The sequence below is a fragment of the Pinus tabuliformis genome, chromosome 7, assembly GCF_031772625.1.
Source record: "Pinus tabuliformis cultivar Carrire ecotype Pingquan chromosome 7, CPIR1, whole genome shotgun sequence".
Lineage (NCBI taxonomy): Eukaryota > Viridiplantae > Streptophyta > Pinopsida > Pinales > Pinaceae > Pinus > Pinus tabuliformis.
The window spans coordinates 1753730967-1753803055 of NC_142293.1; the positions used below are offsets into that span (position 1 = coordinate 1753730967).

Genomic DNA, 72089 nt, shown 5'->3' on the forward strand with positions numbered 1-72089 from the left:
GACAAAGAGGTATCAAGGTCTATGAAAGTCCCACTTTTCATTTGGAACTAGCATACTTTTCTAGTTGGTCTATCATGAATCATAACAAGTTAGTGGTAAAAAATCAACTATATCACACAAGCCTTATAAATGAATGTAGTCTGGTTGTTATGAATATGATGTAGAACAGTCAGCAATATAGTGTTTTGTTAAGTCACTCCTTGTGTAAAGGTCATCAGTTCGAAATCCTGTAGGTACAAAAAAACTAGCCATGTTAACAGTTGGTATGGCCCAAGTCAAGTAAGATTCCTAGCTGATTTTGATTTCTGACTAATTTTGACAGCCTAGATAGCCCTAAATAGGAATTTCTTAATCAAAATCAAATCCGATGTCATAGATAAACTAGGAAAACAAAAAAAAAGGTGTAGTTTGCTGCATACTTGAAATAGTTAAATGTGTAATATTAGATTTATTTATTTTAAACACACTTTATCCCTGTATTGTTCTTGAATATATAGTATTTTCTTTGTTTCTCCTTTTCCCTGGAGAAGGGTCATGCTTGGCAACAAACAGATATCTAACACGCAGCGAAGAGTATGTGGGATCCAACGATGCTTTCCAGCGATTTCTCATCGGAATAATACATTTTTCAACCTAGGAGATGCTTCCGCATTTAAATTTGATCTTAAAATCTATTTAAAAAAAAGGGATAAAGATACTCTTTTTAAGTAGCAGCCAAAGCAAACATGCTAGCCTTTTAAAGAAAATAAAGATACTCTTCACATAGCAACCAAAGCAAACATGCTAGCTCTTTTTGCATGCGTAGGAAAGGGAACCTTGCATGTCAGCGTTCTCCGAGATGTGACAATCTTTGTGTACATGTATATTGGTTTATGAGGAAAATATGTTCCAAAGTTTCAAAAGGTAAAAGTAGCCGGTTGACGATGCAGATTCTGACAAAGCTAGTTGAAAAGCACTACTCCGATGCCCTGAAAACGTCACCTTGCTTGAAAGCATCACCTTTACCATTCGCCGGTGATATTGTAAACAAAATTACACAACCGCTGAGCAGGGCCAGTACAAGGCCTAAGCAATTCACCAGTAGGGATTCTGTTGAATATCTTGTAATTGTTTTACTTGCTTGCAGAAAAGTAAGCTTCTCTAAAAGCCCAGTTTCAGCAGTTGCCACAGCCAATCCATATATGTACAGTCCCAAAAATACATGCCATGGTAACACACTAACTCTTGAATTTCTACTACCACCTGGGTACCAAAATGTGGCAAAGCCAACAGCCCACTGCAAAGGTAATGGTCAAATAGCAACAGACAACCCAACAAAAAAAACATCAATGCAAATAACTGCAGGATTTTACATTGAGGACAAATAGATGATCGACAGTTAAACAATCTTGATAAAGAAAGAAAAATCTTAAAAAATATTAGAAATATTCTCATACCTGAATACCAAATAGTAAGACGCAAGTCACCCCAAGCCATGAATGTAGACTGTAAAAGTTGTCAATCCCCATATCATTATGAAACTTGTAAGCTGCCCAGACGCCTATCATAGCCAGGCTAAAGGCAAGACCTTGCAGCACCAAATGAACAGCCTTTTTGTAATTTTTAGTTCCAGGCACTGTCTTATATACTAACATGGCTGAAATGCACACAAAAACAATTTCACTGAAGCTGCCCTACTTTCAATTCAGTAATGTAGGCACGCATAACAAGGAAACCAATGATTTCGTATCTCAACATAATAATGCTTACTAATCCAAATACGGAAAATGAAGTTCTCCGACATTTTTTTATATATTGCTTTCGTAAATAAATTGAAATAAGGATGTTGGGTGAACCTTCGCCACTTAGCAATATGAATCCAATAAGCATCAATGTTGGGTGAACCTACAGGACATCGTGACTTTATCAGCATTTATTATCCATTCAAAATAAACAGTCAACTACAGTCATCGTTCCAGAAATTACTTGGGTGGACACTAGATATTAATCAAATAGTTACAAGAAAAACATGGAAAACAAAGTAAGCAGATTTAGTTCATGCAGTGAAAATTTGTATCTGACAATAAAAAGAGCTGTTTATGTATATTATTGTGCAGTGCATGATGAAATGTTAGGGCAGCAGAGATGCGGTCACTACCATCACAAGTTGGGGTGAAGGTGTGATTCTAGGCATACCAGCAACACATGTGACAGAAAGCAGAATCATAAATACCAGTCCAGAGCTAGTGTTTTCGACCTGAAACGGTCTACAAGCATTCCTATTCAAGTTTTGCAATAAATGAAGTACAAAGGTGTTTCAGGAGATGAGGAGAAAGCTAAGAGTGTATATGATCACTCCACGAAAGAAGAATATGCATCAGCACCATTCCCATTGCGTCATGGCATCAAATCTGAAAGATCACTGAGCCTGAGTCATTCACTAACTCAAACACTACTTTGACCAAGTTAATACAGGATACTAATAGTTGTCCTAAGGAAACCTATGTCAAATGTGCTATGTTTGACTGTTACTAGTAGTTTCAACTTTCAAGTCAGTTGCAAAATATACAGTGTTGAAGCTTGCACTTTTGGTGTCAAGTTACCATCAATCCACTGCAAATAGCATAGTATTCCACTTTGTGTCGCATAATAGTGTGTGCTTACTGTTGGAAGTGTAGCCTCGTATCCACTCCTCGAAATAATGTTCTCATGGTTTAGTTCCAAGGAGTGCACATAGGCCATAGGGAGTTACCTACACATTAATAACCATCCAAGTAATAATATCTGGGTGTGTAATAAGGATAATGAAAATAAAATAATTATAAGATGGATCAATTTGCATCCTTTTATATTCCTTTTGTGTCTTTGGTTCTATGTGACACTGTTGAATTTCCACAATCTTGGGTCTAGGTTAGAATATTAAAATCTCTGACGCTACCAAACCAAGAATCTCAATAAGAACTACTTTGCACAGCGGAAATATGAAGCAGTAAATCACACATGCACAAATATACACACTTTTTAACAAAATTGTACAATCACCAATCTTTGTTATATTAAACCAAATATGAGTAATACAACAGTCTATGGTATACAAGATACAATGACAAACTTCGCTGCAGCTTCTATGTCGTATCTTGTCCTGCCAATCCTTCGCTTCCGTACTGCTCACTAGTAGTGCCTTAGTCCATCAAGGCCGCTACACATCGAGAATCCAAGAGAGCTTCCACCTAACACTGCTGCATGTCACTTCTGCTGCACGTACACGGGCTCATAAATCTGCTCTCTAGGTTTGCCAATTCCCAAGCTCCAATCTGCCTTCTAGTAGCTTCTTTTGTCCATCAAAGAGCTACTCATAAGGCTGCAAACTTCATCCAATCTTCAGCTCATCTTCATCACTTCAAGATAGCTTGTCTAGGGCTACTTTGGGTAGCCAACACACTGCCCTCCACCAGGTCAATGGCACCCAATACTACACTGCAAGATCTGCTCCAATGAAGACACACGATCACCCAATCTCACCTCCAAATTGGCTCCCACAGGCTGCCCAAACAATCTGATCCAATCTGGTCAACAAACTGTGACCCAACACACCTCCAACCGCTGCTCCAAATTGGTTTGTACTGCTGCAACAAGTCTGCTTCTGTTAGTGACTGGTTAGGGCACCCACAAGCTGCAACAGCCCTTAGAACAGTCACCAAACAGCCCTTAAATGACTGTGGCCTCTCCTAGTATAGGTCTCCTCCTCCTTGCTGAAAGGATAGGGCATAGAACAACCCTCAACTAGCTCCACGCTTGCCCTCACTGAGATGCTATGGCCTGTGGCCTAGCACTCAGTCTTGTTGTAGCACAAAGCACCCTCCAAACACAGATTTAACCCCATACAAGGCCTCCAAACAGACCTGTTATCTTTCTGCCTCCACGCTGCTAGATTGGGCTTCAATTAACCCCACAACAGCCCTACACATAGCCTTTCTGTGTGGTTAAGGGCCTGCGGCCTTACCACAGGTCTATCCTCCTTCCACGGCCTGCTGAGACAGAGGTTCCAGCCCTCAACGCAGCCCTTAAACAGCATACAAACCTTACCTCTGCCCTCAGCTCCCTTCCTGCAATCTTGGCCTCCAAAACTAGCCCTGAAACAGTCCTCAAAATCACCTCGTTGTCCAGTCTTTTGGTGCGGCCTTCAAGCACAGGGCGGCCCTTCCTCCAGCAAAACTTGGCTTCCAACCAGCCCTTGGTTACCTGCAAAAACCCTTGACACAGACCTAAACCTTTGCTGGTGTCCACCCTTCTTTTGTTGTGGCTAGGGCACAGAGATAACCTCTCCAACGAGCTCTCCTCCAAGATGAATGTTGCACAATGGATGAGAAATAACCTCCACTTCACCTTGTATGTGTACACATAAACAAGGGCTCCATGAGTTGATGAAGAAGTGAAAGCTAGCTGAAGAAATCGAGTTTTTGGGATTGTTTTTGGGCCATCTTTCTCACACGTTCGAAGTGTATTAGGGCATCCTTCTGCAGCAGCAAGTACTGAATTGCAGTCACTCAAAAGGAGTCGAGTTTTGGGTCAAAGGAAGTCTCCCTTGCAAGCCGAGTTGATAAGGAGAAGGATTCATCTCAAGTGAAGGAGAAAGGAGGACAAAATCACTATCGTTCTCTCACAAGTGCCACTTAGGGTTTCTGCAGAAGAAACTGCTGGAGGTCAAAGTTGCAAAAGACACTGTTGGGGGGTCAAAGTTCTAGAAAAATCCGCTGGGGGTCGAAATTACAGAAGTTGCTAAGGTCGAAGTTGCTGGAAGGAAAGCTCATCAAGGAGGAAAGGTTTGACTTGGTCTTGGAGGGGTCTTGGTCAAGGGTCTTAGTTCTTGGAATTCATAATTTGAAGATTCTATAAGAAGAGAAGAAATCTTGTGGGTTTTCCTCTCAAGAAGGAGAGGTTTTGGCCCTAGCTGATCACCTATATCTTTTATCCTCTTGTCTCATTGTTCTTTGTTATTTGGTAGCTATTTGATGATCAAAACTCTAACTATAATCAAAAGAAAGAAGAAGATAATCAAGTTAAGTAAAAATATATCATGAGCAGTTATCAAAGTAAAAGAAATCATATAATCTCGCTGACCCTATATTTCTCAACAAAATGAACAACAATTTGCAGGGCCCTATTTGGCATGACTGGCAGTGGGCTGATGACAAGGCCCGTTTATGGCTACACATCATAAAGTTGTATCTTCTTTTGCACTAAGAGATTCCCTTGCCCCCTACATTGAATGTGTATTGGTCCTTGCTAGGTGCTAAATTTTGATTACTCACTTATAGAAAGGTTTGGCACTACAAGTTTCTTACAAGCTCATAGTGTTTTCTTTGGTTTGTGATATATAAGGCAAGACTTGTCAAAACTGGTTTCACCAATGACAAGTGCCCTACCTGCTCCAAAACTGAGTCACACACTTATTTTATGGGAGCAACAATTTGTGAACCAGTGTTGAATTTATGTTCAGCAGAAGTTCCCATACATGTTTCAAGGTGGTATTTACTGGAGAGTAGCTTTGATTGGATTCTGCAACTCAATCATTCCCAATCTATACGTTTGCATGTGGCATTGCATACAAATTGTAGCATTGTTCTCTCTTTGGAAATGCAATACCCCAATTCACTCCCAGTATATATGTTGCCATGTGACGTTGCATATAAATTGTAGAATTGTTCCCTCTTTGGAAATGTGAAGTGTATCTTTGATGGTTCTATTTCTACAGTGGCATATCCCTATGTTGGGATTTCATTTAATACTCCTCTTATCTTCTATTAGTTCTGCTTATGCTTTCCAAAAGTTTTGGTTAGCTGGGGTATGTACCCAGATCAAAGCCAAAGGCTATTTGCTTGTCCAAGATGCTTAAATGTATGTCTGGATAATCGGACCTTATTGCAGCACTGGCTGCACTAAGGTAATTACTTCACTATTTGTTCTATATTTTTTCTGTATAATATAAATACTACTTTCAGATTTTCTACAAAAAAAAAAGAATTCATTGCCTATCTTGGGTTAGCGATTTATTGTATATTCCTTGCAACATTAAATGATATTGTCATATTCTGTCCACTATCTTGCTTTTATCATTAATGTGTTTGTATTGTTTAAAAACCAACAGCAATTCGAAGTTTTTGGCTACACTGTATAAGTCAATATACCTGATAATATTAGACAAATCTTTATACGAAATTTGTTGGACATAAAAAACAGCTATAAGTTTTATGGTCCTACTAACACAAATACCTTTTTGGTATCGATGTTTTTGATGAGAACCAAGGGAAGTTGCAATCAGATGCATGGCATTTTACAAAAAGTTGAAGGAAAAACGTGTCGAATGAAAAATTTTGGAAGAAGAATTAGTAACTCCACCAAGGGCTCTAACACGACCAGACATAAGCTTTATAAGAAATTTGTTGGATAAACCGAATCAAATAATTATAGGTTGTTTGATCCTACTAACACATAATTTTTTAGTAAAGATGCTTTTGGTGGGAACCCAGTCCAGTTGCAATCATATGCATGGCAATTTACAACACCGCCTTGGGCTCTAGTGGTTGGCAATACACCACTTTCAGAAGACGTACAATTGGAAATTGAATGACCAAGTGAACACGATGATACATCAAAAACACCAACATGACCATAGAACCGTTCAAGACATTAAACTCAATGAATTCTAGCAAATGGATAAAAGAAGGAGAAGGTCTCCAAAGTCACCACCAGGTACTCTTGCACTAATTAGTGTCGTTGTAAAAATCCCATGATCTAGATTATTTCAAGAGGTGAATAAAGAACAAATCTGAATATAGATACTATGAATGTTGAATAAGATGCATTAACGAAAAATAGAGCAGAGGTGCCCATTGACTTACTACCATGTAGAAGAGGTGCCCTTAGCCTTGATTGCTGGGAACAGGGATGAAAATTTTAAGTAGCTTCAAGTGGGCTTACTAGTCGGCTTACAGGACTAAATTCAAGATTTATGGATTGATTAATAATTACAAAGTGAGACTTACCAGCAAGGGATACCCAAAAGTTGGTATTGATTATGAAGAAACCTTTGCACCCATGACAAAAATGATTACAATTAATAGTCTTGTTTTCACCCTAAGCAATCAGATTGGGAAATTAGTACTCAATTGGGTCACAACTGTACTGACGAGAGAAGAAACAAGGAGAAAAGAGTTGCATTGTAATCCAAACGTAGTCTTGATTGCTGGGAACAGGGATGATAATTTTTAGATCAAAACCAATTGTGATGTAATGATACAGGAAAAGGATGTCAGCTGCTACTATAAAAGATCACATAAAATATTGCAAAAAAAGAATCTTCTACGAAAGGAACAAAGGGAATACAATACACCCACAAGTCAGTGTGGTGGTGTATGATGAAGAAGAAACACCATTCATGGTGGATGAGTCACCTTCAGTGACAGAAAAGGTAGCATTGTATCTGGATTTGGGTGCAATAAGTCGAATGACTCCATCTAGGGAGTGGTTCGTGACATATTGACAGTCTCCCACAATAAGAGTTTCTTCTATGGGGATGACAGGTAGCAAGGTTGTTGGACAAGGTTCTATAAGGGTGTGGCTCTCCGACAGAAGCTATCAAATAATCAACAATGTGCTGTGTACCTAAGTTGAACAATACACTTGTTCCCATCAGCAGGAATTTGAACTCTAGGATAGAAGTAGTATTCAAAAATTAGGCATGTATTTTCCATAATGCCCAACCCTCAATGGTCGTACAGAGGCTGGGCAAAGGTAATTTTTATAGGCTGCTTTCTGCGATTCTAGTTTGATGAAATGTTGCATCGAGTTTAACAAACAGGAAACAGAATGTATGGCTTGCAGAAAAGAGCTTGTACATCATATGAAGAAATGGATCAAACTCTTGAACTTCAAAGTTGTCTTGCCCAGAGGCTCTTTTTCTTGGAGAGAAACAAGATCTCTTTCTTCGAGAGAAACATTCAGTGTTGAATCCAATGAAAATACACTGTAGATCCAACGTTACAAGTTTTCAATTTTCAGTGACCAAACCACTACCTAGCGACAGTAAGATGATGGCCTGACACTAGCAAATGGTCATTGTGATTTCTTTTTGTGTGTTTTGGGTTTATAGAATGCAGGAGGGTTGTGGAGACTCTCAAGCCTCAGGATGATGTAAGGAAATCATTTTTAGAATTTTACCTGTGTTTTTCTTGCTTGAAACACAGTGAGTTCTAGTTCTATGTTAGTGTTGGCAAGACAAGATGATGTATATTCTGATTTCAGCTCTGCAAGATCAAATATAAAGGCTTTTTCATGAAAAAAAAGTGGAAGGTTGCTGTGACAAGTAGAAAAGGGTGGGAAACTAGCAAACTGGTTTTATAGTTTTTTTTATTATCCTGAAAAGAAGGTGCCACAGGTGGGTGCTTCTGCACATCCCTCGAGGGCACAGAGTACCTGTATGCATACCCAACTATAGGGGAAACAAATTCAGTACAAAAGCACACCTTGAGGTACCCAACATACTGAGTACTTGTGGATCATACTCAGTACATACCCAGCATCTCCAACACAAAGCCCTCATCCAGAACATGCACCCAAGGGTTGGGGACACATAACTTCAATAACCATCAATTGATGTTAAGTTAACCCGGTACAGTAAGTATAATAAAATATATGCAACATTGATTCCATAGGTGGTCAATGCATATGGAGGACATAATAAACAGCAACCTCACAAGTCATAGATGGATGCTGAATCAAATCAAGGGCTGTTGGAAATTGAAATGCAATAGCTTCATATAGTATTCATAGGCAAATATTGTTAAATTTTCACTTCATGGTAACCGGACTTGCACTCCTACAAACCCTATTTCACTGAAAATTTAAAGCACCTACAAAAGCTGTAAGGAATGTTACATGATACATCTGCAAACACACCACACTGGAAGATATTTATTGTGAGCTGATAATGCAGCAAACAATCACACCTCTGTATATTGACTCAAAACAGAAAATTACATAACAAATAACTCTCCAAATCTCCAAGATTTGTCTTGGATGGTCTGCCCTATTGTTTATTTATAGAATAGAAGAGATCTAGGGTTTACAATGGAAGTACTTTGTCTAGGTAAAGAACATAGGTTCACCATGTCAGACCTAATGCGACTCTTCTGGAAAAGTGCACCCAGCCTTGTATAGATGCCTACCTAGTATAGAGCAACCTCACAATGCAAGGCGTTAAACTGGAAATAACTTCTAAACAAAGCATCCAATCTAAATCTGGATTGTTCATGTCTAAACCAATGTTTTTAAAACCGGAACCGGTGACCGGACCGGTCCACCTAATGAACCGGTTTACCGACCGGAACTGGTCTAACCGGCACTGGTTTGGTCTAAACGAACCGGTTTTAAAAAAATACATTAAATAATTAATTTTTAATGAAACAAAACTATTTTTAAGATGTAAAACCATGATTCCAAGCCAATAGAGACAAAATATGCAAAGTTTGCTCATTTATATACCATGTAAAGGTGAATATATCAAAATGGCACCGAGTACAATACATATCATCGACAAAATAGCAAAATACATAAGAAATGAGGCTCTAAATGGCCTATAAAGTCCAAAAACAATGCTGCAAGCTATGAGGCCATTGGCCTACTACAAGTCTACAGTGTACACATGATCAATCATCAAGTCCAGCACCACTACTAGACACAGGATCATCATTAGGAGCTACATAGACATCATCTGGTTCAGAGTCTGAGGATGCCTCAGCCTGATCTGCAACCTCAGTATCAATGCCACCAATGACAATAGAAGTGGACCTAATGGAAGCACGAGTTTGTCGACCTGCACAACTAGTGCCTTCCATTGGTTCCTTGCCTTTCCTTGATGCCGCTACTGATCCTGGTTCTGATGCCGCCAAATAATCTGCCTCATCCCCCGCTAAAGCCATGTCGATATCAAAATTAGCCTCAAACACAAGATCTTCAGTCTCCTCCACCCATTCTGATGTTGGATCAATATCGTCCAACACAATGGGATCTAGATCAGGTGATTTGCTCATCATTTGGTTCCTCCTCAGTCGAAGGTTGTATTGCACAAAAACAAGATCATTTAACCGTTTTTGTTCCAAACGGTTTCTCTTCTTCGTGTGTATGCGCTCAAAAACAGACCAATTGCGCTCACAACCTAAAGCACTACAAGTTTGACTGAGGACTCTAATTGCAAACCTTTGCAATTGAGGATACTGGCCACCAAATGACTCCCACCAATGTGCTGCAAAGAAAAAGACATTAATTAGTAACTTAGTTTATAATTTGAATTGTAAAGAACGTAAACAATTTTAACTTGAAAAGAAAAACAAAATGGAAATTGGAATTGCTTACCTGGTTGGTCCACATCTCTTGCCATCTTTGCCAAGTTTTTGCCAAAAGTACCACTTGCCATATTGAAAATAGTAAGCTGTCTATGTATTTCCAACTGGTCTACATGGCTAGGGACCATGCGCTCCAAGCAATCAATCAATCCAGCTCTGACCTCCCCATCATGCTGATCTCCTAGCTGATTTTTATAGTGATACCTTGGGTTCAAAAAATACCCAGCTACATGTATAGGACGATGGAGTTGATTGTTCCATCTGTTATCAATGATCTCCCATATATGGCCATATTTAGCTAACCTGTCCTTGTAAGCTACCCGTATCTGCTCCTTTGCCTGATCCATAGCTTCATAAATGTAGCCCATGGCCAATCTTTCCCCATCCACCAACCTTAGCACCTTAACAAGGGGCTTGGTAATTTTCACAAGCTCTACAGACCTTTTCCAAAAATAAGTGTCTAACACTTTCTTTTTGGTGTCTTTTCCATCTGGTCTACGAGCCCACCGAGATTCAGACCATTCTTTAGAGGAAAACATTTTCTGCAAGTTTTTATGTTGACCATTGAAACATTGCAACGTGAGGAAGTGAGTTGCAAATCTCGTAATTGCAGGCCTAACAAGCTCTTTGCCTCCAGTGTGTTTCCTCATTAGGTTCAATACCCATGAGTGGTTGTAAATGTATTTTGTAATGCACTTGGCATGCTCTACAGTGTTTTTTACCCACTCCACTTTGCCTATATCCTCAAGCATGAGGTCTACGCAATGTGCAGCACATGGAGTCCAAAATATGGTCTTATATTTGGCCTCAACCATCTTTCCAGCAAGAACATAGTTTGAGGCATTATCAGTGATGACCTGCACAACATGTTGCTCCCCAACTTCCTGAATAACGTTATCCAAAAGCTCAAATAGAAGGATTGCATCCTTTACCTTATCAGATGCATCAACTGATTTCAAAAACATGGTTCCTTGAGGGCAAGAAACAAGGAAATTAATGATAGTGCGGTTCTTTCCATTGGACCATCCATCTGACATAATGGAACGACCTGTTTTGAGCCATGAATCTTTAAAATCAACCAAATACTCATCAATGGAAGATATCTCTTTTTGCAAAAGAGCTCCCCTCAAGTCATGCATACTAGGGCCTTTGAAGCCCTTTCCTGCAGCTATAACAGAGTCCCACATAGCTTGGTAATAAGGTGAGCGAGCAGCATTAAATGGGATATCTGAATCATACCACCATCTAGCAATGTATTGGTGAGAAGTTTCTTTGCATTGTCTTTTCCAATGTTGATCCAAAGTGGGTTGAGAACTTGGCTGGGAGGAAGTGGGATTAGAAGAGGCAATGTTGGCAGAAGATGAGAAATAACTTTGGATGTTTGTTTTCTTTGTTCCTTTTGATGGTTGGTCAACAGAAGGATGAACATAGTGAAAGGGGTCATTGGTGGAAGGGATAGAAGTGGAGTCTTGAATCTCATAATCATCATACCCACTCTCTTTCATGGCTTCTAATAATTCCCTCTTCCTTGCAATGTCATCTTGGATGGCCTTCTCCCTAGCCTTATCCTCATAAAAATTTTCAAGCTTGGAAATGTATTCTGCCCTAATAGGACCTAACAGTGCATTTGGTGCATCACATGGCTTTACTTGGCCTCTTATCCCAGCCAAGTGTTGTTTCAACCTAAGAATACCCCCACCTCCAATAGATTTATGGCATAATTTGCATATCATTTTTCCATCAATTACATCACAATGAGCCCATGCACTATCCTTTCCTTTTGGAGCCATGTTTGCTTGAAATAATAACAATTTGCAAAGAAATCTGCCATTTAAAAAAAAATAGCAGCTAAGCAAAATGGAAAACCAAAGATAAATGTAGGAAAACAAATGCACATGCAAGGCTCAAGCTACAAAATTTGATAGCATAGAGCTAGAGAGTTTATAGCATACATGATAGATCATAGAAGTGAGAAGTTTATAACACATAAAAAAAAAAAAATTCATGGACAGCAAACTCAAATGAGGAATTATCAAGTGCAAATCCTTACCTGGAAATGCAAACTAACTCCCTTAGCCTCCTCTTGAAGATGGCAACTCCACTGACAGCTACACACTATCTCCAAAATAGCTCCAACTCCAACTCCAAAATGACTACTTCAGCAAAAACTCCACACTCTCCAAGCTCACAAACAAACTCACAAACACTCACAAACACTCCAAATCAGTTGTGTGAGACAAATGAGAGTGAGAGGGGTCTCTTATAGCTTGGAGAGGGTGCTTTTGGAGGGAAAACACCTTTACCTCCCCCCCAAAACCCCTAAACCACAAACCAAATCTGCCTTTTTGCATGGTTCGGTGGGCATGCCAAAAACCGGCCGGTTCCGTCCTAAACCGGCCGGTTTTTACCGGTTAGGGCCCAAAAAAGGCGAAATGCCATATCGAACTGGGTTTTTTAGCCGGTTCGGACCGGCCGCTTTGCTAATCGGCTGGTTTGACCCGTAACCAGTTTTTGAAAACGGTTTTTAAAACACTGGTCTAAACATAAAACAGCAACTACTAAATCTAGAAAAGGCTAAGTCTCGAATATAAGGCAGGCACAAGCATGCCTTCTACCACTATCTATATAACTGCACCTCTTCAAGAGGCTCTCTATGCTGCTACTGCACCCTCATCCATACTGCAGTGTGGATCTGCAACATACACGATGCCTACTAAAGGAACAATAACCTAGCAACTGGGTAAATCCTAACATTCCCTATTTAGTGCTCTCCACCAAGCCAAGTCTCTCCCTCAACATGTCAAACTTCTCCTTAGCTAAGAGTTTGGTCAAAATGTCTACCACCAACGAATCTAAAGGAAGATGTAATATCCCTAACCCGGAATATTCCTCAAACCCCAGTAAAATCTCCAACCAAATATGTGCAAATGATGTAATAACCCAAAGTGATAAAATAACAGTGGAACAACATATAATAATGTAAACCGGAAATATAAGCAGTTATACAAGAAATGCTAAGCCATTTTATTATACTGAGTAAAGGAATGAGTACAGAGGTGATCAGAAGGACAGCACATTGACTTGCACAAGGCAAGTGAAGAAATACTCTCAGAATAACAAAAGAATGGCCCCACACTGATCTGCGTCCCAGCTGCTGGAAAACTGTCGTGCTGTTGCTGCTGCTGGAAATCGAATGAGGATTTGGGGTTGCTCCCCTCCTCAGAAAAGGCTGAAACTCTGGAATCGGACTCTACTCAAGAAACCCAGAAAAACCCATAAAGCTTTTCCGAAATGGCCGACCCCCGGGAATCATCCCCTTGGGGTTCTGCGCATTTCCTCAAAGACGATGATAAACTGTTGCTGAAATGCTGATGAAACTATTGTTGGAATGCCAATGGAAATACCTTGCCCGAGCAGGCACTCGAAGTCTCCCGGGGCTAAGGGTGAGATCTTTGAACAGAAACACTCAATGCACTAAACAGTGTTGCAGACTAGCTAAACAACCAGCGTGCTCTAAGTCGAAATGACTATCACAAATGCTCATAACCGGAATGATCAAAATGAGAGGGCTCCTTTCTCTTTTATAGCCTTTGCCTCTCTTAATCCCAAAGCTCACCTCCTCCTATGTGATTCCCCTCTTTCCACGTGTTCCTTTCCTCCTGCGCAGTTCCTCCATGTGTCTGCGTGGACTCCATTTTTGTGTCCCCTTTGGCCCCCTTGGCTCCCCTTTAAGTCACAACGTTGTGCTACTAGGAAGTGACTTTTTATTCTAAAAGTGAGTTATGTCCCCCTTCCTCACTTTTTATTTACAAATAACTATAGAAGGCAAAAATCGAACAAAATTGAATATTCCAATTAGCCATGGCTAATTAGGAATATTACAGTCTCCCCCGGCAAAATGTTGCTTGTCCTCAAGCAACTGAAGTGATGGATGCTGTAAGATCTGCTCACTCTCCCAAGTGGCATCCTCATCCGGCAAATTCTTCCACCTCACCAAGAATTCCTGGACCGTCCTGCTCTGTAGTTGCCTCTCCCTAGTATCAATGATAGCCTCCGGCTACAATACCAAATGCCTCTCATCATCCATGCCAAATGCCCCTCATCATCCATGGGTGGTAGCTCATCTGTCACTGTCACCTGCTGCCCCAATGCCTTCTTCAGGAATGATACATGAAAAATGTTATGAATCTTGCTGCCTTGGGGCAACTCCAACTCATATGCAACCTGTCAAATCCTGCGTATCACCCTGTATGGCCCATAAAAGCGGGGCTTGAGCTTCTCAGCACCCTTCTGCTTCAGTGACGACTGTCAGTATGGCTGTAATCGTAGCTAGACCATGTCCCCTACCTCGAACTACCTCTCCACCGGACCCTTGTCGACATACAACTTCTGCTAGTTCTGTGCTGTAGCCATGTTATCCTTGAGAGCTCGGAGGATATCCTGACTCTCTTGGATCCAAATCTTGGATCTAGGAGCCCTGCTATCACCAAACATCATGTCAACAAAAGATAAAGGATGATGCCCATATAAGGCATAGAATGGTGACATACCAATGGACATGTGATGTGAAGTATTGTAGTTGTACTCCCCCAGATGCAGCCATTTCAGCCATGCTCGCTGCTGCCCACTGACATAGTTACGCAAGTAGCCCTCCAGCCACTTGTTAACTATCTCTGTTTGTCCATCCATCTGTGGGTGATAACTGGTACTCGGTGTCAACTCCGTCCCCACCAACCGGAAAAGATCCTGCCAAAACCCGCCCATGAAACGGTTGTCCCTGTCACAGATGATGGTCTTAGGAAGACCATGTAGCCTGAAGATCTCCCTGAAGAACATCTTGGCCACCTGTGCTGCTATATAGTGTGCGGATATGGCAAAAAAATGTCGTACTTTGTCAGTCGATCAATGACGACAAAGATACAATCCTTGCCTTCTACCATGGGCAACCCTGTGATGAAGTCCATCGAAATACTCTCCCATTTCCCCTCCGGAATGGAAAAGGTTGCAATAAACCCATGGGATGGCTCATCTCTCCCTTGTTCCTCTGGCAAACATCGCACTCCCGGATGTGCTGGAGTACGTCCTCCTTGAAGCCCTTCCATGAGAACCTCTCTCTAATGGCCCTGTAGGTTTTGTTAAACCCCTGATGTCCTGCCAAAGGTGAATCATGTGATGCCTGAAGTATCTTCTTCTTGAGCTAAGACCCCTCAGTTAAGAAGATTCGGTCCCTGTAATAGATGATCTCATCGACCACCCTGTACCTGTCATCTGCCACCTGCCCATCCAGAACCTCACATGCAAACCTGTCCTTGGAGTACTCTACTAAGATTCGAGCCCTCCAATCTGTACCCAAGCTCATAAGAGACAACGTGGTTGGTCTACGTGAAAGGGCATATGCTACCACGTTGTTCTTACCCTTGACATACTCAATGTCAAAGTCATATGCTTGGATCTTACTGATCCACTTCTGTTGCCTCTCCTGTAACTGCTTCTGCTCCAAAAAGAACTTGAGGCTGTTGTGATCAGTCCTCACCCTGAACTTGTTACCCACCAAATACTGTCGGTACTTAGCCAATGCATGCATGATGGCCAGCATCTCCTTGTCGTATATAGAATACAACCTCTCGTGCAGAAGGAGCTTCCGGCTCTCAAAGGCTATAGGGTGACCTCCCTGCATCAATACTGCGCCGATCCCCTCTCCCGACGTGTCACACTCCAAAACAAATGGCTGTGTGAAATCTGGCAATGCAAGCACTGGGCAGCTGCTCATAACCTCCTTGAGCCTATCAAAGGCTCGCTACGCTATATCTGACCAACTGAAAGCCCCCTTCCTCGTCAAATCTGTCAGGGGTGCAGCAAGCTGTGAGAAACCTTTGACGAACTTCCAGTAGTAAGTACAAATGCCAATGAATCCTCAAAGTTCCGTCACGTTTCTCGGCTCTGGCCATTCTCTAATGGCCCTGATCTTCTCCTCGTGGACCCTCACTCCGTCCACCCCTATGATGTGTCCCAGATACAACATCTCTGTCAACCCAAACTCACACTTGGAGAGTTTGGCATAGAACTGCTGCTCCTGTAAGATACGCAATACTGTCTCAATGTGCTGGAGATGCTCCTCCCAAGTCTTGTTGTAAATGAGAATATCATCGAAGAATACCAACACAAACTTCCTCAAGTGACTACAGAAGATGTGATTCATGCAAGACTGAAATGTAGCTAGGGCGTTGGTTAGCCCAAAAGGCATCACCAAGAACTCAAAGTGCCCATAGTGACACCTGAAGGCGGTCTTGGGAATGTCCTGCTCCCTCACGCGAATCTGATGGTACCCAGATCTCAAATCAATCTTTGAGAAGTAACGGGCCCCTCTCAACTCATCCATCAACTCATCGATCTTGGGTATGGGGTACCTGTTCTTCAGGGTCTTCTTGTTCAGGGCCCTGTAGTCAATGCACATCCTCAATGTACCATCCTTCTTCTTCACTAACACCACAGAAGAAGCAAAAGGACTCGTGCTCGGTCGAATATGCCCAAGAGCCAGCAACTCCTGGATAGCCCGCTCAATCTCATCCCGATAGGCCTTGGGGTGCCTATAGGGGGTCGTAATCACGACCTGTATGCCCCTGCTCAAGCTCGATATTGTGCTCAAACCCCCGATTCGGTGGCTGTCCTGGTGGAATCTCCCCAAACACTATGGCATACCGATCAAGGATAGATTGTATCTCTGGGTGTACCGTCTGCCCTGTAGTCCCTGCCTTTGATGCACGCAGCTCCACTACCCACTCTATGTCCCCCTTTCGGAAGACTGCCTCCATCCGATGAGCCGAAATAGTCTGAGGCGGATATGTGTGTTGTCCCCGTATCTTCTCATGCCTCCCTGTCTTCTCATCATCCCACTCCATCTCCAGGGTCTTCCAATCTGTCGTGACCTTCCCTAGAGTGATAAGCCACTGAACACCCAGTATCATGTTGGTGTCCAGAATATCGACCACGAAAAAGTGGTCAGTCAATGTGTAGGTGCCCATCGTCACTGAAAAATCTGGAACATAACGAACACACGTCATGGTATGATCTCCTAGGACCATGACTAAAAACCCATTGAAGCTCTCTATCTGTATACCTCTCCGCTCAACCATCTGGGCATCGATGAAGTTGTGGGTCGCCCCACTGTCAACCAAAACTGGTACTCTGGCCACATACCGTCCCTCGTACGCGTAGCGTCAGATACTTGGTAACTCCTCGCAATGCTGCAAGGCCCCTCCGGTGGGTGCAAAAGATGCACCACCTACTGCTAGCGGTGGTGGTGGCAAAGGACCCTGTACGGCATGGCTATCTCCTACCTCCACATCATCCTCGTCATCATCGTCTCCACTGCTCTCGGAGAAAACCTCAATAAAATGTGCTTTACCAGCAACACATCTATGTCCTAGTGCCCATGGCCCCTGACAAGTGAATTCACAACCACTTCTTCTTCAGCTCCCTCTTGGCATCATCGTCAAGCTGTACTCGTCCTGGATTCCCCTTTGGAGGTGGAATCCTCACATCCTTCCCCTTAGACTGGAAAGTCTGTCTCTAGGGGTAAGGTGTCCGGGTCCTAGGTAAGACATCCTGTAAGTCCCGGGTCTTGCTGATAGCGTCCTGGAGTGTGGCTGGTCTAGTGGATCGGACTAAACCCCGAAGTGGCTCTGCTAACCCCTCAACATACATATAGACCCTCCGTGTCGTGGATAGGTCTGGCACCATCACAGAGACCCTCAAGAAATCTGCAATGTAGGTCTCTGGGCTCCCTGTCTGTTTGAGCCTTGTCAGCTCAACAAAATGCTGCTCTGGATCCCTCCGATCAAATCGCTCCATCAGTCTCTTGGTAAACTCGGCATATGTCATCACTGTGGAGTGCCCTAGTGTAACCATCCCATGAAACCACCAATCCTGGGCCTCACCATCCAAATGCAATGTTGCCACCTTGATGGCCTCTGTCTCCGACATCTGGTTAAGCTGGAAATAAATGTCCAGCTTCTCCACCCAAGACTTTGCTGAACTGTTTGATGAACCATCAAACGTAGGCAAGTGGAATCTACTCGCTGCACGGTGGGTGTCACCATCATGGTAATGCCGGTACCCTTTGTGATGGTCGCAGGGTCTACTATCCCGCTGGAGCTGAACAAAATCTCTGAATGAGAGGGCTTCCCTGAACTCCTGCCCATAGGCCTGGTACTCTGCAAAATAATCGCCCATATGTCCAGGCTCTGCCTCCTGCTAGGCTACGGCCCCCGTGTCTGCTCCTAAGAAAGTGGGCATGGTAGAGTGTGTAGGGGCATGTGAGGCCACCTGCTGCGCAGTATCACGCTGCTCTGGCAAATGGTGGGATGTGCCCGATCCCTCACCAACCTGAAAAACCCATGGGCTCTCACGCTGTCTGGCCTCTACTGTCGTGAATCTCTGCCCCATCACCTCAATCTGCCTCGACAGATCCTGCACGGATTTGAGGAGCATATCTGCAAATCTCTTCCCGTCATCATCTGCCATCGGATCCTCCTGCTCCGCGTCCACCACAGGCTCCTCCTGTTCTGCGTCCACCACCGGAACACAGTCTCCCTCTCTGTAAGTGTTCTCCAACCTATGCCCAGTGTCTCTGTATCTCTGACCTCTGTAACAGATATAGGGTTTTTCCCCCGGTGTCATAGATTGCTAGCTCCACAGGTTGAGCCAGATCTATGCTCTGATACCACTGTAATATCCCTAACCCGGAATATTCCTCAAACCCCAGCAAAATCTCCAACCAAATATGTGCAAATGATATAATAACCCAGAAGTGATAAAATAACAGTGGAACAGCATATAATAATGTAAACCGGAAATATAAGCAGTTACACAAGAAATGCAGCAAGAAATGCTAAGCCATTTTATTATACTGAGTAAAGGAATGAGTACAGAGGTGATCAGAAGGACGGCACCTCGACTTGCACAAGGCAAGTGAAGAAATACACTCAGAATAACAAAGGAATGGCCTCACACTGATCTGCGTCCTAACTGCTGGAAAACTGTCGTGCTGTTACTGCTGCTGGAAATCGAATGAGGATTTGGGGCTGCTCCCCTCCTCAGAAAAGGCTGAAACTCTGGAATCGGACTCTACTCAAGAAACCCAGAAAAACCTAGAAAGCTTTTCTGAAATGGCCAACCCCCGAAAATCACCCCCTTGGGGTTCTGCGCAGTTCCTCAAAGACGCTAATGAAACTGCTGCTGAAATGCTGATGAAACTACTGCTGGAATGCCAATGGAAATACCTTGCCTGAGCAGGCACTCGAAGTCCCCTGGGGCTAAGGGTGAGATCTCCGAACAGAGACACTCAATGCACTAAACAGTGCTGCAGACTAGCTAAACAGCCAACGTGCTCTAAGTCGAAATGACTATCACAAATGCTCATAACCGGAATGATCAAAATGAGGGGGCTCCTTTCTCTTTTATAGCCTTTGCCTCTCTTAATCCCAAGGGTCACCTCCTCCTGTGTGATTCCCCTCTTGCCACGTGTTCCTTTCCTCCTACGCAGTTCCTCCATGTGTCTGCATGGGCTCCATTTCTGCGTCCCCTTTTGGCCCCCTTGGCTCCCCTTTAAGTCACAACGTTGTGCTACTAGGAAGTGACTTTTTATTCTAAAAGTGAGTTATGTCCCCCTTCCTCACTTTTTATTTACAAATAACTATAGAAAGCAAAAATCGAGCAAAATCGAATATTCCAATTAGCCATGGCTAATTAGGAATATTACAGAAGATGCTCAAGAACCAATACTCCCTTCTGAACTCTATGTTTGAATTTTGTCTTATGAAAAGATAGATTCTTAAATGAGTCTTGTTACTACAAAATCTAGCAACCTAATGCAAAGCCTCACTAGGCACTCTAGGTCTAGGGAAACAATAAGATCAGCCACCATTGTCACCTCAGAGGCTTCTACCCTGTTGTTTGTGGTCGGATGTTATCTCCACAAGAGAGGCTTCCCTAACAAGACTCAAAGGTAAATAAATAAAGGATTCCTAAGCCAAATGACCTCTAAGGAGCATCTTGATTTACACACCCAAGAAAAGCTATCAATAAAGAAAGGCTCAAGCTGAAAATGAGATCATGGGTATGAGGAAACCACTGGCTATAGCCTAGGAGGACGATATAAGTCTTAAAGATTTTCAAAATAGTTTTCTTACATGCCACCATCAACTAAAAGATTGTTGTTATGAATTAGAGTTTGAGGTATGTACACTTTACAGCCTGCAAAATTTATAATAGCTAATGAAAAATAGCCTATTAATGATGTTATCAACAAAATATCCAACGCTATTAAAGATGTAAACAAGAGATAAGTTAACACAAAGTTTTTAATGGTTGTGTTACTGCTCAAACTAGCAGGGGTCCTAGGAAGGGATTCTATAGAGCAACTACTAGGTTAAAGGGCAACAATGGAGTGATAGCCCATTGTCACCTCAGTTAAGGCTCCCTGCTCTTTACGGACTTTCACTAATGGGAGGAGTCCCAGTATGAGAAGAATCACAAGGATAGATGGATCAATGATAAGATATGGGGTAATTCCTAAAGCCTATTCACAAGAGTGACTCAATTATATGGCTTGCTTGTCTAAAAAGCAAGGTGATGGGCTCTCTAGGAAGGGCCAAGAGGATGCTTGAGCCTAGGTTTAGAGGATATGCCTTGACAAGGGGCTCCCTAGACTTAAGGATCCTTAAGGAGAAATGGATTTTATGCGATCCTTGTGGAATTTGAGTTGTAGAGTTGTGAGACCACAAAGAACCCAAGTGGACCCAGACTAGGTCAAGGGTATGGAGTTGATCAACCAAGGAGGGACTTGACCTAATTAGGGGAAAGAATAGGATCAAAGGACAAGTTTTCTTTTGAGATTTGAATGCAATGATCCAAGTGAGGACACTAACCCACATCAACCTAGGGCAAGAATTGGTCTTATGGTTAGGGCTTGCTATATCTCGGGATTCCACCATCGGATTTGCTTGAAACTTGGAGGACGCTTAGAGGGAAGCCCAACGCAGTAGTGGACCAAAAATCGAGGGGTTTGAATGGCTATAATAAAATTCGTTGGATGCCCTAGGTGACCCTCTAGGGTTAGGCCTAGAATTTGGAAAAGTGAAGAAAATAGAGGTAAATTTGACCACCAAAGGGATACGAGGATCAGTTCCTTATTGCTTGGGCTTAATGGATTCAAGATACACAGATTGAGAATTTTCATGAGCTAAGGAGACCTAATTTATCTTTGCTAGCCTTTCCAAGGGCAGCAACTAGGTCAATAGGTATTTATACTTCAAATTTGCAAAGGAGACAGTTTCGAGGTCTTCAACCGAAGAGGTGCCTCTAGGAACATTCACCCAATTTCTCAAAGCTCAACGCATGCATTTAATCACTTATTCAAGGTCCCAAAAGAATTTCGGATTATATTAACCCATACAAGAATAATGATAACAAGATACATGCATTTGACAAGATAACAAGAATAGCATCAAAAAATTTGACTTACATGAGAGAGAGAGTATATCCATTCATCAATTTTGCAATAGAAAGAAGCTCCAAAGACAATAGCAAAAATCCAAACATCATAGTGCATCAAGAAACTCCAAAAAGTTCACCCCAACAAAAAATGCAAAAACCTCTCAAGAGATACTAATCCAATCCAAGTGTGATGAGAGGTTAGAATGAGCCTCTCATATTTATACAACTCTAAAGGGGATTCAATTTGCCTAATTGGCCCAATTTAGCCCCAAACAATAAAATAATATATAATAATGACATGACTTGGTGACAAGCCTACCAAGATAGCTCAATAATACAAAGAATAGCCTCTCAAGAGGACAAAATGATGAATATGATGAATCGTTGGGCCATTTAGGGGGCCTAATGGAGTCCAAATGTGCCAAGTTGAGTGAAAAGCTCCAAACATAGTGGACAAGGGGTTGGCCCCTTGTTTTCCAAGCAAGTTACATGTGTTGCTCCCAAGTGCGTGTGGGAGCACAATGACATCCTCAAGGTCTCTGAGTGGATTGATAATGCCTGTAAACTAAGTGACATGACATGAGAACACGAGACACAAAGGACACGTAAATACCAGTAATTGACACGAGACACAGCGCACCCCAAAAACAGGACACGAGGGACACGTTTTATATATATATATATATATGTAAAATACTGAAATATAGTGCTTGATCCATATTTTTTAGAAATTAGAACATCTACAAATATGAATCATGATGATATCTATTTAGTATTTAGTAATTTACTAGTTAGTTTATTAATTTACTACATCAATGATGTTCACAGTTCAATGTTCATTGTTCATGTTATTAACAATTGTTCAAGCACATAAGAAACTACTAACTAGAAATTTAGAAATATCATGATTAATAAAATAAAACTAGAAATTTAGAAGAACTTGTGAACTGCACTCTCAATGTGAAGTTGTGAGCATTGCACTCTCAATGTGAAGTTGTGAGCACTGCACTTGAATCTGGTGGAATTCCTCACACTACACAACAAATTCGATTTCGGCGGCGAGCAAACTCGACTTCGACAGCGAACAATGACAAAAAAACCCAAAAATAAACCATGTCTCAAGTTTTAAATGTCACTTTTCATTCAACACGTGTCCTAAGAACCAAAAACATTAGGGGACATTTTTTCCCCATCCAAAACATGTATCCCGATTGGAGGACACAAAAAAAACATTTTTGACACGTTTTAGGGCACGTTACATGTCCGACACGTAAAATACGGAACACAAGACCCTAAGGGACGTGTCCTGTGACTTAGCCTGTAAACCATCTATAAGGGCATGAATGATGACTCTTGCAGCGAGACACATCCTCATCTGGACCCTAGAACCTCTGCCAAGTATGTGGTACATGTATGGAGCCAGCTCGTCATGGTGATTCAGGTGCATCATCCTCATCCAAAAAGGGGAACACGAGCAATCACTGACTGGTGTTGGGAATCCATGAAGTACTCTCTACTATGGTGGAGGCCCATGGCTCTCAACGCTCACCCTACAAGTGCCAATGTGGCCCTCTGGAGGGCTTGGACCCCGTATAGGGAGACCAAACCCCAAATTGGAGACCCACTTGCAATCCTGCATAAGATCCAATGCGTCCCCTTGCCCTCCAATACAACAAATCATTAGAGTAATCAAGTAAAAGAGCTTACAAATCATGGAATCAAGTGGGCAATTCATGGTGGCATGCCCTTCCATAGTGGGCTTTGGCATGTACAAGTGTCTCCAAGCTCAATAAAGGGGTTAACCAAAGACCCTATTAGGTGGTTTCAGCCTTTAAAGGGGGTGGCATGTCCATGGTACATCCATCAATGGGTAGGTGGCATGTGATGTAGTGATGGAACAGAGTGGGGATCAAAGGAAGGCTCCAAGCCACATGTCATGGTACAAGGGTAGCTATGATGAGGGAAGCCCACACTTGGGTATATGAGTGTAGGAGGGAGCAAATCGTGGTACATGAATTACCCCAGCCTAAGTTGCAGGAAACGCAGGTACAGGGTCCGTTTCCGTACGGAAACGAAACGGAAACGCGTTTCCGCGTACCGTACGGCCTGGAAACGCGTTTCCGGCCGTACGGCCACGTTTCCCGAAACGGAAACTTGGCCGTACGGCCGGAAACGCGTTTCCAGGCCATATGTGCCACGTTTCCCCAAAAAAACACCTTTTTTTTTTTTTTTTTTTTTTTTTTTTTTTTTTTTTTTTAGGGTTTCCAGGTAGTAAATGTGATGTAAATTTAATCTTAATGTTTAAATGTTTATGTAAGTAAATGTATCATTCATGCTTTATGATTGCACATATATATAATAATAATTTTTAAATATTTTTAATATATATATATATATATATATATATTATTATATATATTCGCGTTTCCCCGTTTCCAAAATTTGGGGAGGTCGCGTTTCGTTTCGCTTCCCCGTTTCGTTTCGCTTCCGCGTTTCCCCGTTTCGTGCAACTTAGACCCCAGCCTTTGTTTTTCCACCCTTCTTCATATGCCTTTTGCCTTTGATTGACTTTTTTTCATAACTGCTCAGGGCTCCAGGGGATGAGAGCATGATATGTGGTATATAGAAGTAGATACCCCCTTAAGGTGGGGCAACTCATTGCCCACCAACGGTTGGGACAATCATGGGTTCCTTAATGTGGAGGGGGCTCTTCTAGGGCTAAGGGGTAGAGCTCATGTTTGGCTTTTGCCCACGTGCTAAATTTGTATGTCCCAACCATCTTTTGCATTTTGTGGTACATTTCTTGTCGTAAGTGGCCAAATTATGCTTTTTCCTTTCTTTTTAGTTGCATCAATCTTCAGGCATCGTTCCAGACCCGACCCAAAATGTGGACAAGGGGAGGGGGAGAATAACCTAGGCTAACCCTATGTGGACCCAATGGACACATGTGGACTCGGATGGGAAAAGTGATTAATGAGGTTAAAATGAGCGAAGGGGAGTGATGTATATGGTGTCGAGAAGCGGGACCACGCAACCAAAATCGGGATTTCCCATGTAGTGTCATCCCTAAAGCTAATGGCCAATAAAGGAGATGCCACGAGACTAGGATACAAGGATAACTACCAAATCGGGAAGAGGAGACAAGAGTACAAACCTAGCCCACTCTTTCCACCAAATTCCCCCATAAATCCATGCCCAAAAGTGTCCATGATAAGTAAAAAAAATTACTCAACTAAGCCAGTGAAGAGTCATACCTTTGAGGTTGGGAGGCCCACCTTCAAACATGAGATCATAACAGATGGGCAAGGGACCACAAGTTTGGCTTGGGTGCTGGAAAAAATGGCACATCGATATATCTGGTGGCTGCAAGGGGTTGTTGGCTGTCGGCTGAGGAGCATCTTGGAGAAAAAATTTCTCCTAGGGATATCACCCACAAAGTGGTCGGTAACATTTGGCTCCAACTGGGACATGATCTCTCTGGAGAGTGCACAAATGTACTCAAACGAGGAGGTCATGAGAACTCTAGCAATCTCTTGGGTCTGTAGACCTGTCGCCTGCACATATCACAAATCAAACAAGTAGGGCAACATGCTTTCGCGGCGTCTCATGATCGCACATGCTTATATTAGTCCACTAAAAATCAATTAGTAAATAAAATTTCAAATGCAATCTTAATCTAAATGCAGATAATCTAGCATGATAATATCATATGATGTTAGTCTTAATGAGAAAAATGAGCATGCAATGCATCCTATCTAACATGCATATTACATCATACAAGTACTAAGTGTAATCATAGAGTCAATGCAACCAAGACATCACTAGGTCAATATAAAAACATTTTGTCCAATGATTACTTATATAGCAAACCCAAGAGCAAGGACAGGAACAATCATATGGAAGGTCACGAGGGCGGGAAGTGGGAAAACAGAATGCCCATGCATGGGGGATCATGGGAGGAGGGAACAAAGGGATGTAATCTACTCCACAAGATCCTCTCTTCTAACCAAAAGATAGAGATGTCAACAATCAAGCTCATAAACCTTTGATAGATGGCAACCTCAAGCACATCACTTCCATCATGGTGCTTATCATTTATGTCATGTTTTAAGTCCACCAAAGGGTCATGATTAGTAGGGAAGAGAGACTGATGAGATGGAGAAACACAAGTAAGTTTCCCACGATGATCACACTTTGGAGGGATAAAGGATTCCTCATTATTAGTAATAATGTAAGGAGGGTTGAGAAAAGGGTCCACACAAGACTCAACTACAACCCTAGGATTGTGAGGAAAGACAAGGGTCCTATCGATATCATCGTCATCAGTGTCATAGATAGGGTCCTTGTCGAAACGATTTCCACGAACCTCCCATTTTCCTTCTTTAATATGAAGGGGCTACGGGATCACCTTCTCCAAGGTTTTCAAAGGGGAGATCATCAAAGATAGTATCCTTGGGAAAGATAGGGCTAACCCTAACTCCACTCTCTACAAACTCACCCTCCCTATCACACAAGGACCCAGGGAGGACCCCCTTTCCTGCTCATCATGATGATGGTCAATGAAAGCTTCCTCTTGAATGTTTAACGCAGGGCATGTTTGAAAATGTCTAGGGAGGCCATCAAAGAATTCTTCAATAGATGAGATGCTTCTAAGTTCATGATTTTGCAACCATGAGTTATGACCATAGGGAGATCTCATGAACAACATAAGGACATCCTGGTGGACCACTTTCTCCTTTGAAGCATGCGCATTAAATCTTTCAACATGATCAATTATGGAGTGGATCACCATCAAACACGGGCACCCCACATACCATCTTTCTTGTGACATGATTAGAGTGCCCAGGGATGTTAGTGATGTCCAAAGCGGGAAAATCATCAAAGAAAGACATCCTATTGAGGTATACATATAAATTACATAGGAGTCGCCAAGGTGAATTTAAAGATGCCTAGACAAATGCTTGCTCCACCCTGCAAGCATTGGCCTTAAATTTCAATGAAGAACTAAGGCTTCGTTCTTCCAATGGAGTCGCCAAGAATGATATACAATAATGTTGTAAGGGAAACAAGACACATGTCTCATGTCCCCGACAACGAAATGTTACTGCTCAAACTAGCAGGGGTCCTACGAAGGGATCCTATAGAGCAACTACTAGGTCAAAGGGCAACAATGGAGCGATAGCCCACTGTCACCTATGGGAGGAGTTTCGGTATGAGAGGAATCACAAGGATAGATGGATCAATAATAAGATATGGGTTGTGTTGACCACTAAGTGTCAACGACCCATAGAAGTACACCCCTTTTTTCACAAAAGGGATAGCACTTGATCAATGTGTCTGTGTCATCCAGCTATCATCATCAGCTTGACTTCCAAGATGTTATGTAAACCCTTTCTGCATGTGTATAATGGAAATAATCTCAGCAAATCCAAGTCATGTATGTAACAACCTAGGTAAACTTACTTTTCTAGTGATGATCTCCATTCTAGGAGGTTTTTTGTCTCACCGATCCATTATCAGATGGTTGGCAGAGTTTTCCTCCAGTCTTACCCCAAAGCTGGAATGAATTTTGTCGCTAGGATCGTAGGTGAGTCCTGGTGTTCTAGATCGAATCTATGTAAAATTGATTTGGGAATAATCCTAACTATTTGGTTAGGTTATTTTATTACAAATTGCTTGGTCTGTTGGATTATATTTGTGTCGCAAAAATAAATGGTCTGTGAGGGTCTTTTACAAATAGGTTTTCCCCCTTATGATATAAAAAAATATGAAAATTATGATGTAAAGTGTCTTGAGGGTTGGAAAAATAATTTATCCCCTCGTAGGTTAATTTATTAAATTTTTTGGCCAAAAATTAATTAAAATCCTAAACCAGAAATTTAATTAATTCTATGTCCTAGGTAAATTTAAATTCTCCAAAGGCAAAATTCGTCGACTCTTAAAATTAAATTTTAAAAAGTCCCGGAACTAAGGTAAATTATTTATTTTGCTAAATTTTAAACCTTTGATCCCTGGGGGTTAAGTCAAAGTCAAATTTTTTGGAAAATTAGCTCAAAATTTTTATTTTTGAGTTAATTAAAATGCATTTAATGAAAAATTTCGAATTTCCCCAAATATTTAAATATTTCCACGGATGAAATTAAAAGAAATTTTAATCTTCATCAACAGTCGAGATTGCTTTGGCAAGAATCACTCGAACTAGCCATTGGAGGATTTATCTTTAAATAGGAAGTCATTTGTCAGTCGATCTATCCGACTTTTGAGTCATGTGCTTAGCAAAAAGCTCTTGTGTAACCTTTTTTTGGATTATAAAGAAAGACTTTGGGGTTAAGTTATGTTGGTGTTAATCTTCATGGGAATAATGTAAGATGTGTTGCTTTCATGCATTATTTTTTTTAAAGCCATTGATAATAGTTTGTAAAGAGTGATTTGAGTACAGGTATCTTGCTCAATCACTGGGGTTTGAATAATAATATAAATTTTGAACACAATAGAAGGTATCTCTATTTGTATGAGTTTTATTATTATTTTCTCGCTCTATTTTTAATGGCTGGATCGAGTTTTGCAGGGAAATCTTGATTTTAGATCCTCAGGCATTAGGGGAAGTTTTCAGATGGACCAGCCAACTCCCGATCTGTGTTCCCGGTAGAGCCTAGCAAAATTAATCCCCGGTTATCATAAGATTTTTTATTTTTATTTTGATGCATGAGGGTTTCGAGTTAGCACCTTTAAAATTTAAAAATCTTTTAATTTATGTGCAGCATAATGGTAGATCTGGTTGATTAGAGCCTGCAGTTTATAAATTTTGTAATTATTTTTCTAACGTGGGTTTTTCTGGGGTTTAGTTTTTATCATTGTATATATCGTTTTGGTGTTTTTTTGTTGTCGTGCAGCTACAAATCTGAGAAAGAAATTTGTGTAGAGTCCAGATCTAGGCCCTGGAGGGTAAAATCTGGATCTTTGGGGATTATCGACATAATTTTCCAGGGATATTATTCAAATCTTTTGCAATCCACGGGTTTGAAAATTTTAGATCTAGAAATTTTTATAATAGTTTCAAGGAAATCTAAAGCAAAAAGATTCAACATTTTAATTAGAATTTCTGAAAATGTTCTAAAGGGTTTTCTGGCTACCATTTATCTGTTGACTGAGTTTTCTGATCTGCTGACTGAGTTCTTCGATTCGCTACAAAATTTCGAAAAAAAAAAATAGAAACCCCTTATTTCTCCATTGTTGTAGCTCATCCCTGCATAGTTGCGGCCTCAAAACCCTCATTTTTCCCTCTCTGTGACCCTCCTTCCTCCATCAATCTGCAGGTTTCATTGCCCCTCCATTTGCCATCACTCCCTCTATTCCTCATGCTGCCTCATCACCTGCACAGCCCTTTTTTTCCCAGCTCTCCTCACCCATTCGAGTTCCTTTACCATCTTTGTTGCACCTGCCAAAAGCCTCACTACCTAGACTCTCCCTCGTTGTCATCGCTCCATCCCTCCAGGCCCTTTTCCTCTTGAAATCCGCTACCATAACTCGCGTCCAAACCCGTCCAAACCCCTCTCCGCGGCTCTCTTTTCCTCCTGTCTGCCTGCAAAAACCCTTGCCCGCAGCATTCTCCCTCCTATCGCTCCTCGTCCTGTTGCATCTCCCATCTGCAACCTTTCTCATCCCTCCTGCTACCCACGACTCTTTCCTCCCTCACCCACTGAAGCCTGCATCTCCATCTGCGTTCTCCTCTGCGAAATGTTGTCGTTGAGTTGCTCCCCTACCGCCGCTATTCCTCTTCGAACTACATAACACACTCAAACAATTCAATTTTTTCTTTTGTTTCATTTGTTTTTATTCTAGTGTATGCATTAGGGTTCAGTTAGTTTCCTTTTTATTTTGTTTTAATTTGATTTTTTTTTACCTTCTGTTAACTTCTAGATTCATTTTTTATTTTAACTTTGATTTTTTGTTTTGGTGGTTCTCCTTTTCCTTTTATTTGTTTTATATGACTTTGGTTTTTATGTTTTGATTTTTATTTTTTTCATTATTTTGATTTTGTTTTAAAAAATTAAAAAATCTAAAAAAAATAAAATAAAGTTTTAAAAACATTTAAAAATCTAAAAAGTTCAAAAAAAAAAATCATTTTTGTGACTTTAGAATGGCTAAGGAATTAAATCAAAAGCAGAACTTCAGCTTTCATATTTAAAAATTTTAATTTTTTTATGTGGCCTACGGCCCATAAAAAAAAATTTAATTTGACTAAGGCCTTTTGATTTTTAGTCACATTAAAAATTTAATTTTTTCATTTACCAAATTAAATTAATTGCCTAATGAATAATTAAATTATTAATCTAAAGTTCCTTGGTGCCCTTTCGTGGTAGTGATTTCTCTATTCTCAGGTGTGATTAATGTTTTAAAATCATTAACTATTGGAGAATAATAAATTATTCTAGATCTGGGTTACAAATGAAAATCATTTAAAATCTGGAATCATTGCTTCGCATTTAAATTTCATAATTCTTCACAGGATTTAATTGCTAGAAAATCTTGCATGATAAAGTTTTGGGCGTTTACTTTTAATCATTTATGATCGTCACTTTCGCCACATTATAAATTGCTCTAGGTAACTTGTTTTTATTTAGTCTTTGGTTAATTGAACATAAGGCACTGGTCTGGAAATCATTTCTATCTTGTGGTTGTGTATTTTTCGTATTAATTGTTTGATCTATTCATCTCAGTTAACCAAGACTTGTTCTACATTCGTCAAGTTGTCCATCTTTAAGTCTCCTAGAGTCTGTGTTCCACAGGCTACCCTCATTCATTCACCCTAGGGACTACTCCCATTGACTTGTCTAGGAGAGAGTCTAAATAGAGTGAGTAAGGATTAGAGTGACAGCGCTTACTCTGAGCGTTGTCGCAGTGCCTAGACACTTTGTGCGACAACAGGGTGATTCTTAAAGCCTATTCACAAAAGAGGCTCAATTATATGGCTTGCTTGCCTAAAAAGCAAGGTGATGGGCTCTTTAGGAAGGGCCAAGAGGATGTTTGAGCCTAGGTTTAGAGGATATGCCTTGACAAAGGACTCCCTACACGTAAGGATCCTTAAGGAAAAATGGATTTTATGTGATCCTTGTCGAATTTGAGTTGTAGAGTTGTGGGACCACAAAGAACCCAAGTGGACCCAGACTAGGTCAAGGGTATGGAGTTGATCAACCAAGGAGGGACTTGACCTAATTATGGGAAAGAATAGGATCAAAGGACAAGTTTTCTTTTGAGATTTGAATGCAATGATCCAAGTGAGGACACTAACCCACATCAACCTAGGGCAAGAATTGGTCTTATGGCTAGGGCTTGCTATATCTCAGGATTCCACTGTCGGATTTGCTTGAAACTTGGAGGACCCCTAGAGGAAAGCCCAACGTAGTAGTGGACCAAAAATCGAGGGGTTTCAATGGCTACAATAAAATTCGTTGGATGCCCTAAGTGACCCTCTAGGGTTAGGCCTAGAATTTGGAAAAGTGAAGAAAAGAGAGGTAAATTTGACCACCAAAGGGATACGAGGATCAGTGCCTTATTGCTTGGGCTTAATGGAGTCAAGATACACATAGATTGAGAATTTTCATGAGCTAAGGAGCCCTAATTGATCTTCGCTAGCCTCTCCAAGGGCAGCAACTAGGTCAATAAGGATTTATACTTCAAATTTACGAAGGAGATAAAGTTTCGAGGTCTTCAACCTAAGAGGTGCCTCTAGGAACATTCACCCAATCCCTCAAAGCTCAACGCATGCATTTAATCACTTATTTAAGATCCCAGAAGAATTTCACATTATATTAACCCATACAAGAATAATGATAACAAGATACATGCATTTGACAAGTAAGATAAAAAGAATAGCATCAAAAATTTCAACTTACATGAAAGAGAGTGTATATCCATTCATCAATTTTGCATTAGAAAGAAGCTCCCAAGACAATAACGAAAATCCAAACATGCATCAAGAAACTCCAAAAAGTTCAACCCAGCAAAAAGTGTGAAAATCTCTCAAGAGATACTAATCCAATCCAAGTGATAATGAGAGGTTAGAATGAGTCTCTCTCATATTTATACAACTCTAAAGGGGATTCGATTTGCCTAATTGGCCTAATTTAGCACCAAATAATAAAATAATACATAATAATGACATGACTTGGTGACAAGCCCACCAAGATAGCTCAATAATACAAAGAATAGCCTCTCAAGAGGGCAAAATGATGAATATGATGAGTCGTTGAGCCATTGAGGAGATCTAATGGAGTCCAAATGTGCCAAGTTGAGTGAAAGGCTCCAAACATAGTGGACAAAGGGTTGGCACCATGTTTTCCAAACAAGTCACATGTGGTGCTCCCAAGTGGGTGTGGGGCCACAATGACATCCTCACGGGTCTCCATGTGGATTGATAATGCTTGTAAACCATCTGTAAGGGAAAGGATGATGACCTAACCCTCCTTATGTCTCCTACAGTGAGACACATCCTCATCTGAATCCTCGAACCTCTGCCAAGTGTGTGGTACATGTGTGGAGCCAGCTGGGCATGGTGATCCAGGTGCATCATCCCAAGGAAAATTTTAAGGATGAAAATTTATCTTGAAGTTTAAAAACATTAGCGAATCTCACTAGTCCCTAATCTGCAAACTATAAAATGTTTATTGATATATTTGTAAAATTATTTAAATTTATAATGATTTTATATATAGTCTCTATATAATGTTGGCAATTTTTAAGGTAAAATAATTTTATATTGTAAAATTTGGGCGAATCTTTTTTATTAAAAAATAGAAATTGGCTAATCTTTTTTTGTGGAAAAATCATGGAAAATTAGCCCACTTGCGAATACTAGCCCCTAAAATTTTCCATGCTAGTGATCATCCTCATCCAAAAAGGTGGAACACAAGCAATCACTCAATGGTGTTGGGAATCCATGAAGTACTCTCTACTATGGTGGAGGCCCACGGCTCTCAACGCTCACCCTACAAGTGCCAATGTGGCCCTTTGGAGGGCTTGGACCCCGTATAGGGAGACCAAACCCCAAAATGGAGACCCACTTGCAATCCTGCATAAGATCCAATGCGTATTCTTTCCCTCCAATACGACAAATCGTTAGAATAGTCAAATAAAAGAGCTTACAAATCATGGAATCAAGTGGGCAATTCATGGTGGCATGCCCTTCCATAGTGGGCTTTGGCATGTACAAGTGTCTCCAAGCTCAATAAGGGGGTTAACCAAGGACCCTATTAGGTGGTTTCAACCTTTAAAGGGGGTGGCATGTCCATGGTACATGTTATGAAACTAGCTCAAGAAAAGATAGAAAAGAAAGATCAACGCCTTAGAATTCAGGCTCTTCGAGGGGGCAACCTCCTTTACATTACATAAATGAACAATTCTTGGATGCTACAAATGACAAAACCTCCTTTCTATATATAGGAGTCTAAGGAGTCACAATATAATCCAGCCGACCTAACAATAATAATATAAAGCCACAAAAATAATAATAGAGGGATTCTATGGGGCACAGAGATAACAATATGTGGGTAATAGGGGCACAACAATATAAATAAGGGGTATAACTACAATAGTAATGGGGTAATCACTAGTATTATAGGGACCCAACATGCCCCTCTCCTTCAAAAAAGTGTTGTCCTCAACGCTTGAGCAGTTCTGGATACTTCTGCATAAAATTCTCATCCTCCCATGTGGAATCTTCAGCGGATAAGTTCTTCCACTTGATAAGATACTCTGAAATTGATCGATTTCGTAGCTGTCGAGTTCTTGTTTCTGTGACTGCTTCCGGTTCCAATATAATTTTTCCTTCCTCGTCAAGTTCTGGCAATATTGTTTGAACTGGGAGCTTGTCGCCTATAACCTTCTTTAAACATGAAACATGGAAAACTGGGTGCAATCGAGAAGCTGCAGGAAGCTCCAATTTGTATGCCATAGTACCAATCTTTTCCAACACCTTGTACGGACCATAATACTTTGGTGATAATTTATTATCCTTCTTAGCTTGCTTTAGGGACATTTGCTTATATGGTTGTAGCCGTAGGAATACCCAATCACCTACATCAAAACTTCTTTCACTGCGATGTTGATCTGCCTGTTGTTTCATTCTATTTTGTGCCAACACGAGGTTATCCTTTAAGAGTTGGAGGACTTGTTGTTGATGTTCGATGTGATGTTCCACTGCCTGAACCTTAGAATTTTCTCTTAAATATGATGTGATTGATGGTGGTTGGTACCCATAAAGTGCCATAAATGGGGTCATTTTTGTTGTTGTATGGAAGGAAGTGTTATACCACCATTCAGCCAGAGGCAACCATTTGACCCATTGTGTCTGTTTATCAGATACAAAGCAACGAAGATATCCTTCCAAACATTTGTTTACTATCTCAGTTTGCCCATCAGATTGAGGATGATAAGATGAGCTATGAGCTAACTGAGTACCAAGACAAGAAAATAATTCTGTCCAAAAATTTCCAGTGAAAATGGGATCTCTGTCACTTACAATAATCTTTGGGTTTCCATGTAGCTTTTGAACTGTTTCCATAAATGCAGTAGAAACTGTACTGGCTTTAAATGGATGTGATAATGCACAAAAGTGTGCATACTTGGTAAGTCTGTCAACTACCACCATGATGACACTCTTTCCCTCAGACTTGGGTAAACCTGTGATAAAATCCATTGAAACCTCCTCCCAACGTTGGCTTGGAATGGATAAAGGTTGTAATAGACCCGGTGTCTTAATTGTTTCAACTTTATTTTGTTGGCAAACCAAACATTCCGCCACAAACTTTTGAATATCTGATTTAAGGCCATCCCAAAAAAATTCCTTCTTAACCCTGTGGTAAGTTTTTAAAAATCCTGAGTGCCCTCCTAAGGGAGAAGTGTGCAATTCCATAAGAATCTTTTGTTTTAGCTGGGAATTCTTACAGAGGTATAAGCGATCTTTGTACCATAACGAATCATTTTGCCAGCTAAATGTATCAGAAGTACTGGAATCTTGTTGTAGCTTTCGAATAAGTGCCCACACTTCTTCGTCATTCTTCCATTCCTCCTTTGCTTCGTTTATCCAATCTGGTTGGATAATAGAAATGGCACACAACAATGCTTCCACATCCTCATCCTTTCTTGAGAGTGCATCTGCCACCACATTTTGCTTCCCTTTTTTGTAGATGATTTCAAAGTCATAACCCAACATCTTTGTGACCCACTTTTGTTGCTCTTCAGAGGATAATCTTTGTTCTAAAAAGTATTTAAGGCTATCATGATCCGTTTTTACCTTGAAGTGTCTTCCCATTAGGTAGGGTCGCCATTTCTTAAGTGCATGGAGTATTGCCAACATTTCCTTCTCATAAATAGCTTTGCTTAAAAACTTTCCCTTGATTGGACGACTTTCAAAAGCAATGGGTCTTTCATCTTGCATTAGAACAGCACCAATTCCATTTCCTGAAGCATCACATTCCACAATAAAGGTTTTTGTGAAGTCCGGTGTAGCTAAGACTGGTGCTTGGCACATTGCCTCTTTAAGATGTTTAAAGGCCTTTGTTGCTTCCGAAGTCCATGAAAATGAATCTTTCTTCAATAATGTTGTTAGAGGTGCTGCTATTCTCCCATAATTCTTAACAAACTTGCGATAATACCCTGTCAACCCAAGAAATCCTCGCAGATGCTTTATGGATGTGGGGATTTTCCATTCCTTAATGGCTTTAATTTTGCTAGGGTCTACCTTAACTCCTTCATGAGATACAATATGACCCAAATATTCCACCTCCTGGACTCCAAAGAAACATTTGGATCTTTTTGCATATAATTGTTTCTCCTCCAATAGTTGTAGCACCTTGTCAACATGTTCAACATGATCCTTCCAAGACTTGCTGTAGATTAGTATATCATCAAAAAATACTAACACAAATTTTCTAAGGAATGGTTTGAAAATTGAATTCATCAAACCTTGAAATGTTGAAGGTGCATTGGTAAGGCCAAAAGGCATGACCAAAAATTCATAATGACCCTCATGAGTTCTAAATGCCGTTTTCGGAATGTCTTCAATCTTCATTCTGATTTGATGATATCCCGAACGAAGATCCAACTTGGTGAAGTAAATTGATCCATGCAATTCATCCAGTAATTCATCAATGACAGGAATGGGGAACTTATCTTTAATAGTGAGCTTGTTGAGCTCCCTATAATCTGGACACATGCGCCATGATCCATCCTTCTTGTGCACCAATACTACTGGAGCTGAGAAAGAACTTTGACTCGGTTGAATTATACCAGCCTCTAGCATTTCTGCAACCATACGTTCAATTTCACTTTTTTGGACATATGGATATCTGTACGGCCTGATGTTTGGAGGAACACTTCCTGGAATCAGATGAATAGCATGATCATGATCACGCATAGGTGGGAGACCTTTGGGAGTCTCAAATACCTTGGAATGATTGTCCAGGACTTTTTGGAGATCTGGAGAAATAGATGATTCCAATGTGGAAACATCTAGCGAACATAATTGTGCAATTACACCTCTTTGCTCCTTTTTTAGAAGCTTTGTCATGCCATTAGAGCTGATTATCTTTCCTGGTTTCCTTGCAATACCCCTTAATTCAAATTCCTTTCCTTCCACAGAAAATTTCATGAAAAGTTCTTGAAAATTAAAAGCTATTGTACCCAAGGATTGTAGCCATTGGACTCCTAGTACAACATCAGCACCTCCCATTGGAATGGAAAGCATTGGGCTAGTCAATACATATTCTCCCATGGATAGCTTGATATTATGGCACTTTCCAGAACAATTTATTGTTCCTCCATTTGAATCATCACTTGACACTCTGGTGCTGGATATAGGAAGCAATTCAATTCTTTTGCTACCCTACAATGAATAAAATTGTGGGTGCTTCCTGAATCAATCAACACTATTACCTTTTTCTTCTTGATTTGTCCTTCTATCTTGATGGTTTGAGGAGTGGTAATTCCCGCCAATGCATTACAAGATATGGTCGGGTTTATTTGTTCTTCATCTAGGCTTTGTTCCTGGAATATATCCTCTTCTTTTGACCTTTCTTGCTCCTTTTCTTCTTCCTCTTCACAATCTATGTAGAATAATTTCTTCTCAGCACACTTATGACCTTTTGTGTATTTGCTATCACAATTGTAACAAAGCCCTTTTGCTCTTTTTTCTTCCAATTGTTGTGGTGTCAACCTTGTAGGTTGTGGAAGACTATGGGCAACCACACTTCCGTCTTTATAGTTGTGAATGGTATGCTTCCTAGTTGCCATAATTTTGCTTTCCATTTTTCTTGCTAACCTGAATGCCTTTTCTAATGAATCAGGTTCCCAAAGGCGCACATCATGTTGGATATTATCCTTTAAAGACCCTATGAACACATCAATCCTATGCTCCTCTGGAATATCTTTTACCCTTATGTTCAATTTTTGGAACTCCTCAATGTGCTCCATTATTGAACCCTTTTGTTTGAGACTTATCAATTGGCTAAAAAAAGTGTTGCTTTTTGTATCCTCATAATGTGCTATCAATTCTTCCGTAAAAATTGCCCAAGTGATAAACTGTTTACGAGAACAAAGCCATTGATACCATACAAACTGATTTGGTTCCAAATATAAAGTTGCCATACGTACCTTTTGTGTGTTTTGCACATTATTGAGATCGAAGAATTGCTCCATCTGTAATATCCATGTGGCGGGATCCTTGCCATCAAACTTCCTCATATCGATTTTTGGAACATGGTGAGTCTTTGATCCAACATTAGAGTCTATGGAATCATGATTAACATTTCTTTTGTTCTCATCATGAGTTTCCTTTAGTACTCTTTCACCCTTAGTGACTATTTCTTGTAGCAACTTATCCATCTTATCATCCATGCCATCAATTTTAGCGTCCATGCCATTCACCTTAGCTTCCATGCCATCCATCTTAGCTTCTACACCTTTCTTTAAACCATCCATCTTAGCTTCTACATCTTTCCTTAAACCATCCATTTTAGATTCTGTTGCTTTTTGTGCAAGTGACACTCGTTGCACTTGTTCTTGTAATTTTGATATATCATATAGCATTTCTTCTTCTTCTTCATGAGTCATGCTAGAGCTTTCAGGTTCCTTACTAGGTGTTTGCATTTTCTTTCCTCGGGGCATCAGTTACCGATAATAATTCTCTAATATGCCCTTTGAATTCCTTCAAAATAAATTTTCAAACCAAGCTTAAGCAAAAATTAAAGAAAATCTACACACCCTTTTTCACTTTGTAGGAGCTCGATATTGCCTCCGATGTATCTCTGTACTTTCTGATTATCTAGTTCTGAATTTGTGACCTGTAGTAGCCCTCTGTGTCCTCCTTCCAATGCCACAAGTCTGACCCAAATTGGATTCTCCAAGGAAGAGTTTTGCGAAATCTCCCACAGTGACTTGATTATAGACTAGTTCAGTAGAGTGAACTTGTACGACGTGCCACGTGTCACTGTTTCAACCTTTGACTCTTAAAAATATATAAAAGAAAACTATAGTCCGTCCTCTTTCTGTACCTTCTTACGAAATTTCAATCCGATGCTCAGAAAGAAAGTTATGACGATTTTCCCCAGGTCACCTGTTTTGAGTGTAATTCAGGAGTCTGCAAAAAGACCAACTTCCTCAGATCATATCTCCGAAAATATCGTGCGAAAAACTCTGAAATTCGGACCCAAGGTTCAGCGCGATTTCTTCTCAAATGGGTTTTTTTTGCGACTTCTGAAACGTCACAGAAAAAAAGTTATAGCGAAAATGCCACGATGACCTGTTTGGAGCAGCGAAACCCTAGAATCCAAAGCTCTGATACCAAATGTTATGAAACCAGCTCAAGAAAAGATAGAAAAGAAAGATCAACGCCTTAGAATTCAGCCTCTTCGAGGGGGCAACCTCCTTTACATTACATAAATGAACAATTCTTGGATGCTACAAATGACAAAACCTCCTTTCTATATATAGGAGTCTAAGGAGTCACAATATAATCCAGCCGACCTAACAATAATAATATAAAGCCACAAAAATAATAATAGAGGGATTCTATGGGGCACAGAGATAACAATATGTGGGTAATAGGGGCACAACAATATAAATAAGGGGTATAACTACAATAGTAATGGGGTAATCACTAGTATTATAGGGACCCAACAGTACATCCATCAATGGGTAGGTGGCATGTGATGTAGTGATGGAACAAAGTAGGGATCAAGGGAAGGTTCCAAGCCACATGTCATGGTACAAGGTTAGCTATGATGAGGGAAGCCAACACTTAGGTATATGAGTGTAGGAGGGGGGAAATCATGGTACATGAGTTACCCCGTCCTTTGTTTTTCCACCCTTCATATGCCATTTTCCTTTGAGTGACTTTTCTTCATAACTGTGTGGGGCTCCAGGGGATGAGAGCATGATGTGTGGAATATAGCAATAGATACCCCCCTTAAGGTGGGGCAGCTCATTGCCCACCAAGGGTTGGGACAACCATGGGTTCCTTCATGTCAAGGGGGCTCATCTAGGGCCCATAGGAACTAGGGTGATGGCCATGAATGAGGGGTAGAGCTCATGTTTGGCTTTTTCACACGTGCTAAATTTGTATGTCCCAGCGATATTTTGCATTTTGTGGTACATTTCTTGTTGTAAGTGGACAAATTATGCTTTTTCCTTTCTTTTTAGTTGCATCAACCTTCGGGTATCGTTCTAGGCCCAACTTAAAAAGGGAAGGGGAGGCTAACCATATGTGGACCAGATGGGAAAACTTATGAATGAGGTTAAAATGAGCAAAGAGGAGTGATGTATATGGTGTCTGGAAGTGGGACCACGCAGCCATACTCGGGATTTCCCATGTAGTTCCATCCCTAAAGCTAATGTCCACTAAAGGAGATCCCACGAGACTAGGATACAAGGCTAACTACCAAATCGGGCAAAGGAAACAAGAATACAAACCTAGCCCACTCTTTTCGTCGAATCCCCCCACCAGTTCATGCCCAAAAGTTTCCATGATAAGTAAACAAAATTACTCAACTAAACAAATGAAGATGCATACCTTTGCGATCGAGAGGCCCACCTTCAAACATGCGATCATAATAGATGGGCGAGGAACCACAAGGCTACCTCGGGTGGTGAAGAAAATGGAACATCAAGCTATCTGGTGACTGCAAGGGGTTGTTGGCTGTCAGCTGAGGACCATCTTGGAGGAAAAAATTCTCCAAGGGATATCACCCCAAAGTGGTGGGTAACAGGTTGAAAATGCAAAAAACGGCTAGGAAACCCTAGACATCAACCCTAGAATAATGGGTGAAAATGCATGAAATGATCATTTTTTCCCTTTTAAAATTAATAGATTCAAGCCTTAATTCTAGGACAATAACATATAGGTTAATATAAGAAACTAAATTCATATTTTTCCAAATCGTAACACTAGTTTACCATAAAATAAGAAAAGAGAAAATAAATTTATTATGATCTACACACATAGGCTAGTGCCTTCAATCAATTAGGTATATGTAGTCAAATGGACAAAATCAAAGGTAGAAAACCTTGGATGGAGAGGGAGGGAGACAAAACTAGTTCTCCACCAAACCCTAGCAACTTTCACTAAGAGGAGATTTAAGGTCAGGGAATGCAATATAGTTTCAGTGATGGATACTTGATGACAAATTTTGCATATGAAAGAATTAAAGTTCATAAAAGATAGTGATTTATTAAGAAGGATCAATGAAACCTTAATCCAACAATTATAGCAAAATGGAAAAAAATAACAATAAACTTAAACCATTCATCCAAGCATCACTTTATCAATCAAACAACATCTCTCCATGTAATAAATATCCTCCCCAAGACAATTCGCTACCATAGTGATCCAGATTCCATTACGTCAAAGAGAAAGAGAGAAACCTAGTGTGCATTCTTTGCAAGGGAAATATATGAGTGTGTGTGACAATGAGCCAAGGAATTTGACTCCCCTTTATTTATAAGAGGGTAACCAAGTTGAATTTCAATTAATTTACTGTAAAAGCCCTAAAAACATGACTTTAAGTGTTCACAAGTTCAATAAGTCAAAAGATGACCTAGAAGATAGCTCTCAAAATGATAAAATATAAGCAAACACCTTCTTTTACTCCACATGTGTGAGAGAAAAGGCTCTCCAAGCATGACGTCATCTTCTAAAGGAGAGTATCTCAATCAAGCAATGTGCTAGAAGGGGTCCAAGAGTGCTCCTCACCCTAAGTCATCTTGTCAACATGACAAGGTGCACCCTCAAGTCACAACTCCTCAACCACACATCATCACCCTAGGGTATGCAACAATGACGTTGCAACCCTAGGACGTGATGTCATCATCCAAGAGTGTATTATCCCTCTAAAAGGATCACAAATCATCATTATTCTCAATAGGGTCCTAGAATAAGGCAACGCCCACTAAGAAGGCGTAAAGCCAGCATGGGGGCGTCTTGGGTCCTCTATGGTACATCATCAATCCTAGCAATGTATTGGCTTCTTCATGCAACGTTTCAACTTCTAGAGGTGTGGAAGGTGTCATACATCAATGTTGATCCAGGTGGATGTTGGTGGCCACCCACCTATCCCATTTGGACCCCCACAATTGTCTCTTTCAGTCTTTTCAGTTTCCTAAATTGTAGCACAGTTTACTATTTTTAGCAGTTTTTCGGGTCCTGAACTTCCGGAGCCGTTTTGAGGCCCTAAACGACGTTTTTTTGGGAATCTGGGGCAACATGGGTCCACGGACCGATGTTGCCTCCCAAAGTGGTAGTACTCGGATAGATCTTTCTAACGAACTATCGTACACGTCAAACGGAGATCGTATGCCAAAGTTACGACCCCGAGAAATTGATGTACCAATTTACCCAAACGGGGCCCACAATTTGGCGTTTCATCTTCTAGGGTTAGGTTTCGGGATGTGAAGGGTTTTCCATTGTTTCTCAACAATAAATAGGCCTTCGAGCCTCATTGTAACACAGTTTTAGAACAGTTCAGAGGCATGTAGCCGCCACATCTCTTCTCAGAGATAAGCTACCATCGCCCTAGCTGGTTTCTTTCCATTTCTGTTTGTAAGCATATTTCCGTATTTTACAGTAATGAAATGAAGTATTATTTCCGCTGCATCTTTGAGTATATGGTTATCTCTGTAATTTGTTGCGTTCCTGTTTAAATCCGGATCAGTGGTATCAGAGCGGTCTGCTTTTTCTCTGTTTTTCTTTGCATGTCCCCAACGAGGTCGGGATATAAGGAGTTAGGGCTTGAACTGGTCGAACCTTTGCAAGACCAGCCTCGTAAATCCTGACCGCCTCCCATGGCGGATGAGAAGAAAGACGAGGGGGCAGGAGATCCTATCAAAATCTTGCTCGAAGAAGCGCTCGAGCGGCAAAGGAACGCGATGATGGATAGCTTTGCGCAGATCCTTCAGCGGCTACCCAGAGGCGACGCATCGGCTTCCAACAGCGACTTTGGAAATGCCACACCCTTCAAGGTACAAGTTAATTTTGAAATCCCCATCTTTGAGGGTAAAATAGACGCAGATGCCGTAGATAAATGGTTAAATCTGCTAGATGGGTATTTTTCTGTTCATGAATTTTAAAATCGGGAAAAGATTTTTTTCGCCCTTCTCAAAGCAGCCCCCCACGTCAAGGACTGGTGGGAAACCTACTGCGAGCAGAAGGATGAAAGTACAGGCTCACTATTTTTAGCCGCACCCACTTGGAATGACTTCCGGGATGCCATCAAGGAGCAGTACTACCCTGTCAGAAGCTATGAGGACAAATACATCAAATGGACCACACTGCGGCAGGGACGAGACCAAGATGTGCCGGAGTTCACAAACATTTTCCATACCCTTCGCACACAGTTGGGTATCAAAGATTCTGAGCTGCATCTGGTACTCAAATACCGTGGCTGCCTACACAAGTACATCCAGGAAGAGATGGGGTTCTTGAACATCCCCTCACTCGGCACAGTATACCGATACGCTGTCAAAATGGAGCAAAAGTTCAAACAGAAGAAGCGAGACTTTGGATCTGCAAATCCGAAGCCCAAAGGACAAAGCCAAGGCGGGGTGACCCAAGACAACCCATCGAAGCCACAAGAAAAGAACAACACCACGAAGCCGAAGAAGGACACAGGAAAGTGGTGTGAGTTCCACAAAAGTCCCACTCATAACACAAGTGAGTTTCGGACCAAGCAGTCGTTAGTAGCTGAGTTGAAGGCTTCCGAATCAGATGCATGTTCTGACCTTGAGCCAGAACTCGACAAGGGGAATGGTAAAGGGAAGCAGATCATTGATGCGGATCCCAGTGCCACTGTTGCCACCGCCAAGATCAAGAAAAATGAGCCCGAAGATCCAGAGGAGGGGGAGCGTCTTTTCCACTCACAGATGTGGGTGAAGGGTTCATCGCTGCGATTCATTGTCGACAGTGGTAGCCAAAAGAACCTGGTTTCAGCAAAGGTCGTGAAGCGGTTGGGCCTACCGACTACACCACACCCACAGCCGTACAGTATCGGGTGGCTTCATGAAGGACGAGATCTCAAAGTTCGCCAGCAGTGTCGCCTTCCCTACAGCATCAAGCCCTTCACAGACGAGGTATTGTGTGATGTTACACCTCTGGATGTTTGTGATGTATTATTAGGCCAACCATACTTGTGGAGGCGACATGCTGTGTATGAGTCCAGGCCTCGTGCTGTCATTATTTCTTTGAATAATTCATTATACAGGATACCAGAGGTAGCCCCACCTACCGCCACATCTTTGATCACTACCAAGAAAGGCAGCAAGCTCATATCACAGACCAGGAAATTCATCTGTCTGGTCCACTCCCAAAGTAAGGGGAAGATTGTTGCTACATCCATGACCCCTGCAAAGGGTTCCTCTACGCAGCAGCAGCAGCAAAGGAATACGGTCATGACAGAACACAGGAACAACTTCTCACGCACAGGGGTACCACACAAGCTTCAAGTGGGCGACAAAGTCTGGTTGCATATGCAGAGAGAACACCTTACCAGAACCCATCAGAAACTCAGACCACTCCGACATGGTCCTTACATCAGTACCAAGGCTACGGGAAACAATGCTTTGAAGCACAGCATTCCTCCATTCCTTCGCTTGCACCGAGTGTTCAATGTGGACCGTCGTCGACCATGCTTCCCACCATTTCTGGACACATCAGAGATTGCAGAACAGCTCACCAGAGAACCAACTCAGCAGAAGCTTCCTCATCTCAGGGAGGAACTCAACGCAATGGGGACCATTGCTTCCTAAGGGGGGAGGAATGATCCAGGTGGATGTTGGTGGCCACCCACCTATCCCATTTGGACCCCCACAATTGTCTCTTTCAGTCTTTTCAGTTTCCTAAATTGTAGCACAGTTTACTATTTTTAGCAGTTTTTCGGGTCCTGAACTTCCGGAGCCGTTTTGAGGCCTTAAACGACGTTTTTTTGGGAATCTGGGGCAACATGGGTCCATGGACCGATGTTGCCTCCCAAAGTGGTAGTACTCGGATAGATCTTTATAACGAACTATCGTACACGTCAAACGGAGATCGTATGCCAAAGTTACGACCCCGGGAAATTGATGTACCAATTTACCCAAACGGGGCCCACAATTTAGTGTTTCATCTTCTAGGGTTAGGTTTCGGGATGTGAAGGGTTTTCCATTGTTTCTCAACAATAAATAGGCCTTCGAGCCTCATTGTAAAACAGTTTTAGAATAGTTCAGAGGCATGTAGCCGCCACATCTCTTCTCAGAGATAAGCTACCATCGCCCTAGCTGGTTTCTTTCCATTTCTGTTTGTAAGCATATTTCCGTATTTTACAGTAATGAAATGAAGTATTATTTCCGCTGCATCTTTGTGTATATGGTTATCTCTGTAATTTGTTGCGTTCCTGTTTAAATCCGGATCAAATGTTGAGCCTCCTCAATAGTCAATGCTCATCTTAATGTGGTCAACATTGTGGCTTCAAAGTCCATAAGTGCTCTCATGGTAGGCTAGGCGTCCTCATCAAGGTGTTGGAAAAGTGTCAAGTCATCCTCAAGGGACATCAAATGTACTTAGGAAGAAACATCTAAGACATACCCTCAAAATCAAGTGATATCACCATCATTAGAGTAAAGAAACCATAAAGTATCATAATGGACCATACCTAATGCTAAAGGCACAAAAGTACTCCGCATAAGCATTGCCTAAAAACATCTTTCTAGATGATGATTTGTAAACAGGTCACACACTTAAGTGTGGAAGGGATATCCCAAGGCCCTATTAGGTGTTTCCAACCTTAAGGGAGGAACAATTCCTACATTGACCCATCAATCAATAGGTGCAAGTGAGCATAATGGACATGGAGGGGATGAACATCGTGGAAGATGCCATTGTCTTGATACCAGCGAAGGGAGGTCCAAGGGTGCAATGATGTGAAGAAGGAGCAATTGTGGGACCTGAGTTACTCCTTTCCTCAGCCTATTTTTACCTTCCCTTTGGTGCACCTTTTACTTCAATGACTCTTCTTTTTCTTTCTTGCATAGCTCGAGTTACCAACTTGCTTGATGTATTCCAATAAACCTTTAAGATGTAGCAGTTTCTTGCTCATCAAGGTTGGGACATTCATTAGTTCCTTTCATTTAAATAGATCATGATATGCCAAATATTGGGTGAGGGCTAATGAGGTGGCTAGAATTGCAGCTAAACTTTTTTCCACACACTGTCAATTGTCCCAACCATCTTTTGCATTTTACTTTTCTTTCTTTTGTGGATAAATACACTTTTAACATTCTTTCGGTCGCATCAACCTCTTAAGGGAAAAGTTTCCATGCCCTTACTCAAGGATGAGGGTAAAGGGTTCCAATACCAGTGACAAATGAGTATTAATCCAAAAAACGAAGTGGATAAAGGGATAGATGGAACATGATAAGCATGGACGACCATGGGCATGCTACATCAATCAGTGCCTCCTATTTGTGCCCCTCCTATAAAATGGAAAGGAAGCCTCAAGGAAGGTCACACTAGACTAGAGGTAAGGGATAACCACCAAGGTGAAGTGTGGGAATAATACAATCAACAGTTGTAAGTCATCCACCTCAACTTGTGATTCATACTAGAATGCCCTTAACATTAAATGAAAGTACATGATTACAGAAATGGTTAGTGTACCTTATAATAGATGACCCAACTTCCTTCAAGAAGTAAGCTACATGACAGAAAGCACTAATTGGGGCATATGTGGAGAGATATGAGTCATAGATATATATCAATCATTAGGGTTGCTGGTTGGGAAGCTAAACAAATAGATGAAAATTTTTCTCCTAGTGGTTACGCACTTGGGTGGGTAACAAGTCTGATACAGCGCTAATTGTCATAATATACCATAGTGGGCTCCAACATCTTATTGAACAAATCTCCTATCATCTTGTGAAGCCATAAGGTCAACTCTATTATCATCTTGCAAAGCCATATGGCTTCACAACTAGCGATGTTGACTACCATATACTTTGTCACTATTGAACTCAATGCCATTGTTGCCTATTTCCTACTAAACTAAGATACCATGTTTGACCCCAAGCTTAAACAAAAACCTGAAATGCTCTTCCTAGAGGTAGCATCTCCTAGCCAATTAGAATGAACAAAACCATATAGCATCAACTCACCATCTCCCATATAATAAATTGTGCCATTCAGGTATCAGAGTACATACTTTGCAACAATCCAATGAATCAACTTGGCTTCAACCATGAATTGGATCAATGTATTCATTGCAAAACATTTATCAAGTTGGGTATTCACCAAGTACATAAGGGGGCCAATCAATTGCCTATACACAGAAGGATCTACCAAATATAAATCTAAATCAGCATATAAATTCTAATTTGAAACCGTAGGAGTGGCCAACGGTTTACAATCCAACATCTGAAATCTCCCTAAAATATTCACTCTATATTTAACCTGTTCAAGGAAGACCTCACCTATACACCACCAACACTCTAGACCCAAAGAGTAACGCATAAAGTCAATGTCGTCCATATCAAATTCACTAGCTAGCTTCTTCTTGCACCATGAAATGAGCTCCTTAGAACTGATTATAACGATCAAATCATCTACATACAATACCAAGACAAGTAGATTAAATTTATCAGACAAATAATAAAGATTTGGATTTGTTGCAATCTTGGCAAAGCCCAAACTTAGAAAGTACCCATCAATCCTCAAGTTCATGCATGTCGCACCTACTTATTCCATAAAGGGCCTTCTTGCTCACATGGGTATCTCACCCATGCACCTCAAAACCCTTTAGTTAATTAATGTATACTTCCTCCTCAAAAAGACCATTCAAAAAGCAGTCTTAACATCCATTTAGTATAAACACCAACCAAACATTGATGCAAGAGACATAATGGCTTTAATGAAAGTATACCTAGTAATTGGAGCAAGTCTCCTCATAGTCAGCTACCTCTCTCTAGGAGAATCCTTTTGTTATGAATACGGTCACGTACTTCTGTATGTTATCATTAATCATATGTTTTACCTTCTACAACCACCTAGAATCTATCACAAATTTCCCATCGAGTATTGAAACAAATTCCCAAACACCATTCATCAGAATGGATTTATACTCCTGTGTCACAGCATCCTACCATACTTTCTCTGCAATTTCCTCCTCATAACTAAAAAGCTTTGTATCAATGATAGAAGACATCAATGGAACATAATTAGGAAATTTCTTCAATAGGTGACTCACCCAAAAGGAAGTCTTTGGTGCTCCTATGCCTCTTGCAAAGTCTGGATAAACCACCTCGGCTTCCTCGGTGAACTAGAAGATATAGTATTCTCTATTCCTTAACTAGAACCTTGCTGATCTGAATCTGATTTTCCTGAAATCTTCAGATCAGCAGTTTAGATAGGAAGCTTTCCTCACTCCTCAACCTCTATAGAAGGCTCCCAAGATTTACCTCATCAAATTCCACGTCTCAACTCACAAAGTCTTTCAGCATGATGGAAGACAGATTCAATAATACTTGAAGGAATCACTATAACCATCAAAAATACCCTTCATTATAGAAGGTTCAAGTTTAAATCTCTTCTCCTCGGGAAAATGAATATACACAAGACAACTAAGCACACAAAAGTGTAATACTTGAAGTTTGTCACTCGTAAAAGCTTCTTCTAGTGTATTGTCCTTCAAAACCTTATGAGGAGACTTGTTTAGAATGTAGACAGTTGCATTGCATGCTTCTGCCCAAAAGACACATCAACAAATCTAGATCATGAATCATAGTCTTCTTTATCTTTATGTTAAACCTGTTGTCCCTCTCTGTGATACCATTGTTTGAGGATTGTAAAGTACTATCAAATCCCTTTGGATCCTTGCTTCCCTGCAAAATACATTGAATTCCTTGGAGATGTGCTCTCCTCCATTGTGAAACCTCAGCACACTTGTTTGCAATGTACGCAGTTGCATTGCATGATTATGCCCAAAAGGCACATCAACAAATCTAGATAAGGAATCATGGCCTTCAGTATCTCTATGGTGAACCTATGTTCCCTCTCTGCAATCCCAATATTTAAGGATTGTAAAGTACTATCAAATCCCCCTAAATCCCAGTTTCCCTGTAAAATACATCAAATTTCTTGGAGGTGTGTTCTCCTCCATTGTCAGACCATGGCACCTTAATCTTCTTACTTGTTTGAGTCTCCATTAGAGGTTCATCCTTGGTGTTCATAAAGTAAACCCATGTTTTTATAAAGGAATCATCAACAAAAGAAACATCATAAATGTTACCTATCAATGAATTTGAAGTTATTGGTCCACATACATTTGAATGGATCAGACCAAGAATCCCTCCTAATCTATTCTCACAGATTGGGAGTGTAGTTTTGGCATGCTCATCGAGTGCGCACTCCTATCTTCTCAATCTTAAAGTCCAACAATCCCTGTACCATATCCTTCAAGAAAGTAGTGTTCCATAGTGTAGGGAGCCAAATCTCTTTTGCCAAAGTTCAAAGTTCACACAATTTTTCACTATCATGCACTAAAGCTCCATGTTTGATAGGATCATTAAACAACTTGTAAAGGCTACCGTCTTGTATACCTTTCAAAACTTGACTAGGATCCTAGTCGTGCCCCTTAATAATAACTTGATGATCATCAAACTCAGTCACACACCTAATATCAATCACGGTTTAAATTGAACGAAGATTCCTTGTTAAACTAAAAACATGCGAGACATCATCTAGTTCAAGAACATCACTTGGTTGCATGTGGAAAGAGATGGATCCCATTCCTATCACTAGATTTGTAGCATCATCACCCAATCCCACTTGTGTGCCAACATTCAACAAGACGTCTATTGAAAGACTTCTTATTGAAGTCATGTGTATGGATGTTCCACTTTCCACATACCGCCTTACACTAGAGACAATGTTGGTGGAAAAGAATGAAACCATGGAGAAGTTTGTCTCAAGCTTGGATGCTAACTCATCCACTACAATAAAAGCTTCTACACTCCTTGCAAATTGCTACCACTGTTGTTTCTTTTCCTTTCCCTTATTCTTCGAGGGGCACTGATGTGTATAGTAGCCCATCTTGTGGCACTTGAAATATTTCACATTATTCGTCTTTTCTTCCCCTAGTTGGGGAAACCTGAATCTTCCTCTTTCCCTTTTTGACAACTCTCAAGCCCTCCTTTCTTACCTCCTCTCCTCACCTTCATAATGAGGGATAGTTTCTAGATCTCCCCACTCTAGATGCAATTGCCTCTAGCCTTGTCTTCTCTTGGATGAGATCATCCCATGGCTTCTCAAAGGTGGGCAGCTTCTAACGAATATAGACACCCCAAAGAAAAGGTTCCAGAATGAAGAGAACACATTTAGCATTATGGTCACCAACTCCTCGTTCTCAACCTTCATCACCATAACAGCAAGTTAATCTCTCAATTCAATGATCTTCATTAAGTATCTAGCCACTATATCTGTCTCACTCGTGTACATCCTTGTAAGCTTATTCTTCAAAAGCCTCTTGCATGAAATTTTGACTTCATGATAAGCACCTCTGCACTTCTACAAGCCTTAGTTTACTTAAACTCAAAGAACCTATCAAAATAACAAGTCAGGAAAACTAGATCTACAAACACACCGTACTGAAAATTATTTTCAACAAGATAATATTATAGAAACCCAAAAATTGCATAGCAACTAGCTCACCAAATCTCGAAGACAAATCTTAAATGGTTTGTCCTATCTTTTATTTATAATATAGATGAGACTAGGGTTTACAATACATGCATATTGTCTAAGTAAAGCACCTAGGTTCACTACGTCAAACCTTGACCCAACCTCCTCTATAGAAGCGTGCCCAGCCAAGTCTCTAAGACATATGTCGAAGGGATTGCCGTATCTCGATTTTCTTCTTTATGGAATAGGAGAGTTCTAGGGTTTATAATGCATGCAGGTTGTCAAAGTAAGGCACTTATGTTCACTATGTCCAACCATAACCCAACTTCCTCTAGAGAAGTGTGCCCTGCCTAGAATAAGGAAACCTTTGTTAATTTCCGGACCATGATAAGCAGATTCTGCACTCAAAACTGAAAATTAGGTAGCTAAAAAATTAAAAACTCCAACCAAAACAACGACTTCTGAATACGTTTATCTACAAACACATACTACTGAAAATATAAACTACAAATACACAGAACTGAAATCTCAATACTACATCTATCTTCTATTGAAAATTGAAAGAAGAATTACTTCTGAATACGTTTATCTACAAACACATACTACTGAAAATATAAACTACAAATACACAGAACTGAAATCTCAATACTACATCTATCTTCTATTGAAAATTGAAAGAAGAATTACACTACACTAGTTTAAAACTCAATTATGCTCACACATTGAATGAGTAACTACCTACACCTTACTTTTCTTTTAGGCCTCGTCTAACGAGGCAGAGGACTTGCCCAAACGGCCAAAAGTGGTCGGAATCCAGGCAAAAAAATTTCAAAAAATCTTGTAGAGGCAGTGTTTGAATCGTGTTTTTGATGGTGCAAATGGATTCAGCACCATCAAAAACGTCTAGGACACCTAAAATTTTGAAGCTTAACAACTATAACTTGGATTTACAAAAATCCTTGCCCGATTTTCTCTAAATATGACCGGAATTTCCATAACTTTCTGGGCAACTCCTCCGCCTCGTTAGACTAAGCGTTTCTTTTATAGAGTATGAAAGGCTAAGGGTATGCAACAATAACCCATCCATGTGGCTCAAATCTGTCCTAGACAAGTGTGTCCTAATCTACATGAGAGAACGACTCCTAGGAAAGTGCACCAACTAGAAGAGAGTGCTAGTGTGCATGCATGCATCTCTCTCATCTATGGATTTGCACCCCTGCTATTCTTGGAAAATTTCCACATTCAAAATGCCCTAACCAAAATCAAACAAGACTCTACTTAATCATAAAATTGGAATTTGATAAAGGAAAAAAAAAGATGTGTTGATCTAAATTTATGACAGCGGTTAAAAATGGAATAAAACCAAGGTTGGTACATGCATGTGTCTTGTAACATTGCCTACATATCGATTATTGTTACACCTCGTCACAATGTTGCTGCCCAAAAACAGTGCACCTCAAACCTACCATGAATGTGCATGGAACAAGACGTGAACTCTGCTCAGATCAGATGTAGCTAGCCTTTGAGTCACGTTGTTTTACTTGTTTTATCTTAGAGCGAAGCCCAAAAGAAGTAGCGTACGGATCTAATGCAATAACTAGCGTTGCCTAGCAAATTGAAGGTTTGTATTACTTTTTATCTTAGAGCGAAGCCCAAAAGAAGTAGCGTACGGATCTAATGCAATAACTAGCGTTGCCTAGCAAATTGAAGGTTTGTAGAGTAACACCGAAGAAATCTAAGGTTTGCACTCATTGATATCTTTCACAATCTCAAAACCTTGCAAATGCAGAAAATATCAAAATGTATGGCAGGAGGTCCATCTCATTGATGAGATGAGGTATATTTCAGTTTGCTGGCATAAAACATATAATATGCATTCAAACATGAGGTATCTCATATGTCCAGCATGACAGAAGATTCGGACACCCCAAAAAAGCTGGAGGGTTTTGTACAGGCATGTAACTTGTGCTTGTGACATCCTAACCATAGAAACAGGACCCTTTGTAATTCTGTGAGTACTCAAAAGTTGACTTTGCTCTCCAAGCTGGCAATCCAAGTCAGAACTCCTGGTCAAAATTAGTCAGACTGGATTTTGATCAATAAGTTTACGTAGTTTAAGTTTCTCAATTTTTTGAGTGTATGTTCCCTGCTTTGTAGTAGCCTTTGTTGTTGCCAAATTTGCCAAGTCCCTGAGTTGACTCTCCATTTTGGGTTTGCTGAGTGGTGTGACTTTGATCCAGACAATGGCAGGAGATGATCACTTGACAGTAGTCTACTGTTACCTATAGAAGTATGGAAAAACAAGTGCCAAAATCTCACTGCTTCATAGATTGCATTTTAGATACAACCTCTGCATTGGCTATTTAGGTTTTAAGAATGGTTTGCAATTCTTTGTCATTCACCATAAATGTAGATTAAATAGATAATTAGCCTATATAAAGTGTTTTTTAATTTTATTTTTTTCCGAACTAGGCTGAGCCAGGGCCACCCCAAATGTCGAATGGAAGAACATTTGTCCTCCAGTGGGATGCTATCACCAGGATTGTGCAAAGCTTGGTCAAGTTTGGATGCCCTTTGTGATAGTTTAATTCCCCAAAGGTGGTTCCCATCCTCAACCCCTCCCCATGAAATTTGAACCTATGACCTAGTAGGGACTAAACCACACACAAACCAATTGGTCTACACCTCATGGATTAATTAGCCTACACAAGGTTAAGTGCAATGGTGAACTGATAAGGTGCCATCCTCAACCGTGACTGGAATCCGTGGTATGAAAACAATGCCTGAGATCTTATAGAAACCACTTATATATATATATATATATATATATATATATATAAGTTAAGAAAATTTGGTATATAAGTTAAGAGAATTTGGTTAATTGGGATTGTTTTGGGTGGTTGGGCAGAATGATTGTTATCTGCCCCACCAAGGTTCAATTTTCACATGATGATGAAAAATATTGTTATAATGACTACGTGCCTATGAATAATATTTTACGGAACCTGACTCTATCAACTGAGTGAGAGGATAATTTCCTCGTAAAAATAAAAAATAAAAAATATATGGTTAACGAATATAATATATAATAGCATAATAGCCAATTGGGTTTGTAAGGCATTGCCCAACAAATATAATATAATAACCAATTGGGTTTTAAGGCATTACCCATCGGCTGAAAACTTAGCCAATCCAAAAGCTGACTTTGAGGTGCACGTCCACAGATTGATGTATCAGCATCCACATTAGGTTTACTGCTAACATCATCCACAATTTCAAACAGTATGCCTCATGGATCGTCTTCCACAATTTCAAACAGTATGCCTCATGGATCGTCTTTGGGTTGTAGCTGTATATAATGTGCAGGCTATCTTTACAGTGGCATATCCCTCAGACTGACAACGGGTTGAAAATTTAGAGAAAATTTGAAGAAAATGATCAGCAATTCATTAATAATAAATACATTTCCACTTGTCTACATCGTGGTAAAATTAGATTTAGCCCAACTCACAGTGAATACATTTCCACTTGTCTACATCGTGGTAAAATTAGATTTAGCACATGAAGAAAAGGGTGTCAAAAAAAAAGGGAGTATGAGTTTACATTAAAAATGAGGTTTTTGTCCTCTGAGATGAGCGCCATCCCTCCGCGGAAGTGCAGAACCCAAGTGAGCACCAGCACGACTGCCAGAATGCCTGCTAACCGCACCAGCGACATCAGCGAAAACGGCACCGTTGGGATCGCCATTGTCCAAAATCAAACCCTGCCCTGGAAGAGTAGAGTATGTGCAGGCCAAAACTACGAGGAATAGGAAGAACAAGAATTCCTTCCGCTATCTCTTGCCGTACCCTGTGGAATGGCAGTCAGCGCCTTCGTGGTCGTGTACTTAAATTCGCAATCTCCGATGTGGCATATCTTAATAGTCAAACTTTTCTGACGTGTCCGAGGACAAAAAAATTCACAAATTTTAATTCCGAGGAGAAGAAAAGGGAGGAATTTTAACGGGTAAAGATTCGGTATGCCATTTGATTTTTGCATTCAATCATTTTCTTATCATAGTGATAATAGGAGCTCTCAATTCTTCAATAATTTTAATTTTGTGGCTAAATAAATTATTTCAAGAGATACTTACTACGATATTTACGCAAGTGTTTTTGCTATTTTTGAAGGTTTCACATTCCAAAATGAAATGTTTTTTTGTTTCCACTTTTCACACAGTGCAAAGATATATACACTCTTTCTCTCCAAACTTCTTTTGGTCTTTTCCAAGACCTATTTGACAACAAAGTTGATGAGAGTTAGTTCTTAACTAAGAAATAAGAATTTTGGCTTGCCATGAAATATTGACCCCTATGCACGTTTTTTGATGATGATTATGAGTGAGATTAAACTCTTCAATATAGTACTTTCTCTTCCTCCCTAGCTCTTTATCCCAAGTATGTTTATGGAACTTATCTCTTTATTAGTTGTGGGGGACATGTTCAAGTGAATACCCATTTACTAAACCATTTGTTATTTTGATGCATCCAAGTCTTTTCTCTTTTGCACAATATGTCATTGTATGCAACTTTAGGTCATCTGTCTTCTTCCATGTGCTCATTTTTTTAAAATATCTTATGAGTCACACCATAACAATTGCTTCAATAAGAGTAGCCCCCACTTCACTTAGCAAGATATCATAGGAAACTGAACTTTTGATTTTGAACTTGTTTGTAATCAAGCATTTCTGGATTTTTTCAATTTGTTTCCATTGTAACTTAGATGTGTTGTCAACTCACAGTTCACATCCATAAAGAACCATCGGAACCACTAAAAGCCAAAAAAGAGTTTGAGTGGTCTTCCAATCCCATAACTTTGTGTCTCTGCACCTATTTTGAAAAGCATAGAATGTTTTCCAACCTCCCAAAGTTCTTTTCTTTCTGTAGCCTTCCCAACTTAGATTTCTATTGAAGTCAATTCTGAGGTATTTGTAATCTGCAACTTCTTCAAGAGTGTTGCCTTCAAAGTAAAACTTATGTTGGTTATGTTTTCTTTTGTTAAAGAAAACCACCACTTTCATCTTACTAATATTGACTTGCATCCCACCCTTCTACAAAAATGCTCAAGGGAAAGTAAGTGTTCTTGCAAGCCAAGAGCAAACTTAGCAATCAAAATAAGGTCATATGCAAACAAAAGAAACCTTATAATAAACTCGCCCAAGTTGACACTATCACCACCTTGTGAGTTTATCCACTCTTCAAGTTTGTCAATATATAAACCAAAAAGGGTAGGGGACAATGGGCACCCTTGCTTGACCTCGATATCACTCCTAAAACTTTCAGAGATGTCATATGAAGTTCTGATTTTGACTTTCACCTCTTCATACAGCCTATGAACAACTGCTCTAAGATGCCTATGAACCCCAACTTCCTCCATTTTGTGCCAAATTTTATCCCTAGGAATCGTGTCAAAAGATTTCTTGAAATCAACAAAGCAACAAAAGACTTCCTCCTTTTCTTCCCAAACTTTTTCAAGGATGAGCCTTAAAGTTATATTGTGATCAACCGTGGAATGTTTAGGTCTGAAACTTGCTTGCCCTTTAGCATTTTATTTCTTTCTTCCGCCCACTTGCTAATTTTATTTTCTAGCATGCCCCCAAATAGCTTTGCAAACAAGGGGTTTATCATTATGGTCTTATAATTGGAAGGATTATTGATGTCACCACTCTTGAAAAGAGGTATTGCTAGACTAGTTGTCCAATTTGTGGGGAACCCATGTTGCATGATGTTATTGAAAAATTTTGTGATGTGAGGTACAAGAATTTTCAAACCTCACTTTAGATACTTTGCTTGAAGTTCAACTAAGTCTTTTGTTTTTCCAACACCCAACTTCTTGATGTCCATCTTAACTGCTTGCACAATGAAAAGTTTAGTAGTAGTGTTGACCAAGGGGGAGCGTCAAACTTGGGATCCTACTCATAAAGCTACCTTCCATTATCAAACCATTGAGAGGTTGTAATATTATTTTCATTTTGTTTTTTTCTTGGTTGGAGCTCCTTCTCAAATAACTTGGGGTTGTTTTCCCTAGGAAGATTAGTTCTACCCTCCTTGAGACCATGAAATCAGTTTTTTTTCAATGTTCTCCTTGCTTTTTTGCATTCCTCATCAAACCAAGCATTAATGGGAAAATAATTTGTTTCAAACTTACTATTTTTTGCTCTTTTGCACTTTGCAAGTGCACTTTGAATTAAATGTGTTAGTTCATGGCTCTAAATACCATGAATGGCATTTTATCCTTTTCAAAAACCCTCTCTATCGTTATTTTGAAGGTATTACAGTTTTTTGGAGCCATAAGAACTTTGTCCTTTGAAGGAGTTTGTTGAATACACTAAGTTTTTGTCCCAAGTTGCTTCTTTCCAATCTAAGAGAAACTTAAGTAAATTGGTTTAAGATCATATTTTAAATCCCAAAATTGTTCCCACATTAAAAATTCATCCATTTGATCACACAGACCATGTGAGAAAATTACATAATCTACTACACTTGCTCCATTATATGTAGTATCGTTAAAATTGCTAGACTTTGCCCATCTAGTTAAACCATTGCAAATGACTAAATCAAATGTCCTACATAGAGTAAGCATTTCCTCCCCAAAAATATTTCAATCTTTGTTGTCTTTTGAAATTCTTGTCCACTGATGATTACTCTCTTTTATAAGCCAAATAAGATTGCAATCTTCTTTACAACAAAAAATGCTAGCTTGTTCACTTGCAGTCCTAGCATTGAAATCATCCACTAGAAGGACTTCACCCTGTTGAAAATATGTTGCAATATCCTTTTTTAAGGCTGCAAAGGTGTTGCAGGGATGATTGTGTTCACCTTTGTAAGTTTTTTTCTTTGTAATTTGTATATACATGGGTGGGTAATTTGGATAGGTTTATTGAGTTGTATTTTGGAATAATATTTGTAATTATAAAATATTTGTTATATCTTATAAGTTTTTCTCAGATTGTAATGTTTTTATTTAGATATCTTGTAAATGTTCAATATGCATCTCTCAGATATAATGCATATTTTTATGTTATATATTTCAATGTATGCTCACCATGAATGGATTACCAAATTAGTTTATCCAAATTTATACCTTGTGTGATATATATATATATATAACATCCACCACTATCATAATATTATGGATAAAACCTTAGCTCATAATTCTTCATTGAAAATGAATAGATTATTGTACTTTGAAACTTAAAACATAAGTATTAATTTACAAAAACAATTAACATCTTTATAGATAGGTTGTAAATAAAAGTTTAATGAAATATAGCTTCTAGAGTTAATTTAGTTGGTTGAGTTCCCATTGTTAAAGCACCTTTGTTATTGAGAGGTTATGAGTTCAATTCTCTTGTAGAAAGTGATCATTTCTGGTAGATCTCTCTGGTACAAATATTTTGTGGATGTCGCAGTCACCGATCTCCAGAGACCATGAACCACATAAAAATAAATAAATCTAATCTAATAAAATAAATTATCTTTGAAAACCATGAACCACATAATAAATAAATAAACAAATCAAGTCTAATGAAATATAAAATTTAGCTTGTTTGTTTTTATTTTTTGAAGTGTACAAGTGTCAAGACAATTTACGAGAGATTGAAAATTCTTTGATGTGATCTTTACCTTCAATCTATAATTATTTGTGAATATGTCTATTCATATGTCTTTATTGAACTAAGTTGTGGGATAAATATGATTTGCCAATAAAAAAATTCAAAATATTTTATATATAAAAATATTCATAAAGATAGTGAATATATAAATTGTATTTGAAAATGATATGATATGATTTACAAATGAGAACCCCATGTATATAGCTAGGCCAGAGTGATCTTGCATTAAAAGTCATGTCTCTTAGTTCAAACATTTCTTTTTGTATGTCTCTTCATTAATTATAAGTTTTTATTTAATTATGAGTTATTATTTATATTTAAGTTCATAACATTGTCTTCCTTTTAAAAATGCTTGTCCTCAGAACATATTGATAAAAAGGTGTTATGTCTTTTACTTTTGTTTGAAGTATCTTTATGTGCTTTTTGTTTTTTTGTTTTTTTGATGTTGTCGTGGTTGATAATACGAGATGGTATGAAACTTCTAATAATTGCACAAAATTGTTGAACTGTAACATGTTTGACCATCCTAATTCAATCCTCTAATGAACATTGCACTTATAGGCCTCACAAGATTAAGTGTTATCGTGTGATTTATTGATACGTGTATTAGTATTGTTCAAAAGATAAGCTAATTGTTCCCCTTCTTAGTGATGTTAATACACTAACTAGTTAATGTACCTGCTCTTGCGATGAAGATATCAATAACGTGTCCTTATAGTGTTTCTTTGTTTGTTTTTGGAGTTGTGTGTCTTCATGCATTGTGTTGCATTATTCATTGTTGAGCTTTCATTAATAAGTACACTCAAAATTTCTATCATTTATACTTTGACATCCGAGGATATATTTATTTCAACTAGTTTGGCATTTCCTTAAGTTGTGATAGTAGATGGATCAGTATTTGTGACTTTTATTTTCACATTTAAAATTTTTTATCATTCCTTATCAATAAGTTGTTGTACTTTGCTTTCCAACAACTTCTTATTCTTCCAAAGCTTCTTAGTTTGTGTAATTAATTTTTTAGTGGTCCTTGAAATAATAAATTTATTTGTTTTTATCTGTGATAATTTTGTCAACTTTTTTGCACTGAATTTTGATTTTCTTAAAGAATTACCTTTGAGATATCTTTAAGGCTTTATGGTGTTACTAAATTTGGCTTCAATGCAATGCTTTATAATATTATCCTTTTCTTCTTATAGAAAATGTTAAAAACTTCTTATTGTTGAAAATAGCAACAAGAAATGCTAAAAATAGCATTGCTATAGATAGCATTTCAGGATATATTCCAATTTTAATTTATCTTTGAATTAAAATTGAGAATTGAAATTCGAATTTAGTCTCACCAGTTGTTTGAAAAATAATTAATTAATTCATCTTGAGTTAATTAATTGGAGAAATTCAAACATGAAGTCTTTGTGAATACATGCAACAATTATCCCTTTGATTGAGGAGATTATCCCTTAATTGAGGAGATAAGATTGAGTTATATTTGTTGAAAATAGCAACAAGAAATGCTAAAAATAGAAGTGCTAAAATTGGATACCAGTGTTGGATTGAGCAACAGGGAATGAAAAATGGAAGTGCTAAAAATAGAATTGCTATTTTTAGCAGTTCAGGATGGATTCCTATTTTAGTCAGTGCCTGGACTAAAAATAGGAAGTAAAATTCGAATTTGAACTTAACAGCTGTTTGAAAATAAATTAATTAATTCTCCATGAGTTAATTAGTTGTGAAAAATCAAACATGAAGTCTATGTGAGGACATGCAATAGTTTCTCTATTAATTGAGGAATTTATCCATCAGCTAAAGAGATAAGGATGAGTTCTAATTTGAGTTGTAATTAGTTGGCTCAGTTAACAGAGTCAAGTCCAGTTAGATTGATTTAAACAGTTTGTTTAAATTAATGTGAGTTCAGTTAGTTAATGCATGCTTGCATATAACTGTTGCACTTTAGATAACTGAAGATTCTCTCATGAATAACTCATGCATGTCAGTTCAGACAGAGACCCAGTTGAGATCAGAGAAGGGACAATGTACTATCAATTGGATGAATATTTTTCCTATAAAGGAAGCTCATCCATGATGAGGATTTATCTCCTTCAGGACTGCATAGTTGGATAAGAGGTTAGTGAGTGTGTGAAGAGGCCAATTCACACAAGTGGCTGCACTGGACCCCAATCAAAATTGCGCAAAGAAATAGGAGGCTTGGAGAACAGACCAAAGGTTTGAGAGAGGCCTTTGACTATCTATGAGCAGCAGAGGTATTGTAGAGAGAGAAGGATAGCTTTTGAGTTGATTCCTTTTGTAATATTGGCTATATTTCCACTTGTATGAAAATACAGAGTTGGGGTTTTAGGCTGAGGCTTTCCCTAGGTTATATCTTCTGTGTTATGTGTGATTGATTCCTTCTTATCAATTATATGTGTTCTTATTGATGTTGCTCATGTTCGATTAAGCTTCCACTAAATTGGTTGTAGAAGTAGATCAAGTATTTTGCTTTATTCTATTGCATTATCAGGTGATCTACAGGTGGGAATTTGTATATGGTATCGGAGCACAGGTGATCAAGGAAGAATAGCATATAAGAAGGGAGAAGTTGAAGTTTGTCATTCCTGAATATAGAAATCGAGCTCTTATCACATCTCTATTTCACCTATGGCGTTCTATGGTTTGAGACTCGAATATGCCCTTAATGGCAGTTCGAATTATATAGCCTCGAAGGATCACATGGAAGCAGTACTAGAGGATAACGGTCTAAAGGACTTCATTGATCAAGAATTCCTCAAGCCAACTGGTGTTGCTGAGTTGGCTGAATGGAAGAAATGTGTGGCTAGAGCAAGGAGAATCCTTCTGGAGGGAGTTCGAGATCACATAGTCTCAAGTCTCCATGGGAAGGATACACAGTTTTCAATGTGGAAAACATTGAAAGATCTATATCAAAATAGCATTGATCAGAGGAAGCTGACACCGAAGGAAAAACTTCGAAAGATCAAGTGTGAAAAGGGCGACACGATCTCTATGTATTTGAACAAGCTCACCACATGCAGGGATGAGCTTGGAAGTGTAGGGATCATGACAGCTGATGATGACATGCTGAGTCTTGCACTCCTCGGTCTTCCTAAGAGCTGGCATAGCTACCAGGAATCGGTTAATGGGAGAGAGAAACTACCAGATTGGGAACGACTTTGGTCGGATTTGATGCATGAGGAGATAAGAAGAAGCACCAGAGATGGTTCTTCATCCATGGAGGATGAAGAAAACTGGGCCTTAGCGAATAAGGTGAAGAAGGGGAAGGAGAAGGTTTCTCTTTCCGAATCCAGTTCTTCCCATGGTGGGAAGAAGTTTGACAAATCGAAAGTGTGATGCTTTCGTTGTCATGAGGTGGGCCATTTTGCTACAAATTGTCCACAGAGGAAATCCAAGGAGGGATCTGAAGGTGAGGCACTTGCTTCACAGTTCGAGTTGGATTTCACACTCTTCGCATGCATGGTTTCATCCATGGTGGGAAGTGGTTAGTTTCTTGACAATGGAGCTTCTTTCCACATGACCAGCGACAAGAGTTTGTTCAGTACTTTGGAGGAGAAAGATCTCTAGATACTCATAATGATGGGTAATGATGAAAAGTATAGTGTCTCAGGTGTAGGCACGGTTATTTTTCAAAGGGAGCATGGAGCTTGCCTTACCTTGACCAATGTCAAGTATGTACCAGGACTGAAGAGAAACTTGGTGTCGATTGTGATGCTGGAAGACAGAGGCTATGATGTAGTCTTCAGTAAGGGAAAGGTTTTCCTTAGACACATCATCACTAGACAAGTGAAGCAGATCGGTTCATAGGTCAAGAACCTGTATGCTCTTGAGGTTCAAGATGCATGCAAAGCCTTGAGCAGCAAGGCAACTGATGGAGACTTGGTGGTTAAGAGGGAGAGTATATTACCTCTCAACATGCAACGCTAGAAGAAGTCTCAGACGATTGTGGAGGAGCCACGATTGGTGCAGCAGCTTCAGGAGGTTGTAGAGTAGCCACAACAAGGGAAGCTGAGTGGAGATCGAGTAGAGACATCTACTCATGCAGATACCTCCAATAGGGGGAAACTTTGAGCGAGGTGGGCTGAGAGATCACATGCAGCCATATCTCCAGGTAGGAGGTGGGGCAATGTGGAGTGATCGTCCCAAGGAGGAGGGGCAGTATCCTTGAGGTACCCAACCTCTTTGATTCGACTTTGATATAGGAGCCCCGATGAGGAGTAGCAGGACTGACTAATTGGGTAGAGATAGATGTGGATGGAGCGGCAGAGAGAGCTACAGTGCAGGAATCCCAAGACAGTGCAGAGCTAGTAGGCTGCAACAATGCGAGAGGCACAAGTGTGTTGCACCAGTCTAGGATGGCACAGAGAGGTGTGCAACAGTGCAAGATGCATGGAGATGTTGCAGCAGCTCAGAAGTCAGAGAAGGAGCACTTGTTAGCAACAGGTAGAGCTTCAACATCAGAGTATGTTTCTAGCCCAACAGAGAAGTCAATTGGGAGTTTTTTTTTGTTTCTAGAGTGGCTGGAGCAACCACACTTGGGAGAAGTGTTGCATGCAGAACATTCCAAAGGTACAGGATCGGGTTCGAGTTGAATGCCTTTCTTGTTGAGAGGGAGTCTTGAAAATAGCAACAAGAAATGCTAAAAATAGAAGTGCTAAAAATATCACTACTATAAATAGTAGTTTGGATACCAGTGTTGAATTGAGCAATAGGGAATGAAAAATGGAAGTGCTAAAAATAGAATTGCTATTTTTAGCAGTTCAAGATGGATTCCTATTTTAGTCAGTCCCTGGACTAAAAATAGGAAATAAAATTCGAATTTGAACTTAACAACTGTTTGAAAATAAATTAATTAATTCTCCATGAGTTAATTAGTTGTGAAAAATCAAATATGAAGTCTATGTGAGGACATGCAACAGTTTCTCTATTAATTGAGGAATTTATCCATCAGTTAAAGAGATAAAGATGAGTGCTAATTTGATTTGTAATTAATTAGCTCAGTTAACAGAGTCAATTCTAGTTAGATTGATTTAAATAGTTTGTTTAAATTAATGTGAATTCAGTTAGTTAATGCATGCTTGCATATAACTGCTGCACTTTAGATAACTGGAGATTCTCTCATGAATAACTCATGCATGTTAGTTCAGACAGAGACCCAGTTGAGATCATAGAAGGGACAACGTACTATCAGTTGGATGAATATTTTTCCTATAAAGGAAGCTCATCCATGATGAGGATTTATCTTCTTCAGGACTACGTAGTTGGATTAGAGGTTAGTGAGTCTGTGAAGAGGCCAATTCACACAAGTGGCTACACTGGACCCCAATCAAAATTGCGCAAAGAAATAGGAGGCTTGGAGGACAGACCAGAGGTTTGAGAGAGGCCTTTGACTATCTATGAGCAGCAGGGGTATTGCAGAGAGAGAAAGATAGCTTTTGAGCTGATTCTTTTTGTAATATTGGCTATATTTCAACTTGTATGGTAATACAAAGTTGAGGTTTTAGGCTGAGGCTTTCCCCAGGTTATATCTTCTATGTTATGTGTGATTGATTCCTTCTTATCAGTTATATGTGTTCTTATTGTTGTTGCTCATGTTCGATTAAGCTTCTGCTAAATTGGTTGTAGAAGTAGATCAAGTATTTTGCTTTAGTCTATTGCATTATCAGGTGATCTACAGGTGGGAATTTGTACGATATTTGAGTTGTAATTAGTTAGCTCAGTTAACTGAGTTATGTCCAGTTAAATTAGTTACAAACAGTTTGAGGAACTAATTGTGAGTTCAGTAAGTTAATGCATGCATGCATCAAACTAGTGTACTCCAGATAATTGAAGATTCTCTCATAAATAACTCATGCATGTCAGTTCAGACAAAGACCCAGTTGAGATTAAAGACAGGGACATTGTACTATTAGTTGCATGAGTTTTCCTATAAAGGAAACTCATCCATGTAGAAGGAATAAGGTTCCTTGAGGATTGTGAAGTTTTACAGGGTGTGAGATCAGTGTGAGTGATCAGTGTTACACTTGGTAACAATATGATCACCCAAGAGTAACAATGCAAGGAAATAGGAGGCTTAGAGGGCAGAGGAGAAGGTTTGGGAGAAGCCTTGTTTGCCTGTGAGCATCCACGAGGATTGTACTGAGAGCTAGCTAGCTGTGAGAGCTAAGGCTTTGTGTAATTCTGATATATTTCCATCTTATATGATAATACAGATAGCGGGGTTTTTAGCTGAGGCTTTCCCCAGAGTATTCTTCTGTGTTTCATGTGTGTTGATTCTTCTTCTGGTTATATGTGTTATGCTTGATCTTGCTCAAATCTATTAAGCTTCCGCAAGTTTGATAGTAGAAGTAGATTATTATATTTTGCTTTGGTATATTGCATTATCGAGTTAATCTACAATCAATTTTCTACATAGATCTCAGAGGTAGATTTGTAGAGAATTTGCAGGAATTTCTACACTTATTGTGTTTAAGATTAAATCCCTAGTGCTTCCATCTAGGGTGATCATAGAACTATCACTATCACCACAAAATAATGTTTTGATAATGAATCAAAAGACAAAAGTAGAGTCTCTAATGCTCAAATGCAAATTGTTTATGTCACATTGTTTTTCATCCTTTGAATCTATTATTTCGATCATATTTAAAGAAAACATGTAATTGGTTAGCATATTCGATACTAACAAAATTAATATCCTTAATTGGAACAACATATATAATAATATCCTTTCATGCAAGTGTTCCATTGATTCTAAATAGTACGATTTTTTTTTTTTAGTTTTAGAAAATCTTTTGTTACTAGTCTCCATTTTACTTTTATCAAAAAAATTTGTAAAATTTCACTTCAATTAGGTATTGGGGTACTTTATGAGTTTAGGTATTATTTTTATAATACCATATTCTTGCTTGTACAAAAGGGTTTATTATTAACCATTTGAGATCCTCACTCATTATTTAACCTTTTAATTGAACTTTCTTTTATGTATTTTAATAATATTGAATATTTTTTTCTTAAATTATATACTAAGTGTTAATAAGTGTTCTATACACTTTAATTAAGTGATGATGAGAAAAATGTGACTATAGAACAATGATATGGTCAATTAAAAGGTATGGAAAATGGCATTGTAAAATAATTAATTTGTATGATTGGGTATGGTAGTTGGTTCTACAATGAATGGATGCAGTGGTCAGTGAATTTAATTTGTATGATTATGAATGGCATTTGGTTGTATGATAGATTGAACAATGATGTATGAATGATTTGAAGGTGGTTAGTATTGATAGTTCATATCAAATGGTTGTATGAAGGATGAGAGGCAATGGAAAGATACAATTATAGGGTAGCAATGGTGGTAGCTACAAGTGGTAGTGGATGGTACTACTATCAAAATTATAGCAGTGTACAACATGTATGAGAAAGTATGAGCTAATACAATGGTTATGGGGGGTGACTATACAATGGATCTATGTTAGAGTATACTTAAATTTCCTCCTCAATTTTCTTTTGGTTATGTTTTTCAAATTCGCAACGGAGTTCTGATAAATGGCCAAATGCCTAATTATGGTCAAAGACTAGGTAAATAAAGAAACTATGGAAAACTATGAGTGGTTAATGGCATACAACGATATTGCTAAAGGTAATGAAAAAACTTGTAATCAAAATTCTAATGGCCAAAGGCTAGGATCGGACTTGCATTGATACTAATTGTAACAACTAAATATGGCTTGCCAATAAAATATCCAAAAGTTTTGGTACATAAAGATATCCATAAGGATAGTAAATATATAAATTGTATGAGAAAATGATATGATATGATTTACTCCTTGATGGGGGTGAGCGTACAATACGAGGAGGGGCATGGGGGAGTGTGCCCACCACCTCGCCCAACTAAACATGATTAATGAAATCGATGTGACATGTCCTGGGAATGATGTTGCATGTAGCCACCCAAATGGCAATAAATATGGGTATTTGTTCTTTTTTTTTGGCTTGCGTTTTAGTGGTGAAGGTAAAGGGCTACTACAAGCGTGAGGTCGAGGTGTTAACCTACCTGCTAGTAGATCCTTCCTCGGGTTTTAGTGTGGAGGCATTCTGGTTTAATTTGGCTCATAGCTTGCACTCTGTGAGGTATGTGCTATGTTTAACGTTGAGCAGTGGAAGGGGGTGGGTTTCTTAGGTGGAAGGAAAATAACTTGGTTGCTCAAGTTGGTTCTGAGTAGCTTGAATTTAGGTGTGGTGGGAGATTTGCTAATCTTATAGTTGAATGACAAGTTAGTTGTGTTCAATTCATAGTGGAAGCTAGGCAATATGAGAAGTGTGAAGACATTCACTTGTAGCGAGGAAATCCACCTGGAGGCTCCTAAGCTTGAAGTTGGAGGTTAGCATTAGATTTGAAACATTCTCACAACCACTAGATTGTTAGTATCACCCCCCCATTCTCTCCTTGTAAATTTTAGTAATTTGCTTTGTTGTATCTATCTAGTCTATGTTTGTCTCTTTTCTGTGGAGGTGTATAAGCTCTTGTTGGTTTTGGGTCTTGGTTTGGTTTTGGGAGAGATTCTTGGGTCTAAAATAATTATGGGTAAGGATCATATGATGTCAATTCTATGGTAATGGTTTGACTTACACGCGCCCTCCAAAATTCATGTAAGTGTTGATTTTTGATAGCTTGGGAGGTACTCCAAGCCCTGGGGTTCAGGATTTAGAGGTTGGAGCACCACAATAGGGAATTATGGGCTTGGAACCTAAGGTGTTATAACACCATTTACCACTCTTGGTAGATTTGATGCTCTGGTTATGGCCTAGGGAAACCCTTCCTTTCCAAACTTGGTCCAAAATCTAAAAAACAATGTTTTATTTCCTATACGCTACTTTGCCATGTGATAAAAGCATGTACACGCGGGTTAGTATATACCCAACCCACGTATATGTGTTAAAACACTTAAAAATAGTAAATTTCCTTAATTTCGGGTGGAGTTTACGGGTTTTACCTGTTACTCACCTCCTATAGCCCGTGGCCCAACTGAAAAGGAAAAAAAGAAAAAAGAAATAAATAAATAAATAACCTCCATGGGAAGAGAAAAAAAAAATAACCTCCATGGTAAGGCCTTAAGGGAGAAGAGATGAGATATTATGTTCTTAATATTAATCGTGTTTATGCATTGATCCATATTGTGATTTGTTTATAAATCTTATATTAATGCATAATCGTTCATTTATTTATATGATCTAATGTATATATCATGAATATGCTTTCCGTTTCTATTGTTCTATATGCTTTGCTTGGATAATATATAGGTTTCAAAGGCATCAGGAGAAGTAGAGGGTTTGCACCCTGCGGGATCTACCCAAATGTAGGACTTCTGGGTAAGGACACTTCTTCCCAGTTCAATAGAATAAGCATTTAGATTGGTTGTATGAGCATTTCTTGTTGTTGTTTGCCCTCTGCTCTGTTGGGGTTTTCAACCCAAGACCCTAGGGTGTTCCCACCCGCAACAATATTGGCAACTCCGTTAGGGATAACATTGTTGTTATTCCTAGTTTGGGTTGTTTGTTGTCGATCAGGGTTTGTTTTCTTGATTGCTTTATTTTACAATGTTATTTGACTTATTAGCTTACTAGGCATCAAGTCTGATCTTTTGGATCAGACCTTGATTTTTATTTTTCTTGATTGAGTCTGTTATACGCTTTTTTCTTGGAGTACAGTCGTGTATACACGTTAGTTTCCTCAAGTAGACTCGCGTGTACACGAGTTTCCTGTGTTTGAAACACTTGTGCATGCCTCTGTGTCTTTACATAGTCGCATTACAAAATTTTGAATTGTTTTTTCAAATATTTTTTCCCAGTCAGGTCTGTTTCCTGGTGAATTCTGTTGTTTTCTTGTCATCCATTGTCTGAAGAACTATTTTCTCTTGCAAGTTCTCTTTTTCAAATCTCCTTCTTGGTGAAAAGCCTAGTTGGCCTAGGATTGCATGTTGAGCAAGATTTTGGTTTGTGTCTTGGGTTCATGGCTTCAATTTGAAGTTCTTGGATGTTCTGGTTTTCTAGAACAATAAATTGATTTTGATTTCGTTTATAACCCAGATTTCAAGTTGCCTTGCTTTGCTTTCCTTTTGATTGGCCTTGTTGCTTTTCGTGCTTTTTGAGTGTCTCTTTGGCAATTTTGAAAGTTTTTCTTTCTTGACATTTTGTCAATTTGCTGAAGTCTTTTACTGTTGTTCAGATCAATTTGTGCAAGTTTGTAGTCCTTCTTGTTTCAAGTTTCATTTATTAATGAGTTTTATAGCTTGCAAGATATATGGACTCCTTGTGCTTGTTTCTTGATCTTTGGAATTTAGTAGTTCTTTTTGTGACCTCAAAAGTTTCTTTAGTTTCCTTAAAAGAAAAACGCAAAAACATTGCTTTTTCTTTTCTTTTTTCCAGGATTTTGGCTTTTGGTTTCTTTTGTTTTGTTTGTTGAGCAATTGTGATCTTTTTCAATTTGTTTTGCTTGCTTTTTTAGGGGAATTTGGTTTTAAAATTTTGCCCTCTTCATTATCAAGGTTGGCTTATTGACCCTATAAATAACCACATTTGCTTATAGTATGAGTGTTTGTAGGATCTTGCATCATCATTTAAATTTGCATTAGGTTAGTTTGCATCGTAAGCATTCTTGGTCTTTTTAGATTTTAAGTGTGTGTGGAGTGTTTCTGAAGAAAAGAAAAAATATATTTTGGCTTATATAAGTTTTTCGTAGAACCCAAGCAAAAATCCCTCTTCATCGAAAGAAAATAACTACATGCATATAGTTAAGTTTCTATTGGTTTCTTTTGCATCATAAACATCATTAGCTTCACTCTTGTTATACCCTTGACTTAAAGAACAACCCTCTAAAATCAAGTGATTTAATAAAATGAACTAGAAATTTTTATTTTTGTCATTAACAAACACCAAGAAGTTTCAGTTCATTAGGGCCTTGGAATATGTGAGTGGAGAGTTAACTCTCCAAGGCCACTCTAATTATCAAACATAGAAGTTGAATAACGAGAAAAATTCAATATCGTTAGAAAGACTGGGAAAGTTCTGTGACTGGGAGTTAAGCACAAGGGAGAGTGAAGACAAGGAAGAGAGATACCCCCTCTCCTACTTGTTGGATCCTGCCTCACTACTGTTCCGCTCAAATTTTGATACGAATTGGTGCCCATAGTTGCCTTTCCTAGGGATCTCATAGGTGGCTGCAGAGGGGAATCACGTGGCACCTGAGGCAGACGTTGCATCACATTCTTCAGTGCTTATGGAAGGTACCCTTGCGAAGCTTGTGTGCTTGCACTAGCAAAGGCTGTTGTCTAGAGTTCAACATAACTGCTTCTGATACCTTCGTTATTAGGCTCGGGGTATCATTACCCCTGACTATTTTCGGAAGGCCCTTGATTTTTGCTTTCTTGTATTTTGGTGTCCGAACCTAATCACCCAGAGCGGAAATACTTGGAAGTAGTTTGATTGATTGTATCTTTAGGGATTTTTAATGAGTGCTCTTTGCTCCTAGTTGGCCTAGCTTTACAACTTTTTTGAGTCTTTAATTAGATTTCTCAAAATAATTCAAAGTGGTTGATCAACCAGTTTGTTGGTCTAGGAGACTTCGTGGGCTTTCACCTACGAGTCCTGAGCCTTCTCCTCGAAGGCATAGGAGCAATTTTGCCAGTGATTTTCAATCAGTGGCAACAAACGCATCGGAGATTGATCCTCTGATTGGAGTTATTGATTTACAAGATAGACCTGGTACAAGTATAGAGTTGGAGAGGAACACTCCAGTTCTTTCTAGAGTCCTCTTCTAGTTGGAAGACGTTATTGAGGTCGAAGAGATTCAAGAGTCTCTTTTGACTCCTAATTCTCCTCTTCCTCCTGATCACCCAGACGTTTTATTGTACGTCGGGACTTCGACCAACAGGCCTTTGAGCCCAGGTTTATATCGATCTTTTCCTTCGATGACCACTGCTGGAAGCATGGCGTCCACCATGAGTGCTACTAGTATGCAAACTCTTGTATTTGTACAAGGAGGAGGAATGATTTCCATACCTTCTGTTACTCCTAGCACTGCTATATTTGGCTCTACTTCCATTCCATCTTTGAGTGGGAGCACCCAAGCTTTTGCCTCTAGCATTAGCTTTTTTCCCTTTTGGAATGTCGACCAGTGCAATTCCTTCAGTTCCGTTAAGTATTCCATCAGCTGCCTCCACATCCTTAGCTTTCATGGCAAGTGGATCAACTTCTTTTCAGGGTTTCTCGTTTCGGGGTGGTCATATACCACATTCCAACCCATCTTTAGGATCAATACGTTTTCCCTCTATGGGTCAAAGTTATAATCCTTTTCAAGGTTGAACAAACCCTACAGTTAGTGGGTATGGAGACGGGAATTAATCTTATTGCGGCCAATAGGGGAATATGTCATATTCTTCTGGCATTTCATTCTAGAACTTTTCTCCCTATGCTAATGCATGGAACCCTTACCAAGGGTTTTTTGCTCCTTTTAACACCTCTCTAGGGAGAAATTTTATGGGATACGAAAATTTTTCGGCAGGAGTTGGTCAAACTCCAATTTTTTCTGGACCACAAGGAGCTCCTTATGGTTCAGTTGGGTCTACGAGTTACTTTAGGCAACCTGGTGCCTTCACAAATCCAGGGCATTCTTTTCAAAACGTTGGGAATTCTGCCCACAACTGGTGGAATCCTCAGGGTCCTCTGCAACTACTTTTCCTGGCAATGTTAAACTTGCCAGATCTTTCTAAATTGACTAATAATCCAATTAGATATAACTCGGTTTAGCCTCCGGTCCCAACCAAACTTCCCTCAAATATACCTAAATTTGAAGGGAAGACTAGTGAAGATCCAGGTGACCATGTAACCACTTTCCACTTATGGTGTTCGTCAAACTCCCTGATAAATGATTCAATCAGGTTGAGATTATTCCAACGTACCCTAATTGGAAATGCGATTAAGTGGTACATTGAACTTCCTGGGGGCACCTTCACTTCTTTCAGCGATTTGGCTACAATATTTTTGAACCATTTTCAGTTGCCTGTCCACTATGATGTTGGAACTAAGATTTTGGCTAATTTTCACCAGGATCAGGCAACCCACATTTCAGATCACATCCAGGAATGGAGGAGAAGGAAGAGGCTCATTAAAGCTGATATTCCACAATAATTCCTTCTTGAATGGTTTCTTAAATCTTTACAACTCGAGATCTCTAAGGATGTGTTTCTCTTTGATGTGTTCACCAAAGAACATGCTATTTTTAGGGCCCATCCATTAGAACTTATATATTCTCAATCTGGGGTTCTTCAAAAAATTATGCCTGATGCTCCTAGGTCCAAGGTTGATATAGCCAAGCCGAAGCCAGGTCCCCATGCCGATGGGCTAGTCGGATCGATCGATGCTAACACGACTAACCTGCTAAATCAATTGCAACAATTTTCTTTACAAACTGTTTCCCCTATGCAGGCATCGCCGTTGGTACCTACCCCTTCTCAACCTACGTCTATAAATGTCGTCCAAACTTCTAACCTCAAAGGAAACCAAAAATCCAATGGGAAGAAGAAAGGAAGAGGTAAGAAAAAGAACCAAGATGGGAAGGGTAACACAAACAAACCTAGCAATGATGCTGGAGGGGGTAGGAAAGAGTCTAAGAAAAAAGTAAAATTTCCATGCAAGTTGTGCAATGGAGATCATCTGACTCATATTTGCCTTAAGATCCAAGATGCTCAATGCTTATTAGTTCAGCAGGGGTCTTCTAGCTCCCAGGCTGTCCTCACTAACCCTTTTCCCCAAGGGTAGCAATTACTTGCTGGCGTGAACTCTAGTACTGGTACCCCCGCAAGGGGCAACCAGGAAGGGGATAATACATCAAATGTCTACATGATGAGTTCACATATCGAAGTTGCTACGCGATCGTGTGATTATGGTGAATCAAAGTCATCTAAGGCTAAGTTTTCTTCTGATGCTACAGAGCCACTCCATATTGAGAGGCCCTCTGTTGAGTATATACCTTAGATACCGAAAGGCTCTGAAAACACTTGACCATTAAACCTAATGCTACGATAGCCTAAAACTACTTGATTGTAGAAGATCTGGCTCAGAGTCCTTGTGTTATGTCAGTGTTAGAGGTACTCTAGTCGTGCCTCACGCAAAGGAGTGCATTACTCACTGCAATCGAAGCAATTGATCCAAAAAATTCTCTTGTGCTTACATTCGATATGTCAAACACCAAGAAAAGACTCCCACATCATATGGCTTTCCAGATAAAGTCTACATATCGAAAGACCAATATATTTCGAACTGTGATCGATGAGGGAGCTTCCAC

At 39.7% G+C, this 72089-nt stretch overlaps 1 protein-coding gene across 1 annotated transcript; it reads right to left on the minus strand.

Annotated features, from left to right (window-relative positions):
• Positions 1-748: 748 nt before the first annotated feature.
• LOC149255360 (transmembrane ascorbate ferrireductase 2-like) lies at positions 749-53928 on the minus strand. The gene is made up of 4 exons (XM_089460466.1): positions 53674-53928; positions 1836-1884; positions 1437-1636; positions 749-1276 (listed from the first exon to the last, which is right to left on the minus strand). The coding sequence occupies exons 1-4, from the start codon at positions 53815-53817 to the stop codon at positions 956-958; spliced, it is 714 nt and encodes a 237-aa protein (XP_089316592.1). The 5' UTR covers positions 53818-53928; the 3' UTR covers positions 749-955.
• Between the last annotated feature and the right edge of the window lie 18161 nt (positions 53929-72089).

Bases quoted from the DNA above. Each gene is read 5' to 3' on its own strand.
- LOC149255360 (XM_089460466.1), bottom strand. From the start codon at position 53,817: ATGGCGATCCCAACGGTGCCGTTTTCGCTGATGTCGCTGGTGCGGTTA. The intron at 1,637-1,835 runs GTTCACCCAACA...TGTGCATTTCAG, and splicing joins CATATTGCTAAGTGGCGAAG to CCATGTTAGTATATAAGACA. The intron at 1,277-1,436 runs GTATGAGAATAT...TTACCTTTGCAG, and splicing joins TCTTACTATTTGGTATTCAG to TGGGCTGTTGGCTTTGCCAC.